Source organism: Staurois parvus, unplaced genomic scaffold (genome assembly GCF_062004578.1).
Source record: "Staurois parvus isolate SC_StPar_1 unplaced genomic scaffold, SC_StPar_1.0 ptg000114l, whole genome shotgun sequence".
NCBI lineage: Eukaryota > Metazoa > Chordata > Amphibia > Anura > Ranidae > Staurois > Staurois parvus.
This window is the reverse complement of record NW_028317910.1, coordinates 6,497-78,585: the sequence shown is the minus strand read 5'-3', so window position 1 is coordinate 78,585 and position 72,089 is coordinate 6,497. Positions and strand designations below refer to the sequence as shown.

At 44.5% G+C, this 72,089-nt stretch overlaps 2 protein-coding genes and 1 long non-coding RNA gene across 3 annotated transcripts; 1 reads left to right on the top strand and 2 right to left on the bottom strand.

Annotated features, from left to right (window-relative positions):
• The first annotated feature begins 25,806 nt into the window (after positions 1 to 25,806).
• Positions 25,807 to 37,848, top strand: BHLHE41 (basic helix-loop-helix family member e41). The gene is made up of 5 exons (XM_089671682.1): positions 25,807 to 26,022; positions 26,101 to 26,164; positions 28,699 to 28,806; positions 29,059 to 29,170; positions 30,084 to 37,848. Exons 1-5 carry the CDS (start codon positions 25,967 to 25,969, stop codon positions 31,004 to 31,006), a joined length of 1,263 nt encoding a protein of 420 aa, XP_089527808.1. The 5' UTR covers positions 25,807 to 25,966; the 3' UTR covers positions 31,007 to 37,848.
• Positions 37,849 to 40,161: 2,313 nt separating this feature from the next.
• LOC149467341 (uncharacterized) lies at positions 40,162 to 42,755 on the bottom strand. The gene is made up of 2 exons (XR_016311940.1): positions 42,519 to 42,755; positions 40,162 to 41,329 (listed from the first exon to the last, which is right to left on the bottom strand). It is a non-coding gene; the product is annotated as an uncharacterized LOC149467341 (long non-coding RNA).
• Positions 42,756 to 57,017: 14,262 nt separating this feature from the next.
• Positions 57,018 to 69,350, bottom strand: RASSF8 (Ras association domain family member 8; the record flags this gene model as incomplete). Its single annotated transcript, XM_089671677.1, has 3 exons — positions 57,018 to 60,960; positions 66,145 to 66,283; positions 68,461 to 69,350. Coding segments are annotated over 3 exons (1,151 nt in total), but the record flags the coding sequence as incomplete, so codon positions are not given.
• Between the last annotated feature and the right edge of the window lie 2,739 nt (positions 69,351 to 72,089).

Here is a 72,089-nt window from a genome sequence, read left to right as displayed (position 1 = left end):
ACCGCACCCTGACCAGCCATTGTTAACAGCATTTGTTCCAGGACGTGCAACAGAGGAATGACGTCGTTCATCCCATAGTCCTGCCGACTCACGAATAGCGTGGCCTCCTCAAAGGGCCTGAGCAAGCGGCAGGTGTCACGCATGAGCTGCCAATGGCTGACATCTAAGTTACACAGGGGAGTACCTTTATCCGCTTGTAACATCAGGAAATCGGTGATGGCCTTTCGCTGTTCGTAAAGGCGGTTAACATATGTAGGGTTGAATTCCACCTTGTTGCAACGTCACAGCATGAGGAGTCGGTACGGGGGCCCATGGCAGATTACGGGCCTGGCAGCAGCAATGGGAGGCCCGTAATCTGCCAGCACCCTATGACAAAATGGAACACACCAGCAGTGTGAGGAGACCTGAAAGTGGCACATGGCAGAGTGTGGCGATAGAGACAGCAGCAATGGGAGGCCGTACAGGGACCCATGAGAGACTCTGGACCTGGCAGCAGCATGAGGAGGCGGTACAGGGGCCCATGGCAGATGACGGGCCTGGCAGCAGCAATGGGAGGCCCGTAATCTGCCAGCACCCTATGACAAAATAGACAGCACCAGCAGTGTGAGGAGACCTGAAAGTGGCACATGGCAGAGTGTGGCGATGGAGACAGCAGCAATGGGAGGCCGTACAGGGACCCATGAGACACTGTGGACCTGGCAGCAGCATGAGGAGGCGGTACAGGGGCCCATGGCAGATTACAGGCCTGGCAGCAGCAATGGGAGGCCCGTAATCTGCCAGCACCCTATGACAAAATGGAACACACCAGCAGTGTGAGGAGACCTGAAAGTGGCACATGGCAGAGTGTGGCGATGGAGACAGAAGCAATGGGAGGCCATACAGGGACCCATGAGAGACTCTGGACCTGGCAGCAGCATGAGGAGGCGGTACGGGGGCCCATGGCAGATTACAGGCCTGGCAGCAGCAATGGGAGGCCCGTAATCTGCCAGCACCCTATGACAAAATGGAACACACCAGCAGTATGAGACCTGAAAGTGGCACATGGCAGAGTGTGGCGATGGAGACAGCAGCAATGGGAGGCCGTACAGGGACCCATGAGACACTGTGGACCTGGCAGCAGCATGAGGAGGTGGTACAGGGGCCCATGGCAGATTACAGGCCTGGCAGCAGCAATGGGAGGCCCGTAATCTGCCAGCACCCTATGACAAAATGGAACACACCAGCAGTGTGAGGAGACCTGAAAGTGGCACATGGCAGAGTGTGGCGATGGAGACAGCAGCAATGGGAGGCCGTACAGGGACCCATGAGAGACTCTGGACCTGGCAGCAGCATGAGGAGGCGGTACAGGGGCCCATGGCAGAATACGGGCCTGGCAGCAGCAATGGGAGGCCCGTAATCTGCCAGCACCCTATGACAAAATGGACAGCACCAGCAGTGTGAGGAGACCTGAAAGTGGCACATGGCAGAGTGTGGCGATGGAGACAGCAGCAATGGGAGGCCGTACAGGGACCCATGAGAGACTCTGGACCTGGCAGCAGCATGAGGAGGCGGTACAGGGGCCCATGGCAGATTACAGGCCTGGCAGCAGCAATGGGAGGCCCGTAATCTGCCAGCACCCTATGACAAAATGGAACACACCAGCAGTGTGAGGAGACCTGAAAGTGGCACATGGCAGAGTGTGGCGATGGAGACAGCAGCAATGGGAGGCCGTACAGGGACCCATGAGACACTGTGGACCTGGCAGCAGCATGAGGAGGCGGTACAGGGGCCCATGGCAGATTACGGGCCTGGCAGCAGCAATGGGAGGCCCGTAATCTGCCAGCACCCTATGACAAAATGGAACACACCAGCAGTGTGAGGAGACCTGAAAGTGGCACATGGGAGAGTGTGGCGATGGAGACAGCAGCAATGGGAGGCCGTATAGGGACCCATGAGAGACTCTGGACCTGGCAGCAGCATGAGGAGGCGGTACAGGGGCCCATGGCAGATTACAGGCCTGGCAGCAGCAATGGGAGGCCCGTAATCTGCCAGCACCCTATGACAAAATGGAACACACCAGCAGTGTGAGGAGACCTGAAAGTGGCACATGGCAGAGTGTGGCGATGGAGACAGCAGCAATGGGAGGCCGTACAGGGACCCATGAGAGACTCTGGACCTGGCAGCAGCAAGAGGAGGCGGTACAGGGGCCCATGGCAGATTACGGGCCTGGCAGCAGCAATGGGAGGCCCGTAATCTGCCAGCACCCTATGACAAAATGGAACACACCAGCAGTGTGAGGAGACCTGAAAGTGGCACATAACAGAGTGTGGCGATGGAGACAGCAGCAATGGGAGGCCGTACAGGGACCCATGAGACACTGTGGACCTGGCAGCAGCATGAGGAGGCGGTACAGGGGCCCATGGCAGATTACAGGCCTGGCAGCAGCAATGGGAGGCCCGTAATCTGCCAGCACCCTATGACAAAATGGAACACACCAGCAGTGTGAGGAGACCTGAAAGTGGCACATGGCAGAGTGTGGCGATGGAGACAGCAGCAATGGGAGGCCGTACAGGGACCCATGAGAGACTCTGGACCTGGCAGCAGCATGAGGAGGCGGTACAGGGGCCCATGGCAGATTACAGGCCTGGCAGCAGCAATGGGAGGCCCGTAATCTGCCAGCACCCTATGACAAAATGGAACACACCAGCAGTGTGAGGAGACCTGAAAGTGGCACATGGCAGAGTGTGGCGATGGAGACAGCAGCAATGGGAGGCCGTACAGGGACCCATGAGAGACTCTGGACCTGGCAGCAGCATGAGGAGGCGGTACAGGGGCCCATGGCAGATTACAGGCCTGGCAGCAGCAATGGGAGGCCCGTAATCTGCCAGCACCCTATGACAAAATGGAACACACCAGCAGTGTGAGGAGACCTGAAAGTGGCACATGGCAGAGTGTGGCGATGGAGACAGCAGCAATGGGAGGCCGTACAGGGACCCATGAGACTCTGGACCTGGCAGCAGCATGAGGAGGCGGTACAGGGGCCCATGGCAGATTACAGGCCTGGCAGCAGCAATGGGAGGCCCGTAATCTGCCAGCACCCTATGACAAAATGGAACACACCAGCAGTGTGAGGAGACCTGAAAGTGGCACATGGCAGAGTGTGGCGATGGAGACAGCAGCAATGGGAGGCCGTACAGGGACCCATGAGAGACTCTGGACCTGGCAGCAGCATGAGGAGGCGGTACGGGGGCCCATGGCAGATTACGGGCCTGGCAGCAGCAATGGGAGGCCCGTAATCTGCCAGCACCCTATGACAAAATGGAACACACCAGCAGTGTGAGGAGACCTGAAAGTTGCACATGGCAGAGTGTGGCGATGGAGACAGCAGCAATGGGAGGCCGTACAGGGACCCATGAGACACTGTGGACCTGGCAGCAGCATGAGGAGGCGGTACAGGGGCCCATGGCAGATTACAGGCCTGGCAGCAGCAATGGGAGGCCCGTAATCTGCCAGCACCCTATGACAAAATGGAACACACCAGCAGTGTGAGGAGACCTGAAAGTGGCACATGGCAGAGTGTGGCGATGGAGACAGCAGCAATGGGAGGCCGTACAGGGACCCATGAGAGACTCTGGACCTGGCAGCAGCATGAGGAGGCGGTACAGGGGCCCATGGCAGATTACAGGCCTGGCAGCAGCAATGGGAGGCCCGTAATCTGCCAGCACCCTATGACAAAATGGAACACACCAGCAGTGTGAGGAGACCTGAAAGTGGCACATGGCAGAGTGTGGCGATGGAGACAGCAGCAATGGGAGGCCGTACAGGGACCCATGAGAGACTCTGGACCTGGCAGCAGCATGAGGAGGCGGTACAGGGGCCCATGGCAGATTACGGGCCTGGCAGCAGCAATGGGAGGCCCGTAATCTGCCAGCACCCTATGACAAAATGGAACACACCAGCAGTGTGAGGAGACCTGAAAGTGGCACATGGCAGAGTGTGGCGATGGAGACAGCAGCAATGGGAGGCCGTACAGGGACCCATGAGAGACTCTGGACCTGGCAGCAGCATGAGAAGGCGGTACAGGGGCCCATGGCAGATTACAGGCCTTGCAGCAGCAATGGGAGGCCCGTAATCTGCCAGCACCCTATGACAAAATGGAACACACCAGCAGTGTGAGGAGACCTGAAAGTGGCACATGGCAGAGTGTGGCGATGGAGACAGCAGCAATGGGAGGCCGTACAGGGACCCATGAGACACTGTGGACCTGGCAGCAGCATGAGGAGGCGGTACAGGGGCCCATGGCAGATTACAGGCCTGGCAGCAGCAATGGAAGGCCCGTAATCTGCCAGCACCCTATGACAAAATGGAACACACCAGCAGTGTGAGGAGACCTGAAAGTGGCACATGGCAGAGTGTGGCGATGGAGACAGCAGCAATGGGAGGCCGTACAGGGACCCATGAGAGACTCTGGACCTGGCAGCAGCATGAGGAGGCGGTACAGGGGCCCATGGCAGATTACGGGCCTGGCAGCAGCAATGGGAGGCCCGTAATCTGCCAGCACCCTATGACAAAATGGACAGCACAAGCAGTGTGAGGAGACCTGAAAGTGGCACATGGCAGAGTGTGGCGATGGAGACAGCAGCAATGGGAGGCCGTACAGGGACCCATGAGACACTGTGGACCTGGCAGCAGCATGAGGAGGCGGTACAGGGGCCCATGGCAGATTACAGGCCTGGCAGCAGCAATGGGAGGCCCGTAATCTGCCAGCACCCTATGACAAAATGGAACACACCAGCAGTGTGAGGAGACCTGAAAGTGGCACATGGCAGAGTGTGGCGATGGAGACAGCAGCAATGGGAGGCCGTACAGGGACCCATGAGACACTGTGGACCTGGCAGCAGCATGAGGAGGCGGTACAGGGGCCCATGGCAGATTACGGGCCTGGCAGCAGCAATGGGAGGCCCGTAATCTGCCAGCACCCTATGACAAAATGGAACACACCAGCAGTGTGAGGAGACCTGAAAGTGGCACATGGTAGAGTGTGGCGATGGAGACAGCAGCAATGGGAGGCCGTACAGGGACCCATGAGAGATTCTGGACCTGGCAGCAGCATGAGGAGGCGGTACAGGGGCCCATGGCAGATTACAGGCCTGGCAGCAGCAATGGGAAGCCCGTAATCTGCCAGCACCCTATGACAAAATGGAACACACCAGCAGTGTGAGGAGACCTGAAAGTGGCACATGGCAGAGTGTGGCGATGGAGACAGCAGCAATGGGAGGCCGTACAGGGACCCATGAGACACTGTGGACCTGGCAGCAGCATGAGGAGGCGGTACAGGGGCCCATGGCAGATTACAGGCCTGGCAGCAGCAATGGGAGGCCCGTAATCTGCCAGCACCCTATGACAAAATGGAACACACCAGCAGTGTGAGGAGACCTGAAAGTGGCACATGGCAGAGTGTGGCGATGGAGACAGCAGCAATGGGAGGCCGTACAGGGACCCATGAGAGACTCTGGACCTGGCAGCAGCATGAGGAGGCGGTACAGGGGCCCATGGCAGATTACAGGCCTGGCAGCAGCAATGGGAGGCCCGTAATCTGCCAGCACCCTATGACAAAATGGAACACACCAGCAGTGTGAGGAGACCTGAAAGTGGCACATGGCAGAGTGTGGCGATGGAGACAGCAGCAATGGGAGGCGGTACAGGGACCCATGAGACACTGTGGACCTGGCAGCAGCATGAGGAGGCGGTACAGGGGCCCATGGCAGATTACGGGCCTGGCAGCAGCAATGGGAGGCCCGTAATCTGCCAGCACCCTATGACAAAATGGAACACACCAGCAGTGTGAGGAGACCTGAAAGTGGCACATGGCAGAGTGTGGCGATGGAGACAGCAGCAATGGGAGGCCGTACAGGGACCCATGAGAGATTCTGGACCTGGCAGCAGCATGAGGAGACGGTACAGGGGCCCATGGCAGATTACAGGCCTGGCAGCAGCAATGGGAAGCCCGTAATCTGCCAGCACCCTATGACAAAATGGAACACACCAGCAGTGTGAGGAGACCTGAAAGTGGCACATGGCAGAGTGTGGCGATGGAGACAGCAGCAATGGGAGGCCGTACAGGGACCCATTAGACACTCTGTACCTGGCAGCAGCATGAGGAGGCGGTACAGGGGCCCATGGCAGATTACAGGCCTGGCAGCAGCAATGGGAGGCCCGTAATCTGCCAGCATCCTATGACAAAATGGAACACACCAGCAGTGTGAGGAGACCTGAAAGTGGCACATGGCAGAGTGTGGCGATGGAGACAGCAGCAATGGGAGGCCGTACAGGGACCCATGAGACACTGTGGACCTGGCAGCAGCATGAGGAGGCGGTACAGGGGCCCATGGCAGATTACAGGCCTGGCAGCAGCAATGGGAGGCCCGTAATCTGCCAGCACCCTATGACAAAATGGAACACACCAGCAGTGTGAGGAGACCTGAAAGTGGCACATGGCAGAGTGTGGCGATGGAGACAGCAGCAATGGGAGGCCGTACAGGGACCCATGACACACTCTGGACCTGGCAGCAGCATGAGGAGGCGGTACAGGGGCCCATGGCAGATTACGGGCCTGGCAGCAGCAATGGGAGGCCCGTAAGCTGCCAGCACCCTATGTCAAAATGGAACCCACCAGCAGTGTGAGGAGACCTGAAAGTGGCACATGTTTGGGGCATGATTCATGGCGGATTTTGTCAGTTGTGTCAGGAACTGGTGGTTTGAAATCCAGACTAATCCACGCCTGATTCATTTTCACAAACGTGAGTCTCTCCACACTTTGGGTGGACAGTCGTGTCCTCCGCGGAGTTACAATACCTCCTGCCGCACTAAACACGCGCTCCGATGCCACGCTACTGGCCGGGCATGACAGCCTTTCAAGGGCAAATTCAGCTAGTTGGGGCCAAAGGTCAAGTTTCGTTGCCCAGTAGTCAAGGGGATTGTCTACCTCGGTTGGCAGGGTGCTGTCCAAGTAGGCCCAAGCCTGTTGTTTGAGGTCCTGCTCCAGGTCCACCTGATGCTGCTGCTGCTGCGGCTGGTTAGTAGTTTCCTCACTGCGCTGGTGAAGAAAGCTATTCATCATCGACTGCAGACTGTGGCAGCCGCTGCTGGTGGAGCTGCCACTGCTCCTACCACCCCACCCCTCCCCTGCTGCCATGGCAGCGGAACGCGAGCGCACAGGGCCCACAGTGTCTGAGGATGGACGTTGGCGCAGAAAGGCAGAGACCAACTGACTACATAGGTGGTTTTTATAGTACGTTATTTTGGCCTCCCTCTCAGCAGGTGTGAAAAAGGCCACCATTTTTGAACGGTAGCGAGGGTCCAACAAGGTGGACAGCCAAAAGTCATCCCTCTGTCTGATGGTTATTATTCGGCTGTCGCTACGCAAGCAACCGAGCATGCTATGGGCCATTTGTGCCAAGGAATGCGAGGGACTCCCTGCCTCCATCTCCACAGCATACTGCCACGGTGCGTCTGGGTCCTCTGTCTCCTCCTCCTCTACCAGATGCTCCTGCTCCTCCACTCCTGTCCGCTGAGTGGAAAAACCACCCATTTCACTCAATAATTCCTGAGCACCAATGTCCTCCTCTACCTCCTCCTCTTCTTCCTGTCCTGCCCCCACAGGGGTCATGTGGCGTTGAGATCTGTGCGCCACGTCTACCGCACCCTGACCAGCCATTGTTAACAGCATTTGTTCCAGGACGTGCAACAGAGGAATGACGTCGTTCATCCCATAGTCCTGCCGACTCACGAATAGCGTGGCCTCCTCAAAGGGCCTGAGCAAGCGGCAGGTGTCACGCATGAGCTGCCAATGGCTGACATCTAAGTTACACAGGGGAGTACCTTTATCCGCTTGTAACATCAGGAAATCGGTGATGGCCTTTCGCTGTTCGTAAAGGCGGTCTAACATGTGTAGGGTTGAATTCCACCTTGTTGCAACGTCGCAGATCAGGCGATGCTGTTGAATTCCGTTCTGCCGCTGCAGCTCAAGGAGGGTGTGCTTTGCGGTGTAGGAATGGCTGAAATGCATGCAAAGTTTACGTGACATTTTAAGGATGTCTTGCAGTGGGATGGTGGATTTTAGGAACCGCTTGAGAACCAGATTGAACACGTGAGCCATGCATGACGCATGGCACAACCTTCCTTGACGCAGAGTAGACACCATGTTCTTTCCGTTGTCGGTCAACATGGTTCCGATTTTCAGTTTGCGCGGAGACAGCCATCTGTCGATTTCTCTGTTCATTACACTCAGAAGTTCCTCCCCTGTGTGACTACGTTCGCCAAGGCATACCAGGTGCAGCACAGCGTGACACCGTTGCGCCCTGCACATGTGATATGCCGGTCGGGTAATGGGACTTGGCACGGGGGTGGTGGCTGAGGACACGGCGGAAGAAGAGGTGGTAGAGGCGGACATCTTTGCCGGACCAAGGACGTGCAAACGTGGAGGCAAAAGCGGCGTGACCTGTCCAAGTTGCTGGTGCGGCTGTGCCGGCACCACGTTCACCCAGTGGGCCGTAAATGACATGTACTGTCCCTGACCGTAGTTACAGCTCCACACGTCGGCGCTGCCGTGCACTTTGGCAGAGACCGACATGCTCAAAGACTGGCCCACCATCTCTTCTACATGTGAATGCAGGGCTGGCACTGCCTTTTTGGCGAAGAAATGACGGCTTGGCACTCTCCACCGCGGCTCGGCACAAGCCATCATTTCTCGGAAAGGTGCTGAGTCCACCCCTTGGAAAGGGAGGGACTGCAGCACCAGCAACTTGGACAGGAGGACGTTCAGCTTCTGCACCGTCGGGTGCGTGCTCGCAAACTGTTGTCTCTTAGAAACGGATTCCAAGAAAGACTGCTGACGGAATCCGTGAAGAGGAGTAGCAGGAGAAGGAGCATCTGAACGAGCGGAAGATGCCAACGAGCGACAACTCCCCTCAGCAGAGGTGTTGGAGCCTTGACTGGCTGATAGAGGGCGATTGACGTCGGGTGACGGAGCAAGTAACGGAGCGGGTGATGGAGCGGGGGCTGGGGCAGGCAGAAATGCCGTATCTTTATCACGGTTTTCCCAGGCCACCAAATGGCGACGCTGCATAAGCTGCCGCAACGCTGTAGTCCCAACATGGGCCCCCTGGCCACGCTTGACTTTCTGGCCACATAGTCGACATATGGCTACGTTTACTTCCTCGGGCGGCTTGACGAAAAATTGCCACACCGCCGAGTAGGAAACTTTGCCCCCGCTACTCCTCACTGGATGACTGCTACTTCCTCCGTGCACACCGGCACCACTACTGGCCGTGGTGGTAGGCTGCAGTGGAGCTGGTGCTCTACTCCGTGGCTGTTTGCCTCCACTGACACTGCTGCGACCCTGCTACCTCCTGGGCAACCCACCGACTGTTTTGCTCGCTGCCAAGCTGGCACCCTCTTCTCCTGATGATGCGGAAGCAATAGCCTGATGACGACGAGGATGCCAAGTGCGATCAGCCACATCATCATCAATTAGGGTCTCCGCCTCACTACTAGCCCCCTCGGCTGCGTGTGGGTCAGGAGACAGACCTGTCTCTAGACCGCCTACCGAGCCACTCTCCTCGCCAGTACTTCTTCGCCTGGCTGCTGAAGAGGCGGATGTCTCCCCCCGTTCCTGACCGCCCTCTGTTAGCTCTTCCTCACTGTACAGTGGGGCTGAGCCCACAGCATGCGATACTTCGCTTGGTGAGGGAACACCAAAGGACAGGGGCAGGTAGAGGACACGTGATTTCAGTGGGCTTGCTCCCGGGCCATGCCAACTAACGGTTGTGTCTGACGTACCCACCGACCGTTGGCTGTAGGTGTCAGAGGTGACCTGGGAAGAGGAAGATGACTGAGCCAACCAATCGATGACGGCAGGGTTGTCGGTGGAGACACGACCGCTGGATGACACCGGGAGCACTGGCCTCTGGCTGTGACTAGTGCTGCCTCGACCCCTTCCTCTGCTGCCACGTCTGCTCGCTCCTAAAACATTGCCTCCTTTGCCACTCCTCTGCATGTTGTCTGACATACTCTTTAATTCAACGATTCTGTGTCCCTGAGTAACAATTCTGTGTCCCTCAGTAACAATTCTGTGTCTGTCCTTGAGTAACAATTCTGTGTCCCTGAGTAACAATTCTGTGTCCCTGAGTAACAATTCTGTGTCCCTCAGTAACAATTCTGTGTCCCTGAGTAACAATTCTGTGTCCCTGAGTAACAATTGTGTGTCCCTCAGTAACAATTCTGTGTCCCTCAGTAACAATTCTGTGTCTGTCCCTGAGTAACAATTCTGTGTCCCTCAGTAACAATTCTGTGTCTGTCCCTGAGTAACAATCCTGTGTCCCTCAGTAACAATTCTGTGTCCCTCAGTAACAATTCTGTGTCCCTCAGTAACAATTCTGTGTCTGTCCCTCAGTAACAATTCTGTGTCCCTGAGTAACAATTCTGTGTCCCTGAGTAACAATTATGTGTCCCTGAGTAACAATTCTGTGTCCCTCAGTAACAATTCTGTGTCCCTCAGTAACAATTCTGTGTCTGTCCCTGAGTAACAATTCTGTGTCCCTCAGTAACAATTCTGTGTCCCTCAATAACAATTCTGTGTCCCTCAGTAACAATTCTGTGTCTGTCCCTGAGTAACAATTCTGTGTCCCTCAGTAACAATTCTGTGTCTGTCCCTGAGTAACAATTCTGTGTCCCTGAGTAACAATTCTGTGTCCCTCAGTAACAATTCTGTGTCCCTCAGTAACAATTCTGTGTCCCTCAGTAACAATTCTGTGTCTGTCCCTGAGTAACAATTCTGTGTCCCTCAGTAACAATTCTGTGTCCCTCAGTAACAATTCTGTGTCCCTCAGTAACAATTCTGTGTCTGTCCCTGAGTAACAATTCTGTGTCCCTCAGTAACAATTCTGTGTCTGTCCCTGAGTAACAATTCTGTGTCCCTGAGTAACAATTCTGTTTCCCTCAGTAACAATTCTGTGTCCCTCAGTAACAATTCTGTGTCCCTCAGTAACAATTCTGTGTCTGTCCCTCAGTAACAATTCTGTGTCCCCGAGTAACAATTCTGTGTCCCTGAGTAACAATTCTGTGTCCCTCAGTAACAATTCTGTGTCCCTCAGTAACAATTCTGTGTCCCTCAATAACAATTCTGTGTCTGTCCCTGAGTAACAATTCTGTGTCCCTCAGTAACAATTCTGTGTCCCTCAGTAACAATTCTGTGTCTGTCCCTGAGTAACAATTCTGTGTCCCTGAGTAACAATTCTGTGTCCCTCAGTAACAATTCTGTGTCCCTCAGTAACAATTCTGTGTCCCTCAGTAACAATTCTGTGTCTGTCCCTGAGTAACAATTCTGTGTCCCTGAGTAACAATTCTGTGTCCCTCAGTAACAATTCTGTGTCCCTCAGTAACAATTCTGTGTCTGTCCCTGAGTAACAATTCTGTGTCCCTCAGTAACAATTCTGTGTCCCTCAGTAACAATTCTGTGTCTGTCCCTGAGTAACAATTCTCTGTCCCTCAGTAACAATTCTCTGTCCCTCAGTAACAATTCTGTGTCCCTCAGTAACAATTCTGTGTCCCTCAGTAACAATTCTGTGTCTGTCCCTGAGTAACAATTCTGTGTCCCTCAGTAACAATTCTGTGTCCCTCAGTAACAATTCTGTGTCTGTCCCTGAGTAACAATTCTGTGTCCCTGAGTAACAATTCTGTGTCCCTCAGTAAAAATTCTGTGTCCCTCAGTAACAATTCTGTGTCTGTCCCTGAGTAACAATTCTGTGTCCCTCAGTAACAATTCTGTGTCCCTCAGTAACAATTCTGTGTCTGTCCCTGAGTAACAATTCTGTGTCCCTGAGTAACAATTCTGTGTCCCTCAATAACAATTCTGTGTCCCTGAGTAACAATTCTGTGTCCCTGAGTAACGATTCTGTGTCCCTCAGTAACAATTCTGTGTCCCTCAGTAACAATTCTGTGTCTGTCCCTGAGTAACAATTCTGTGTCCCTCAGTAACAATTCTGTGTCTGTCCCTGAGTAACAATTCTGTGTCCCTGAGTAACAATTCTGTGTCCCTCATTAACAATTCTGTGTCCCTGAGTAACAATTCTGTGTCCCTGAATAACGATTCTGTGTCCCTCAGTAACAATTCTGTGTCCCTCAGTAACAATTCTGTGTCTGTCCCTGAGTAACAATTCTGTGTCCCTCAGTAACAATTCTGTGTCCCTCAGTAACAATTCTGTGTCTGTCCCTGAGTAACAATTCTGTGTCCCTGAGTAACAATTCTGTGTCCCTCAGTAACAATTCTGTGTCCTTCAGTAACAATTCTGTGTCCCTCAGTAACAATTCTGTGTCTGTCCCTCAGTAACAATTCTGTGTCTGTCCCTGAGTAACAATTCTGTGTCTGTCCCTGAGTAACAATTCTGTGTCTGTCCCTGAGTAACAATTCTGTGTCTTTCCCTGAGTAACAATTCTGTGTCCCTCAGTAACAATTCTGTGTCCCTCAGTAACAATTCTGTGTCTGTCCCTGAGTAACAATTCTGTGTCTGTCCCTGAGTAACAATTCTGTGTCTGTCCCTGAGTAACAATTCTGTGTCTGTCCCTGAGTAACAATTCTGTGTCTGTCCCTGAGTAACAATTCTGTGTCCCTCAGTAACAATTCTGTGTCCCTCAGTAACAATATGTGTCCCTCAGTAACAATTCTGTGTCCCTCAGTAACAATTCTGTGTCTGTCCCTGAGTAACAATTCTGTGTCTGTCCCTGAGTAACAATTCTGTTTCCCTAAGTAACGGTTCTGTGTCCCTAAGTAACGGTTCTGTGTCCCTAAGTAACGATTGTGTGTCCCTAAGTAACGGTTCTGTGTCCCTAAGTAACGGTTCTGTGTCCCTAAGTAACGGTTCTGTGTCCCTAAGTAACGATTCTGTGTCCCTAATACAGAGAGATCTGTCTCTCTTGAATGACCAGAGGCAAATGGAGAATTGTAAGATGGCCGCAATTTATAGCTCCACCATTACACAGTGCTGACTGGCTGGCTGCTGATTGGCTAATGCGATCACATGTCATGAATTAATGCATTATGGGTCAGCGCGCCTTGTCTGCGCGCCTTCCCAGAGATCCCTGCTCCGTCGCCGCACATGTCGCCGCCATTTTTGGAAAAATTTCGATTCGCGCATCCGAAGTCTGCTAATTTCGAAATTTTTCTAATATTCGAAACGAATTCCACTTCGCCAAGTTCGATTCGCTCATCTCTACTCACCACCTCCAGATCTGCCGAACAGAACACTGTCTCGTCACTTCCAGTTGCGTATCTGCGTCACTACCGGTCCGCCGCACGGTCACACCCTGACATGTTTCGTCGTACTTGACTTAATCATAGGCATCTCTACACTGCACTGGGAGTCACAGAGGATTCACATTGTGGAAGATTTTTTTGGACTTTTTTTTAAATTTATTATTAATTACACTAGACTTATATTTTACGGTGTTTTGTGGGCACTATTATATCATATATAATTTGTTTATTTTTCGTCAAATATATTTTTATGTCACATATAATTTATGTCACTTAATATTTGTGTAAATGAGTTTGCACATAGAGACCATCAAAAGGAATTAATGTGATACACATATATAGTGAGGGTTAGTGTTAGGGTTATAGCGAGGGTTAGTGTTGGGGTCCAGGGAGAATAATATAGGGTTACAGGGGGTTAGTGTTGGGCTTATAGTGAGGGTTAGTGTTAGGGTTTTAGTGAGGGTTAGTGTTATAGTGAGGGTTAATGTTAGGGTTATAACGAGGGTTAGTGTTAGGGTTATAGTGGGGGTTAGTGTTAGGGTTGTAGTGAGGGTTAGTGTTAGGGTTATAGTGAGGGTTAGTGTTAGGACTATAGTGAAGCTTAGTGTTAGGGTTGTAGTGAAGGTTAGTGTCAGGGACCATGGAGAATAATATAGGGTTACAGGGGGTTAGTGTTAGGGTTATAGCGAGGGTTAGTGTTATAGTGAGGGTTAGTGTTGGGGTCCAGGGAGAATAATATAGGGTTACAGGGGGGTTAGTGTTGGGGCTATAGTGAGGGCTGGTGTTAGTGTTATAGTGAGAGTTAGCGTTAGGGTTGTAGTGAGGGTTAGTGTTATAGTGAGGGTTAGTGTTGGGGTCCAGGGAGAATAATATAGGGTTACAGGGGGTTAGTGTTAGGGTTATAGTGAGGGCTGGTGTTAGTGTTATAGTGGAAGTTAGCGTTGGGGTTATAGCGAGGGTTAATGTTGGGGTCCAGGGAGAATAATATAGGGTTACAGGGGGTTAGTGTTAGTGTTATAGTGAGGGCTGGTGTTAGTGTTATAGTGAGAGTTAGTGTTAGGACTATAGTGAAGCTTAGTGTTAGGGTTGTAGTGAAGGTTAGTGTCAGGGACCATGGAGAATAATATAGGGTTACAGGGGGTTAGTGTTAGGGTTATAGCGAGGGTTAGTGTTATAGTGAGGGTTAGTGTTGGGGTCCAGGGAGAATAATATAGGGTTACAGGGGGGTTAGTGTTGGGGCTATAGTGAGGGCTGGTGTTAGTGTTATAGTGAGAGTTAGCGTTAGGGTTGTAGTGAGGGTTAGTGTTATAGTGAGGGTTAGTGTTGGGGTCCAGGGAGAATAATATAGGGTTACAGGGGGTTAGTGTTAGGGTTATAGTGAGGGCTGGTGTTAGTGTTATAGTGGAAGTTAGCGTTGGGGTTATAGCGAGGGTTAATGTTGGGGTCCAGGGAGAATAATATAGGGTTACAGGGGGTTAGTGTTAGTGTTATAGTGAGGGCTGGTGTTAGTGTTATAGTGAGAGTTAGTGTTAGGGTTATAGTGAGAGTTAGTGTTAGGGTTATAGTGAGGGTTAGTGTTAGGGTTGTAGTGCGGGTTAGTGTTATAGTGAGGGTTAGTGTTGGGGTCCAGGGAGAATAATATAGGGTTACAGGGGGTTAGTGTTGGGGTTATAGTGACGGTTAGTGTTAGGGTTGTAGTGAGGGTTAGTAATATAGTGAGGGTGAGTGTTGGGGTCCAGGGAGAATAATATAGGGTTACAGGGGGTTAGTGTTAGTGTTATAGTGAGGGTTAGTGTTAGGGTTATAGTGAGGGTTAGTGTTGGGGTCCAGGGAGATAATATAGGGTTGCAGGGGGTTAGTGTTAGTGTTATAGTGAGGGTTAGTGTTAGGGTTATATAGAGGGTTAGTGTGGGGGTCCATGGAGAATAATATAGGGTTACAGGGGGTTAGTGTTGGGGTTATATGGAGGGTTTTAGTTAAAAGAAGTGACATTGTGAGGGTTGGTGTCAGGCTTCGTGTCAAGGGTACAGGAAGGGTTAATGATAGGGTTACATAGAGGGTTAATATGAGGGTGAAGCTGGCCCTACACTGAGTGAAGTGCGGATGGTTCCTAGTGAACTACTCCACCTGACATCCTTTGGCTGAAAATGAAGGAGCCAGGGGCTGTTTATTATGGATGTTTGATGTTATTTGCACAGTTGCAGACTGAACTAGAGAAATCTATGGGTGTATGGCCAACTTTAGTGGTGGGGCTTATGTAGATTTATTTATTTTTTTGTATTTGAAACGTTTTAATCACAAGTCTTTAGATTTCCATTTATTTTATTTGCGTGGTACGGATGATGGTTTCAGAGGCTGGGTTTGACCTGCTTTGTGCGTCTTTGGACACAGCAGGTTCTATCGAGATCTGTTTGCACTGCAGATAAAGCAGGTCATGTACAATCCCTGCGGCATTTTGCGTTGGAATGGCTGCATTAAGTAGCAGTATATTTAAATACAAAATGCAACAAATCTCTTCTACATGAGCCCTTAGGGTTTGGGTTACAGGGAGGGTTAGGGTAAAGAAGGCCTCAGTGCATCCCTTTGTGCATTCGAAGAACTACACCAAAAATGACCCATTCCTGTCTCACCGCACTGCAATCTAATGTACCACACATAGAACATACATACATATACACTGATCAGCCATGACTTGGCCCCCAAACTCTCCAGATCTCAATCCAACAGAGTATCTGTGGGATATGCTGGAAATACAAGTCTGATCCATTGAGGCCCCACCTCGCAACTTACAGGTCTTGAAGCAATATTAAACCCAAAACAGTAATATAGTGCTGCTGACCAATCATTAGATGTGGTGGCTACATTGGTTTTCTTCTTTTCCCCTTTGTTTTCACTTGGTGATCTGGCCAGTAACACACCTCCTGCATTAGAGTGCCCCTACTCTGGATGAAGGAGCACAGGGGCACCTGTGGACACCAACATTGTCAGTCTGAGAGGAGGGGGCTGTTAGATGTACAAGCAGATATACTGCAGATACACTATATAACTGAAACTGATCTCTAGCTCACATTGCAGCAACAGTTTATTTTCTTATGAGATAAAGGTTTTACATAAATAAAAACTGATCATTGTAAGAACCCGTCAGTGCTAAATGCTTTGTCTCAACACTCTAAACTGCTACATTTACAGAAAAGCTTGTTCTTTAAAAAAATAAAAACAGAATTACTGGTCAGATCACCAGATGAAAACAGAGGGGAAAATCCTAAAAATTAAAACTAATGCAGCCATCACATCTAACAATTAATATGCCGCAATATAATACATGTTTTTTTTTTGGGTTTAATACTGATATAAAGGATCTGCTACTGACAGCTTGGTGCCAGACACCACAGGGGACCTTCAGAGGTCTAGTGGTGTCTATGCCATGACAGGTTATGGTGGGTGGTCATAATGTTATGGCTAATCAATGTATAACGTCTGCCTCTCTCAATATACTGTATACAGGGCAGATCTTACACATGATCACAGTATATGCTGTGTATATTATTTGGCTTTGTAAAAGTATTTCACTCAGTTAGTGCTTTACATAATTCAGCCGTGACTCAGATATGACTGCAGCGATTGCAGCAAGATAACATAATGACTTAATGATCCTTCTGCAAATTTCTACAATCTGTTTACTATGACAGTCTCGCTTTCACACCAGATAATCACTGATAATCCTCTCTCCCCGCTCCCAGGAACTGACACCTCCCAGGCAGGGCAAATAAGGGGATCTCAGCAGTGCAAGATGTGGGGGCACACCCAGGGGCAGACTGACAACTCTTGGGGCCCCTGGGCAATAGGGGATCATGGGGCCCCTGTGTCCTTGCCCAAACTCAAAAAAGCTTATGAAAAAGGTACCAGGGGCATCTCATGGGGCCCCCTACTGACCGCGGGCCTTCGGGCAGTGCCTGAGTTTCCAAATGGTCAGTCCGCCCCTGGGCACACCTATCAGGCAAGCATGCCCACTACCAATCGGGGCATCAAAGGTCCATCCACTACTAGTTAAGGATATGCCCTCCATCAGCTAAAGGGCTAAAGCTATGCCAGCTACCAACTTATGCATTAAAAGTATGCCCGCTATCAGTCAAAGCATTAAAGGTGTGCCTGCCATCAGCTAAAGCAGTTAAGATGCACCCACTACCAGTTAAAGCATTAAAGGTACACCCACTACCTGGTAATTTGTTAAAGGTATACCCACTACAAGTTGAAGTGTTAACTGTATGTTTGCTACCAATTAAGCTTTAGAGGTACACCCGCTACCAGTTACGTGTTAGAGGTACACCCGCTACCAGTTTAAGTGTTAGAGGTACACCCGCTACCAGTTTAAGTGTTAGAGGTACACCCGCTACCAGTTAAGTGTTAGAGGTACACCCGCTACCAGTTAAGTGTTAGAGGTACACCCGCTACCAGTTAAGTGTTAGAGGTACACCCGCTACCAGTTAAGTGTTAGAGGTACACCCGCTACCAGTTAAGTGTTAGAGGTACACCCGCTACCAGTTTAAGTCTTAGAGGTACACCCGCTACCAGTTTAAGTGTTAGAGGCACACCCGCTACCAGTTAAGTGTTAAAGGTACACCCGCTACCAGTTAAGTGTTAAAGGTACACCCGCTACCAGTTAAGTGTTAGAGGTACACCCGCTACCAGTTAAGTGTTAGAGGCACACCCGCTACCAGTTAAGTGTTAGAGGTACACCCGCTACCAGTTAAGTGTTAGAGGTACACCCGCTACCAGTTTAAGTGTTAGAGGTACACCCGCTACCAGTTTAAGTGTTACAAGGAATCTGCTGGAGTAGGAACACCATCTACTGAGCCATGGGAATGTTTAGGCAAAATATTTGAAGGGCATTGCAGGCTCCCTGCTGGTTGTCATCTAGATACAGAGTAATAGCATGTCACAGTGTCATGCCATAGAATTGGGACTCTCTGTGTCCATGTGATGTTTTGGAAAGAAACACGAGAGATTACATAAATGCCAGACAAAGGGTTTTTAGACTTTATAGCAATTGCCGTTTTGCTTGAACAGCAAGGCAATTGTCACTTGTTGCTTAAGATGTCTCTTTGACATCACTTAAATTGTGATAAGAGGATGGAGAATGCTGCTACAGAAAATTGTGGTGGTGGTGGTGGGAGATTAAAATGGATCTACCAATAGATGTATTTTTCATGTTAAGTGCATTTATCCTAGCTATTATGGTAATCCTGGTGCTTGTGCAGTTCCTGGTTTTGTTGACAAATGTCTGACATAGATCAGCCCCTGCTGCAGTCTCTCACCTTGTGAAATGTTACAAAGTTACAATGTACAGTCTGATTACTGGGAAGAGAAGACTGAGGAAATTCTTCCTCCTGCCTGCAGCAGAGTGATGCCATTATCATCATCTAGGCGAAGCCACTGAGTAGAGCTTTAGGGAGGCTTTTTAATAATAAAGAAATTAATTGGAATCTGCCAAATTACTGAAATATCTACTTTAAGATGTTCAACCAGCAGATATCACCTCTGCAGTTCCTAACACGCACCTATGACAAATGAGGAGAGTGACCGCATAGGGCTCTGGATGCAGGTAGCATTCAGTACAGTGTTCAGCGCTTACTTTATGCCCCTGGTGACCAACTACTTGCAACCCCCCCCCCCAAGCCAAAAAATAACATTTTTAAAACAGTAGAAAATATTAAATCACCAAAACATGAAACTGCTAAATTTCTTTTAATTTGCAAAAATAGGTGCCATAAGATGCCACCAGCACCAATATTAAAGACACAATCAGTGCCATGGACAAGCTATATCTGAGGCTGGCAGTGGCAGGATGACAGTTGCAGTGAATGGAGGATGATAGATCCACACTCTTGACAGATCCCAGGCTGGAATTCCCCAGGCAATGGGGGGGGGGGATAAAACTCTGTGACAGCTGGCAGCCCAGCTCCCCCCCCCCAAACACACACAGAGAACACCTGAACTGAGCGATCCCACACTGTGACAGATCTGACACAACACACCACCAACACTGACACAGATCAGCAGGCAGTAGAAGAGCAGGCTGTGGGATCGTGATGATGCACGCTGGGTCACACTCACACAACCACGAAATATCAGAGTCAGGCATTGCCTCCCTCTGCAGGTGCAGCTCTGCCTCTGCTGATGAATGGGAAGAGAAGGGCTGGAACTCCACAGTGATCAGTAGCCGCCAGCCAGCTTGCAGTAAGGGACTGAGTCTGAGAGGAACACTGGAATGAGCTGTAGCTCAGCTCTTACACTGGCCCCAGTCACCTGGCATCTTCCTCTGTCCTTTCTTCCTCCCCTCTGCTGCCCCCCCTTAGCTGAATGATCATTCATGATGTGGTGGTGCCCAACACAGAGAGAATGCCAACATATTCTGCGCCCAGGCACCCCTAGGTGTCAGTGTGCCCTAGGTGGCCACCTAGTTTGGCTAGTGGAAGCATCGGCCCTGTGTGCAAGGGGTCTTAAAGTCTCAGAATATTGTGATACCGTTGTGACATGCTAATTCTCTGTCTCTCTGAGCCAGAAAAGATCTCACAGTAAACCGGATTTGGAATTTCTGGCATAAACATTCACATGGTTCAGAAAACAGTCGTCCCACACTACCTGGTCCCGGGCAAACAGAAACAAAGATCTGAGACTCAAGTCATTTGCCAGGTTTGGAAAGTGCGTGGAATGCATTCACCGAGATCTGAAGCGATGACATTAGCGCTGTCACATGGGGACAGGCAGAGTCCTAAGCTCTGATTTCGGGTTCATTCATATGGGCGATGGAGCTGTATGTAAACATCTGCACCCAGATCTGTACCCTATACAAATCCATGGCTGGCACCGCTGCCCTTCGCATGTAGATGTCCATACCTGTGGGTAGGTACTTGTGACTAGAGCCCCTGACTGTCCCTTGAGGCAGACAGTTTAAGCCCAGGGCTGGTGGTCCTAGCTGCATACACACCGGGCACAACTAATCGTACAGCTTATTTGCCGCCAAAGAGTGCTGCTACGTCCACAGTTTAGTCGCTCCCAGGGGCGGACTGATCATTTGGAAACTCGGGCACCGCCTGAGGGCCCGGGGTCAGTAGGGGGCCCCATGAGATGCCCCTGGTACCTTTTTCATAGGCTTTTTTGAGTTTGGGCAAGGACACAGGGGCCCCATGATCCCCTATTGCCCGGGGGCCCCATGAGTTGTCAGTCCGCCCCTGGTCGCATCTGAACGCAGTAGCCCCATCGCCCGTATGAATGAGGCTTTACATAAAGATTCAACTTTTCACTCCTGTGGGCGAGTGAATCGGTGGGGTGTTGAAAGTCAGAGAAAGCTGACTCAAGGCACTTGAAGGAAGCCCCCTGCGTTGTTTATCAGAGCAGGCATGGGAATGGAGGAGCACAGCCCGCACAGGTCAGGTGCTCCGCAGGCTCGTGACTCCAGGCAAAGAGAAGCTTTTAAACATTTTACACCTCCACATGAGGACTCATGATATGCCGAGAGTCACACAACCCACACCACACTTCAATTTTGTTTGTGCAACAATATGAGTGTAACATCCCAGAGGATATTGTGGATACACGGCCTCCCGTTGAGGTCAGATACATTCATAGCTGTCAGGCTTCAGTCATGTGAGGATGTCCGGGCAATGCATGAAATCTGATTCTTGTATAACACAAGCACCCTTATTCAGCAGGATTTTCATAGTGCTTCTGGCAGCCTCTTCTTACATGATTCTCTGTACATCTGCCTTTACAGTGCGCAATGCCTGGAATCAGGGAACACAGCCGCTTGCATTTTAGCAGGATAAAATTCATGGCAAATGGGGATATAACAGCTGGAGGCAGGTGATGATCATCAGACTTGTCCTCCTCCTTCAGAAAATGCTAGCTGCCTGGCTGTCAATGGATGCAGAAAGCAAAGCCAGGAACACACCTAATCTGCGTACTTATGCACAGGATTGGAAAGTAAGACCCAGCATGAAAGCCAGGCAAGTAGCATTTTTAGAAGGAGGTCAGAAAAGTCAGTTTTGTTAGTACTTTGAAGGATACTTTGAAGCAAAACCACATTGAAGTCATAGTTGGTAGACCAGCACCTGGATGAAGGTGGGTGAGACACTTAGATGAGCTTTTAGGTGGCAAACAGCTTAGGGTGGGTCCCTTCACCAGTTCCACAATGTTTACTGGTAGCAGGCAGGAGGCGGAGCAGTGGCACAAAGTCTGCTGAACTGCAAGTTGTGTAAAGTGTTGTCACCCCCTTCTTTTAGATATAGCACAGCGGAGGTTAGGAAGACTCCATGCCTATATACTGTATATATATATATATATATATATATATATATATATATATATATATATATAAATATTACTCTACAAACATTGGGGTATATAAAACAAACCTTATATTTGTGACTCAGTCGTGTCATTTGCTATTTGACCGGAGTTCTCCTTTAACGTACAGTGTCCAGCATCTCCTGATCTCATGTGACATCTGAAGATTGTGAAAAAAACAGAGTCACCTGACAGACCGCTGGTTAGCCAGGGACTCCATCTAGCATGTCATGTACATATTTAACCCTTTGTGACCTACTTAAGAGCCATTGTAAATCTCAAGTCCAGTTTTGCTTTTTGTTTAGATTCCTTTGGATTTCAGAACAAAACGAGAGCGAACAGAAAAAAAAAGTCCCATACATCTCAATATCTAAAAAAAAGCCTACAATTTTCAACAATGCTTCAATATCGAATCATGAAAAAAAAGAACTAGATGAACTGCTGCAGCTCCTTATAAAGCAGCTAGGATCATAAAAGATCCCGCATCACGCACAGGAACTTCAAAAATTCATGCTGCCTGCATTTTCTGCAGGATTATTTTTGCATAGAGTAGGAAAGGCTTAAAAACCTCTGTCGGGTGTATGTTGTTTGAAAAAGTTGAATAATAGTGCTGAAATTCTGAAGTTTTTTTTTGCCTTTATTTTATAATATAGCCGTCATCTAATAGTATGGCAGTAGTGTGGGTATAGAAAGTCTGAGTGTGGAGAATCTGGATACTGGACTGGCAGCTTCTGCTTAACAAAGGATTTCCATGGTCATCTTGGATGGAGACAGGAATTCATTAATTTAGAAATAAAGCAATTACTACAGATTTGGCGCTGGAGGGGTATATATAGAGAGCTAAAAGAAAGTCCAAAATGTCCATTAATAAAGTCCAAGACAGGGAGGGGGGGGAACTATGAGAGTTCACAGTGGCACAATAGCAAAACGGCAGCTTCAGTGGCAGAACCGTCAGAGCAAAGCTGGACTCTGTATGCAAAAGAAAGAAAGGAGAGGGGTGCCAGACTAAGTGCAGCATTAGATGTACAGTTTATTGGCACAGTGACAATTGGCAACTTACAAGAATTAAAAAAGAGATAGGCATGTCACCAAAGATGTGGTCCAAACTCCCGGGAACTGGAGGACAGGAGATGTCCAGGCATCAGGGTTTTGGCTGGAGAGAGGATCCTACAGCAGCCAGCCGCCGCAGGAAACCAGCATGGAACGCAAATGGCGCTGGGGCGGTAGTGACGTCAGCGTTGGAACGTGATGACGTGGACAGGGTGGACTGACCATTTGGGGCATCTCATGGGGTCAGTAGGGGGCCCCATGAGATGCCCCTGGTACCTTTTTCATAGGTTTTTTTGAGTTTGGGCAAGGACACAGGGGCCCCATGATACCCTATTGCCGGGGGCCCCATGAGTTGTCAGTCCGCCCCTGGACATGGATTATTATTATTATACAGTATTTATATAGGGCCAACAGTTTGCTCAGCGCTTTACAATATAACGGGAGACAATACAGCAACAATACAGTTCAATACAAGAGGGATAGGAGGGCCCTGCTCCTTGGAGCTTACAATCTAGGATGGGTGGTAACGCGTTTTGAAGCAGAACTTCTTCCTCAGACCTCTCCAGGATCCTCTCTCCAGCCATAACCCTGATGCCTGGACACCTCCTGTCCTCCTTCAGTTCCCGGGAGTTTGGACCACATCTTTGGTGACATGCCTATCTCTTTTTTAATTCTTGTAAGTTGCCAATTGTCACTGTGCCAATAAACTGTACATCTAATGCTGCACTTAGTCTGGCGCCCCTCTCCTTTCTTTCTTTAGAAATAAAGCAGCATACTGGGATATTTAGGTTCATATATAAGTTATTCGGAAGACAGATTGTTTACAAAGCCAACACATTGCAGGGGATGTAGATACACCCCCTTCACCAAGACTTAAAAACTGAAACAATGTATACAGACTCAGCAGTAAAAAAAAAGTTTGCTGCTTTGCTTCTAGAACCAGCTATATTACAACACTGAAACACAAAACCTCCTTCACATGAGTGTGGGGGTCTAATGCCAATACTTAATGCACATCCCTTTCACAACTGAAGAAAAGAACGCACAACACCTTGCTGCCCTCTCCAGAATGGGGATGTCCCAAACACAAAAGAAGAGAGGGTGCACCAGCCTAGTGCATTGTCTCTAAGCCATGGTTCACACTAAATGCATGTTGTGTTAAGACATCTGATAAACGAATGACACCCCAATGCACCAAGACAAGCCAGCTGGACTGTAGCATGCGTTGCAGTGCATTGCATTAGGAAAAAGTTCATGAGTGTTTTTAGGCACATTAGGGTGTGCTGGCAGCCCATTCATTAATAATCAGCTACCCTAACCTATCATTCAAAATAAATGGAACCACAACGCATGTTACGTCTGTTAATGAACATTGCAACAAGTGTGAATCCAGTCTTAAGCATTAGGGAAATATTAAAAACTGCCATTAGCACATTTTTTGTATGTTTTTATGCTCAATTTAATATGTTGGTTTGCTTTTAGTGGATATTTAAGCTCACACGACCAAATTCAGTCAAACTTTGCTGTTCTTGTAAAAATGTAAAGCGAAAAGGTATATCAGGCAGATTTCTTTCCCACCGAAGAATTGCCAATTGAAGTGCCTGGACATGATAGGAAACTAGCGCTAAACTATTGACAGTCACCAAGCATTCGCAGCCTCTTAAGCTCACTATTCACTCTACGGTTTGTCTGTACAGTTTCTGTACAATCTCCTGTATTGTGGCCACACATGCTTTGATTTTATTATCTGATTCTATCAGAGTGATCAAATCTGCAAAACAATGCACACAGCCATAACTTGATTTCTGATCGATTTAGACTCCATTTAGATCAACCAGAGCAGAAACATTGATCAATTTGCATCGATTGGCAGCATTTATTTCATGGATACAGTCGTATTTTGATCAAAGCAGATCATGAGGTTACATATTTGGAACTGAGATATGATTGATAACTTACGATTGTTTGTTTCTATCGTATCTTAACTATCAATCAAGATCCACTTCCCTCTGTGGGGCATATTGATTGAATGGGTTGTTGACTGTACATTGATTATTCCTATTAGATGAACTTGATCAGAAAAGAAATCGATCATTTATTGCATCTCAACTGTTGATCAAAATCTACTTCCCAGTGTGTGGCATATTGATTGAATGGGTTGTTGACTGTACATTGATTATTCCTATTAGAAGAAATTGCTCAGAAAAGAAATTGATCATTTATCGCATCTCAACTGTTGATCGAAATCCACTTCCCAGTGTGTGGCATATTGATTGAATGGGTTGTTGACTGTACAGTGATTATTCCTATTAGAAGAAATTGATCAGAAAAGAAATCGATCATTTATCGCATCTCAACTGTTGATCGAAATCCACTTCCCAGTGTGTTGCATATCAATCAACTGGGCTGTCGACTATAGATTGATTATTACTATTGGAAGAAATTGATTGGAAAATAAATCAATAATTTATCAACACATGTATGGCCACCATTAGGTTTATAATACAAGGAGCTAGTTAACTTATCAATTAGCACCCTTGTGCTGCATGAATGCTGGTAGATCTAAAGGAGTTTGTACGGCAAGATTGTAACATGTGGCAGGGTGCTAAAATCCTGGAAAATCATTGATTCTTCACATTTTTTTAATATGTGAATATAGTTTCTGTGATGTAAAAAATCACTCAATTTAAGTGTCCGCGCCTTGAATGTCTGTTTTTCTGCTGATTTTACCATCCATGCAGGATATTTGGGAGAATCTGAAAAAAACTCTAAATTTGCCACGTTTCAATCCAATTTGCTGTGGGTATTTATAAACTGATATTAAATTGCCAATTTTAATAAAAATAGCATTTAGCTGCTAGTAATGGCAATATTCCCAGTAATGGAGTATACGTTATGTGTCATACATGAACAGCATCAGCAGGGTTATTTGCAAAAAAAAAAAAAAATTCTCCACTCCCAAGCAGCATGTGAGGGTTATTACAAGCCGGCGTGACGTGTACAAGCCACAGACAGATAAAGATGACTTGTATTCCCCCAGGAAAATACACCTGTGCTTCCAGTTGCATCCAGTAGGGGGCCCCACCGAGTCACTCCTATGACTTTTTTTGCAGCCATCTTCTGTCTGCAAAGCAGAAGCAGCAGTGTCAGAGAAAGAGCGAGGGAGCAGGGGAGAGGGAGCTCCGCTGTCTCTCACAACTGCACAAGTCTGAATGTACCCCTGCTTTAAAGAGAACCCCCCTATAAGACTGGCAGCCTGAGGACTGGAGATCTTCAGCCATGGAGGAAGGCATCCACAGCCTGCAGGAAAGGCAGTTGTCCAGGGAATTCTTAGGGTAAGGCTCTAGGACTTGCAGCTCTGCTGAGAAGTGACTTGCAGACGCTCAGCCTAATAACCTGTCACTTCATTGCAGAATGGATTACCCTCCCCTGTACCTGTGCAAGCCCAAAAGAGGGATCAAGCGAGACGACACCAAGGTAAGACCCCTTTTTTCTGAGAAAGGTGGGGGCGAATTTTTACGAGCCAGACGGGGACTCGACTAAACTTGTTAGGAATTTTAACGACTCCGATGTTAAATAGTTGCTAACATGTTAGAATAAACTTAACACTGACACCCCTATGTAGTTGGCAGTCTTTGTAAACCATTTCCAGGGACACCTTTTGCTGCTCAAGATTTTTTTTTAGGGCTGAGGGTCTCATCTGTCACCCCAGACAGGATCTCTAAATTAAACTTGCTGGGAATGTTAATAGCACCTAGGACAAATAACACAGTTGTCAATATTTTGACAGTCATTTCCAGGGGCACTTTTTTTTTTTTGATGGTTCGGTAAGCTTGCTATTTCGAGAGGCTGAGGGTCTCGTCTGTCACCCCAGGCTGGAACTCTGGAATAAACTTGCTGGGAATCTTAATGGCACCAAGGTAAAAGAACATAACTGTCAATATTTTCGCAGTCACTTCCAAGGACATTGGCCAGACTGGATAAGCCTGTTGGGCATGATACTCTGTGGGGGGATCACAAATCGCTATATACCCCACATTGATTGAAATTGGCTATAGATGCTTTTAGATTTGCCACCTAAAAATATTATCACAAAAAAAAGCACAGAATTAATCACTAGTGTAGGAAAGATTTTCCTGGCCAGATTAGACTGAGCAGCACTTCCAGGGACTGAAATTTTCCAGGGACAATCTTGGAAGCTGTAACTGAAAATTAAGGGTTGTTGGCAAATAGCAACATTTTGAGATGGTTCAAAATCTGAATCTAATGCTTGGGAAAGGTGGAGTTTTCTTGGTCGGATTTTAAACCAGAAACATTTACAGGGACAATTTTGGAAGCTGTCACTGGAAATTAAGTACTGTTATCTACGGGGGAAGGGGGGGGGGGGATAGGGGATTACTTATCTTGGGTTTAAGGGTCTCTCATTTGAGTTCATGAATTTATTCCAGAGAAAGTTTTCCAGCTCGCCCCTGTGCATTGTGCCAGTATTGCAGCTCGCCCCTGTGCATTGTGCCAGTATTGCAGCTCGCCCCTGTGCATTGTGCCAGTATTGCAAGTCGCCCCTGTGCATTGTGCCATTATTGCAGCTCGCCCCTCTGCATTGTGCCAGTTTTGCGGCTCGCGCCTCTGCATTGTGCCAGTTTTGTGGCTCGTCCCTGTTCATTGTGCCAGTTTTGTGGCTCGCCCCTCTGCATTGTGCCAGTAATGCAGCTCACCACTGTGCATTGTGCCAGTTTTGTAGCTCGCCCCTGTGCATTGTGCCAGCTTTGTAGCTCGCCCCTGTGCATTGTGCCAGTTTTGTAGCTCGCCCCTGTGCATTGTGCCAGTTTTGTAGCTCGCCCCTCTGCATTGTGCCAGTTTTGTAGCTCGCCCCTGTGCATTGTGCCAATTTTGTAGCTCGCCCCTGTGCATTGTGCCAGTTTTGTAGCTCGCCCCTGTGCATTGTGCCAGTTTTGTAGCTTGCCCCTGTGCATTGTGCCAGTTTTGTAGCTCGCCCCTGTGCATTGTGCCAGTATTGCAGCTCGCCCCTGTGCATTGTGCCAGTATTGCAGCTCGCCCCTGTGCATTGTGGCAGTTTTGTAGCTCGCAACTGTACATTGTGGCAGTTTTGCAGCTCGCCCCTGTGCATTGTGCAAGTTTTGCAGCTCGCTCCTGTGCATTGTGCAAGTTTTGCAGCTCGCTCCTGTGCATTGTGCAAGTTTTGCAGCTCGCTCCTGTGCATTGTGCAAGTTTTGCAGCTCGCCCCTGTGCATTGTGGCAGTTTTGCAGCTCGCCCCTGTGCATTGTGGCAGTTTTGCAGCTCGCTCCTGTGCATTGTGGCAGTTTTGCAGCTCGCTCCTGTGCATTGTGCAAGTTTTGCAGCTCGCTCCTGTGCATTGTGCAAGTTTTGCAGCTCGCTCCTGTGCATTGTGCAAGTTTTGCAGCTCGCTCCTGTGCATTGTGCAAGTTTTGCAGCTCGCCCCTGTGCATTGTGGCAGTTTTGCAGCTCGCCCCTGTGCATTGTGCAAGTTTTGCAGCTCGCCCCTGTGCATTGTGGCAGTTGCAGCTCGCCCCTGTGCATTGTGGCAGTTTTGCAACTCTCCCCTGTGCATTGTGGCAGTTTTGCAGCTCGCCCCTGTGCATTGTGGCAGTTTTGCAGCTCGCCCCTGTGCATTGTGGCAGTTTTGCAGTTCGCCCCTGTAAATTGTGGCAGTTTTGCAACTTGCCCCATGCACTGTGCAAGTTTTGCAGCTCGCCCCTGTGCATTGTGCCAGTTTTGCAGCTCGCCCCTGTGCATTGTGCCAGTTTTGCAGCTCGCCCCTGTGCATTGTGCCAGTTTTGCAGCTCATCCAGGTGCATTAGAGAATAAAAAAAGACTTTAGGATAACTTTGTCATCAATCTTAAATGCTTTTGTTATTACATGTGTGCAATGTGTAAGACGGAAAGTCTGGGATAACCTTCCTGTGAATATGTTCATTAAAATAACTCCCCTGCCCCCCCCCCCTTTTTTCTTCTACTCGTTCTCTTTCAGGAGACGTACAAGCTTCCTCACCGTCTCATAGAGAAAAAACGAAGAGACAGGATAAATGAATGTATAGCCCAGCTGAAAGATTTGCTGCCAGAACATCTCAAGCTCACAGTAAGAGCTCTCCTTTTCATTTATAATTAATAGGCCCTAATATTTGACTACCATCCATTGATCTTTTTTTGGCGTGTCACTTAAGGATAAGAAACGATCGCTACTGCTTTTTTTTTTTTTGTGCCATGTTGGGTAAAGTGGAAGGTTGCTGGCTGCCCCAGATGAATGCATTAAAAAAATATAAAGTATGTTCCTCCTTTAGTCGTGTAATTGCTAATATCACGTCGATTTTTCTCCCCTCTCTGCTCACAGACGTTGGGGCACTTGGAAAAAGCGGTTGTGCTGGAGTTAACTTTGAAACACTTGAAGGGTTTGACATCCCTGACGGAGCAGCAGCACCAGAAAATTATCTCCTTACAGAACGGTGAGTGACCACATGATTATTGTTCTTCTCCTTATTGATTTGACCACAGCCAACTTCACCTAAAGTTTGTAGATTTTTTTTTATGGCTTTCTAAAATCTTCTGGTAACTTTTTTTTGTTTGGCAAATCCTGCTTGTGTTTCATATCTGTATTTTGCATTCTGTAATGGGATACTGTCACGCCAGCTAACACGTGAAAGGACAGTAACGCCGCCTACCTGATTAATATGGTAATGTGAGGAAGGATGGTGAGATAATCGACTTTGTAAATAGTGTCCAGTAGCTGTTTTCTGTTGTGCCGGTATAGGATTCTGAAGTACCCAAACGTTCATATGTTGCCGGTCATCAAGGGGAGGGGAGGCAGTTATCCACTAAATGGGATCAGGAACAATAGGCAGAATTTAAACATCTCAAAGTGGGCTAGGTGGATACTTTGGGTTCCTATGTAAAGGAGCATGGTTATTCATTATTAGTTACAGTATGGATTGTTTTTTTTTGCCCTGCCTCTGAGATTGACATTTGCCAGAAATGTTCTATAAGCCTTGCTTAAGTTTTTCATTCTCTAGTCATTATAATATTTACAGCTTCCCCTTTTAAGGCAAATAATTTATGCCTGAAAAAGCTTCAAGGTTGGCAACAAACCACAGAAAGTTAATGTGAGTCATTGAATGTGTTTTGTTTTGGAGAAATGGAATCAATTTGACTGGTCATTGGTTGCCTGTGCCTTGTTTGTTTACTAAAGTGTTCTGTTCTCGAGATGTTCATAGAAAAAAAAAAATAGGTAGAGGGAAAGATGGGAGTTGGTTTTAATTGGATCTTGAAGAAATTCTGGTGCCGAGATTTAATACTGTATGAGCAGGTGACAGGAAGATGGCTTGTGTTGACTGTTCTCCTTCTCTGTTTACTGTGAAACAGGTGAGCGTTCCATGAAATCTCCCCTCCAATCAGATCTGGATGCCTTTCATTCCGGTTTTCAGACGTGTGCCAAAGAAGTCCTGCAGTACCTGTCACGCTTTGAAAGCTGGACTACCCGGGATCAGAGGTGTACCCAGCTTCTCAACCACCTTCACACCGTGTCCAGCCAAATTCTACCCAGCTCCCAGCTCCTCTTACAACAGGTGCCCACCGGCAAGGCTTCTTCTCAGTCCCCCAGCCGAGGGCTGCCTAAGGTGGAGAACCAAACAAACTGTGTGCCTGTTATCCAGAGGACGCATAACTTGGAGCTTAGTGAAAATGACACAGACACTGACAGCGGTTATGGAGGTGAAGGGGAAAAGTTGGAGTCAAAATCTGAGGGACAGAACAATGTAGGAGCCAAGGGCCAAGGGGCCAATGGTGTGACCGTGAAACAGGAGCCACTGGATGAGCCTGCACCCAAAAGGTTTAAGCCAGACTGCTCTGGACCCGGCAGCACAGCTGTTGAGACTGAACCAGCTGTGCGACCCGACGCCAACCTGCTTAACTCTCTCATGGGATTTGGAAGTAGCCCTTTCAGTCAGCAGGCCCCTTTCTGTTTGCCATTTTACTTCATCTCACCCTCGGCAGCTGCTGCCGCGGCAGCCTACATGCCTTTCTTAGACAAGGGCAACTTGGAGAAGTACCTCTATCCAGCAGCCGCTGCTGCTGCAGCCCCTATCCCTTTCATCTACCCGGGTTTACCTGCCCAGGCGGCTGGTACTTTCCCATGTCTGTCCTCCGTGTTGTCCCCTGAAAAGTTAGCAAGCTGCTCCACTGCCCTACTCCCTGACCTCCCCTCATCGCCCTTCCAGGCTGGTCCTGTCATGACCGACCTACAAGACCCTTTACAAGATCTCCGGCCGCCCCCCAAGGACAACTAAAACAATGATGCAAAAAAAAAAAAAAGAAAAAAAAAAGACCTATATCTATATATTAAGAGCCTCTCATTTTGTAGCAAGTCTCGTTTTTAACCGGATCAACATTAGCCTCGTACATTGATGGGATATGGACACATTTATTTAGCTTACAAAAGTTGCTGAGTATGAAAAACAGGAAAAATGGACCTCCACGATGAATGGCTAAGCTACCCGACAGCACAAAATTAACTGTTATTGATAGTGCCATCTTTTGGAAAACACCAGGGTGCATTTTTGAAAATCGGAGCCAAAATCGAGCTGTTACCCACAGCAACTGGGTCCAGGGTCTCCTGAGAAAGATAAAACCCAAATGCTTGCTATGGACAACAGCTCAACTTTTTCTGAATCTGAATTCTGAATCTGAATTGTTAGGAATGCGCCCAATGCAACAAAAACAGGGATGATTTTGTGCTACTAAGCACTTTAAAATCTCATGTGTAACTGAGCTCTAATGTGTAAAAAGGTGCATATAATTTACTTTATATTTTTATATGAAAATATTTTTAGAGATTTGCCCCTGCCAAGCGACAGCTATAAAAAGTTTAGCCTAACACTATCCCCTTTGAAAGTTTAACCAACAAATTGGGCTTTGGGAAGTGCACATCCGTTTGCGACACAATATTCTCTAAGCAGAGCAAATCATAGACATAGGCTGCCTACAACTGACCCCATTATGGTGTACTAAAGGTTGTATTTTTATGTTGCCTGTGTGTTATTGCACATACGACAATAAGTGCGGCAAAACTTTAACTATTTAAAACTGTAACAGACTGAGCTATAAAATTGGGCAAAGAACAAAGTCCATTTACCAATAGCAACCCTGCAGACCACAATATGCCAGTTTTGACTGGTTGCATTGGGTACACGTTGTGCTTTTCCTTGTTAATTAAATCTGGAACAAATCAAATTTTTTTTACTGTAAAAATCTAGGAGGGAAATGAGTCCCTGGTGGATAGGAAAAAACATCTTTACAACACTCTAAAGATCCTCATTCATATTTCAGTCTGATCGGTTGATAGATTGTTTTGATATCCCAGTCAAACCTATAAAAAAATGTCTGGCCCTTTTTTTTCGGTCAATTTTTAAGTGTTACCAAATGCAATTGCCCTAAACTTTTTGATGCAGTGTGGTTTTAGCATTTGAGATACAAGCAAACAAAACCCAACAGAAAAGCAAATATTCAGTAAAATACAAAATTACTAATAAATAAATATATATATATATATATATATATATATATATATATATATATATGTGTGTGTGTGTGTGGTCAGCATTGATGTTAAAAGAAATATATTTGGTCGAACTGATCAGCAAAGTGCTTAAAGGGGAACTCTGTTTTAAGATGTATTGACATCCCCAGCACAAACACTAATGATTGTTATTCTTTAATGAAGCATTGGGTTAAATATTAACTTCACTGCTTATCATTTGCCATATCTAAGCCTTAGGAAATAATCTAAAGTAGATTAGTTGGAGTCACCCTTTAAACTAATTAAACACTGCCCTGTTGAATTCTTTAGAGTAGAATTTAACAAAGCAGTATTTGTATCTAAAATTGCAGCATCTCCTAAAACCATAAATAAAATCCAGACAATCCTTTTTATAGCAGTGAACCTTTTTAGCAGTTTTCTGTTGCTGTGTATTGGTACCTTGTCCCCTTAGGGAGGGACCTTAGGTTTTCAAAGTTTGCATCTTAAGGTAATCAATTCAAAGGATCACTTAGCCCCGATTTACATCAAAGTGGCGACTGTGACAACTGAGGATTCTGGGCAACATTATTGTGGATGTCATACCAAGCCACTTTGAAGTCACACAAAGATAGTGCAGGGACCTTATTGAAAGTCGCTGCAACTTGATTTGCACAGATTAGAATGGGGCTATTGCTGGTAATGGGATGCGACTTGTCATGCAACTTCGATTCTGTAAGCCGCATGACAAGTTGCACTGATGTGAACCAGGGCTTAAACCTCAAAGTGTATGTATTTCATACATTGCAACTGATACAAGCTAATTTCAGGTAATACTAAAGATATGACATCCAGAGTACCCCTTCAGATTTGAATGGAGCTCATAAGAGTTGCAGATCTTGCAGATGATGTATAATTTTCAGTGATTGGCTATCTATTTTACAGATCTGGTAGCTCAGACTGTATCAGATGTGCTGTGTATAACAGCGATGCTGGGAATGCCAAATTTCACAAAAGGCAACTGGGCTTCTCTGCTGTCTGTTGGGCTTCACTGAGCTGCTGTCAGTCATCCTGACGTGTACAGACCCGGAAATTGTCAGGGCGTCATATATTCACTATTATCTGGAGCCAGCCAAGCAAAAGGAATGCATTACATAACTAAATTTAGAGATTTTAACAGTCCTTTTGTTGCAGTCCATATGCAATTACTGAATGCAGAGCCTGTTAAAGTGGCATGCCAGCTTCGTGTCATTAAGCAGGATTTTCCTTCACCGTTTACAATAGGCCATCCAAGCCGAATGCTCCTAATAGCTAATTATTTCAGGTGCTGTTGCCATAAGCGGTTATATAACCAAGTTATAATTATGCCTTGTTTGGCCGAGAGAATATTGTGTTCCAAGCCTTGCATTCACCCGAAATTAGTTCAGCTGACAGTATTATATAACACTCCTCTTACGTAGGTGTTTAATTGGGCTAAACAAACCTCGCCTCATGACCAAATCAAGATAGTTTGCACACTGTCTGCACAGTCTCGGTTGCACATCCACAGTCAATATTATTCTACAATCCCAATGTGTCCATCTCTACGCAGTTTTAATGTTGGTCCTATGTTTATGGCTATTTAAAAAAACTTTTTTTTTTTGCTGTATAAAAAGCCTAAATTGTGTTATAAAAACGTTTAAAAAATAGTCTCCTTGCTATGTCGGAGCTGTCAAAATGTTTTTTCAGCAGGGGACAAAAAAACTTTTAAAAAAAACTTTTCAGTATTTTTTTTTAATATTTTGGGCTTCAGAGCAATTTTAAAAAAGCAAGGAAAAAGACGTAGACTCCAAAACTTTAGTTCTTAGCACTTTAATTTTACCAGTTTCTGTTGAAATTTTATGTTCCACTTTGTAGAATTGCACTCGGACCTGAGGTTCTTTATCTTTCTCTACTCGAAATACTTGAAAGCAAAACTGAGTTTGATAATATCGGTGTATTTGTGGACGCAATGGTAGCACTTTAAGGCTTGACTGGTGGCGAGTGAAGTGTTTTTTTTTTTTAAGTGTCTCTTTATCGCAACTTTAAAGTGCACCTGTCAAGAATGCAGTTGTTTTATGGGCATGGGCAGTATTTAGAAGGATGCAGCCTATCTGATCATTAGGAACCAATGCCATGAAGGCATCTCCTCATGCTTTTATCCCACCCATAGATCCTAGAGAGCAGATAGACTTGCCTGTTGATTGCTTAAACAACTCCTCCCACACAACAGGCTCCTCTGACAGGTACATTTAAGTAACTGGTAGTAAAAGTGCATTTTATTCCAATAATAATTTTACTGTTTTATATTTGCTCAAAAACAGTTTGTGCACTGAAGAAAATTAATTTATTTGTATTTTGTGTAGTTATTAGTAGTTATTAGTAAGTCAATAAACTGGAAAATGGCTGTTGGTCGATCTTAGACAAGTTTTGGCTCTGTAGCTGCAGTGGAAATACAAATCTCAGCATGTCAAAGGGGTCATTTTGGGACTTGTAGTTCCTTGGCAAAGCTTGTAGGGCTGTAAACCTCTTTGGCTCTGGGTGTTATAACGGGACCCTTTTGGCAAGGAGCTTGAGCACAGATTTATAAAAGTCAAGGGTGGAAAAAAGTTTGCCAAACTCTTTGAAAAGGGCTTTCTTTCTTTATACCCCTTGGCTTCTTTCATTAGATCCCTCCTCCTTTTCTTTGTCCTAATTTTTAAAGTATATGCCAAATACCAGGATAGTGCAGGGCATTGGCCCAATTATATATTTCCCTTTAAATTAAGTTTTGGGTGTGCACCGAACTATTTCTGAGTAAGGTGCCAACTCTCCTCCCATAGTATGACACCAGTCCAGCCCCATGGCCCAGATAATCACATGGTGTCATGTGGTTGTTCTGTTCATTAACCCCTGCCTACATGTAATAATTGCCACTACTGAACCAAAGAATAGTTGGATTGCTTTGAAGAGAATTATGAAGTTTTTTTTGTTTGGTATATGATATAGCACTTTGCTGTCCTAATCTACTTTTGGGAAGCTTTATCAGTTGACTAATCAGAATTATACAGGAGAGCTCTACCTGCTCTTAGACATTGAGACCAAATATACAGTACCTTAAATTATTGTTTGAGTATCTCAACTTTTTTGATCCCTTTTTGCCCATCTGTATTAATCTGATGGAAAATGATGGCGTTGGCTACAAACGAGAATCAATAAGTAATCAATAAATATGATCCCCATAAAATGTTTTTAAAGTTGCTGCTCAGACAGAGTAGCCTGGTCATCTGCCTATCTGCCTTTTCCTTATGGTATATGTCACCTAGAGGTCTTTAAAATTCTTACTATGAATTCTTTCTGAAGACAATCGCAGCTGACAAGAATACGCACAATTTTTTTTGCCATAATGGGAAACTTTAATATTACCTGGGCAAGTTTAAAGGCGGATGGATAAGATGGTACACATGCAGGGGATTCATTTTCAGTTGGCCACTGGGGCTCTATTTGTAGTGTTCTCTGGCCTTCATTTACTTATCAGCGCTTGTGCTTACCCCAAGCCACAATTTTCTTTTTCTTTTTTCTTCTTTAATGTTTGTTTTGACAGAATATTGGGATGCTTACCAGATGGACTCTTACTGCATACTAAATGCCCACTAACCACTTATCCAGAAACAGGAAGATACTATATAGTATATGGTAAATGGTTGAATGAACAGTCAGCAATGGTCTAGCCTTACGCAATCTTTTTAACTTTGTTTGCTCATGAAAGCCAATGAGAAAAAAAGGAAACTCCCATACTGCCTAATTAGATGTTTGAACAGAACCCCAGTTAGAGAAAAAATTGCCCCTTTAGTAAATCATTCCCTAAGGCTGCCCACAGATCCTCAGAGGAGGTCAAACGTCCGTGCCAACCATGCAAAAGCCCCAGGAGGGGATAGCTGTCTATGAGAAGATCAACTTCCCTGTACATGGGAGTGGTGTAGGACGGGGGAAGGACAGAATGAGCAAAAATTAAGTACCGTCAAACGTTTTTTTTCAGCTTGGTAGATTGCCTGTTACTCAAGACGTCAAACACCCAGGATTAGGGGCCTCCTATGGATGTGAGATGCTAATGAACTCTGACTCTCATCATATCTGGCAAAAGCCTAGTATAGTCAACAGCTATTCACTAGCTCTGCTCCATCTGTTAAGAAACTATTTGATTTTACACCCCAGTAGCTTGCTGGGCCTTGTAGTTCATGATCAGCTGGAATGTTGCAAATTTGCCGTCGCTAAAACCTAGACAATCTATCTAGAGCATGCTTAGAATTATGGTTCCACAGTGGCAGCAGACACGTGTATGTGTTTTTACCCTAAAGTAGATCTAAACCCAGTCACTAAGATCTCATATAAACTTTTAATATGCTAAAGTAATTTTAAAAGTAGTTTTCATTCTTTTAAACACTGCCTTTTAATAATAATTAGCGATACTTCCATAAATGTCCTTTGTTCAGGCACTTATCACAGGTTATCGGTGACAACCAAGGGCACATGCACCCCTGGTAGAGACTGTAAATGGCCATGCTAGCTCACAGACATGGCCCACTGTGGTCACTATCAAGTAGCTGCTCCAATGATGTGTAGCCAGCACTGGAGCAAGTTCATGTAGACAGGCTAAAAGAAATGGGAAGAAGAATAAAATAAGTGAAAGCAGAAAGAAAAAGAAAGAAAAAAAAACATGGCCATTGATACACATTGAAAATGAAGGGTTAAGATCTACTTTAACGAGTTGTTAACACTTCGCAAATACTAATAACATAGCGTAAGACATGGCTTCCCATTGTGATTAGCACCCGAAATTCAGTATATTTATCCTTTAGGCCGACACAGGTCCTTACCAAATTGTGATTTTCTTTCTCAAACCAGTGATTATTTTTCAGTGTATTTGGGGTAAAGATCCCTTTTGGATGTGTGCGCACTCTGTGCGAATGCTAAATATATTTTTTTTTTGGGGGGGGGGCAGGGAGGGGGAGGGTGCAGGTAAAGGATGATAAGCTGCAATTTGCCTTTCCCCACAATTTTCTGGGTTTAACGTCACGCCTTTCTGTCCCGCAAGCGACCAAACAGCGGCTAATGATGGGGGGGGGGGGGGGAAGCTTTTTTTAATCAGACTTCAGAAGATCTCCTCTAGATATTCTTAGTTTGTTTCCAAGGTAGCACTGTGAGTTATCACACTTCAACGTTATATAAGAGGTGAGATACGACAAAGTGATTAAAGGGTAAAGAAATAATCGAGTGTTTCTCTCTTCTTTTTTTCTTTTGCTGCTGTTTGCCTCAAACGCTGTGTTTAAACAACGTTCTAAAAACCTTTAAAAGCCCACGCCGGGGCTTCTGTGTACATAGTTGTTAAATACATCCAAACGTTTGATGTCGGACAAGCTATTTTTGTAATGGGAGGGGTGGGGTGGGGAGGGGGGGTTAAAAATTTGTGTCAAATGTTTCTTTTTTTTGCATTGAGATATGTCATATGGAGAGAGTCTCTGTGACAGCGGTTGCACTTTTGTTGAAATGCTTTGCTTGGTAGGAAATGTTTGCTGTCTTAAATTATTAAAATATAAATAAAATGCCTTCTCAGAGAAACTGTGTGCATGAAGTGTTTTACTCCTTGTGTACAAAGTTCCTTTGCCTTTGCCTTTCCCTTTCCCTTCCTTTTCTTCCTTCCCTCCTTCTTTATTCTTTCCATCTGACTTCTCTTCCGATCCTTCATCTGTCTCTCCCTACCTTCTTCCTTTACTTTCATTTTTCCTTTCTTTTCTCTCCACTTCATCCCTTTCCTTTAAATCCTTTACTTCCTTTTTCCCTGCTTTCTTCCTTTTCTTTTATTCTTTCTTCTACCTTTCTCTTGTTTTTCCTTCCCTGCTTCCCCCTCTCTTCCTTCCTTCTTCCCTTCTTCCTCCTGTCGTTTCCTTTTTTTCCCTTCCTTCCTTCCTTACTTTCTTTCTGCCTCCTTCCAATCTTTCTTCTTTCCTTTCATCCTCTTAAACCTTTATTCTTCCTTCTGTTCTCTTTTTTCTCACTTCTTCCACACTTCTACTTTTCTTTCTATCTTACCTTCCCACTTCCCTCCATTTCAGTCTTCCATTCTTCATTACATCCCTTCCTTTCTTCTAGGCTTTCTTCCTTCTATGCATCTTTTCTTATACATTCCCATTTCTTTTTCCTTTCCTCTTTCCTTTTTCTCCTTTTCTTTCCTTTCCTTTTCCTCTTTTCTTTTATTTCCTTTCCTTTTCCCCCTTCTTTTTCTTTCCTTTCCCTCTTTTCTTTCATTTTCCTCTTTTTTTCCTTTCTTTTCCTTTTCCTCTTTCTATCCTTTCTTTTTCCTCTTTCTTTTCCTTTCATTTCCCCTTTCCTTTCATTTCCTTTCCTCTTTTCTTTCTTTTCTTTTCCTTTCCTTTCTTTTCCTTTCCTTTCTTTTCCTTTCCTTTCCTTTTCCTCTCCTTTCCTTTCCTCTTTTCTTTCCTTTCATTTTGCTCTTATAATTTTCCTTCCCTATGTTCCTATTTTTCCCCCTCCTTCCTTACCTTTCTTCCTTCTTTCCTGAACCCCTCTATCCTTTCCTCTCCCTCTTTATTCTTTCTTTTCTTCCTTCTTTCCATTTTTCTTTAAAGGGCTACCCAAGAAAATTTTTTAAACTTATGTGAACACACACATAACAAATACGTATCCACCTCTATCCCCATGTCCCCCCCACACAAAAAAAGAAAAGTGCCCATGTTTCTCTAGTGAGAGAAGTACAAGGGCCACTTCCCACCATCACTTCTGAGGATGCTACTTACCTGGAGGTTGGTTATACTTATCCAGTTTCTGAGTCACTGAGCCAGAAAAAGAATTCCGTTCAGGATTCCTGATTTCACTTGTTGCATGCTTGGTGTTAGCCATGTAATTACAACAGCCAGACAGCTGACATTTTCAGGAGGAGGCCTGTAGTGAAAGCTTCCATGATAGGTTTCCTTTACCAACATTAAAGCTCATATTTCCCCAGAGTCTGGTGTGGATGAGCCCTGACAGAAGCAGACGGTGGTACTGAGATGTGGGGGGGGGGGGGGAATCTGTCAGTATGCTTGGTATATAGCGGGGAGGAAAGATACAGACAGCTCGCCTACACAACACAGTGTGATTCTCATACAGCGGCCAGATGACTGACAGCCGAGGTCACCGAACAGGACAAGATGTGACACATTGGCAGTTACAGCCAACGTTTAGGTGGACATGAACATACGACTAGACAAGACCGGCGGAATGGAAAGTACATTGTGAAAATCACTTTACAGATTGACCTGACCAGATAGACTTCATCATATTGTGTGTTGCTATCTTAGAGGACACAAGAAGAGAAAGCACAAAGTTCGAAATAAATACACAAACTTAAAAAAAACAGATTCTAGTTTATGATTTGGAAGACTTCATTTAAAAACCAGCAAGGCCTACTGTTTCATGTTTTGGACACCAACTAGCCTTTGCACATTATGTAGTTTACTCCAACAGTACCACCCCCCACCTTCCCCAGCCACATACAGAGCCACAACAGCAAACTGCACACCTGCTGGGAAGGTACTTGTTCAGCTCACCTAATAAATTGATTTAAATTATATCCAATCAGATGTTTGCATTGCACAGTTGATGGTAACTTTTGTGTTACAGTTTAAAACCTGAAAGTGTGGCCAGATTTACTCTTTGTACATAAAAACTGGTTTATGTTATGTAGACTGAAATCACAATTCTCTTTGTTGGCTCACAATAGCCAATCCGATTGCAGTCTTTATAAGAGAATAAAAACTGGAGAAAGTACACTTGAACTTGATTGGCTGCTGAGTCATTCAATGATTAAAACAACTTTTAATTAAAAAAAATTTCACTTTAAAAGTCCAGTTGCAGACAAATAAAAACACCCAGTTAAACCCAATTGTTTATTCATGGAAGTACAGTATATCTAAACGAAAGCTTTCTGTTTGTTTTGGACAGAGCTAGAAAATGTTAAAACTTCTACAAATTTTTTTATTTTTTCAAGATAAAAAAGGGTGAATAATCTCACAATTCCTATGCTTTAAAGTGGTTGTAAACTGCTAAAATTAAAAATGAACAAAGCATATCCTTCTGTAGTGTGTACTAGCCTCAGTCCAAAGCACCTAATGTAATATTTGGCTGCTCTGTCATTCCTGTGTTATATGCTTGTGTTACTTCTCTCTGTCAATGCCAACAGCAAGCAATCCCAGGAGAAGGCTGTATATATATTTATATCTGAGTGTTACATTGTTTTGGTTTATTATTTTTTAAAAGAAGAGAGCTTTGAAAAGTTCAGAAACAGTTTAATATTTGTGAGGGTTTTTTTTTAGGAAAATCCAACGCATTTCAGGGGGTACAGCAGGGCCCCTGCTGAACCAGCAATTGGAGGAACCTGCTGATGCTCTTGTTACTGTTTTTTCTCAAGGATCTCTTCGTATGTCTGGATTCTCTCCAAGTAAAACTATCAAACCCTGCTGAAGGGGCGCCCTTCTGTATCTTCGAAACGCGTTGGATTTCCTAAGAACCTTGCAATATAATAAACTGTTTCTGTACTTGTGGAAGTTTTTGGCATGCTCATATCTTTTACATGAAGCTTCTGCTCCAAGGAGCACTCCAGGCTCATTCTGTACTGTAGACAAAAATGTTAACTCTCCAGCGCCTCAAGGGAGCCAATGCCAGGGGGAGGCCAGGGGATCAGGTTTGTGAATGACCTATGGATAAAGTTCCGGAGATGCAGCCTTCCTCAGATAGGGAAATCAATGAACTGGAAGGAAGCATACAGGTGGCCCAAACTCCTAGGGCATTATCCAAGGTATATTAAAAAGTGTAAAAAGACATACTCAAAAACATAGCACATATATAAAGCCTATAAGGTGACAGAGATGGCCGCAAGGATGGCGGAGTGTCCGACTGGTGGTGCGATCGGCCTGCCGACGCGTTTCGAATCCCTTTCCTCAGAGCTATCATTCTTTACTGTAGTAAGGGTCTGGTGCCCCACCTTCTTATTTGTCCACCAGGATTATATTGCTGACTGGGTCCCTGCCATATCTTCTGGTACCTGAGGAAAGAGATAGATGATACTGGATGCCCTCCAGCTAAGAAATGAGGTCAGCTCTTTCTGACTTCTTGCTTCTTCTAATGCATTTTATTAGAATCTCACAGTGAGCAGTGAAATCTTGCCCTGAAAAGTCAGTGCAGGAGAGGACAACTATGCAAGACTGAAGGAAAGGCTGGAGTTCAACTTTTATTTATGTAGAACTACACCCTTAAGGGTTGCTTAATAATTTTTGGGTTCCCTGTCGATCTGGACCTCTTGTTGAAAGTCCCACACCACTGTACGCTTGTGATCAAAATAAATCACAACTGTAAAATGGACTCACACACACGTTAATATAAATCAATATGAAGTTTATATTGGGATTAAAGGTAACTTGGCCAAAAAGAACAAAATATCACTGATATATGCAGCAAATATAATCACTGTTGGCAATTGTGAGCAAAAGTAACGACATTCACAGTAAAGCAACAATAATTGTTAGCAGGCCTGCTTTCAGAAATAATCCTCTGCCTCCAATCTGAGGGGACTGCTGAATCCCCAGTGAGTAGAAACAACTACCAAGAAATAGATAAGCTTACTGTGGGTCCTCAGAACTAGATGACAAGGATTAGATGTGAAGTAAAGAAAATTCTCGTGAAATTGAGTACTGTCCCTTTTAAAGCACTACAGTGTCTTCTGCGCGCTTGTTGGGGCCCAGTTGGTATGAAGCTGAGTTGAGGTGTGGTTTATAGTTCCCCAGGATGGTAACACAAAGATAGTGAGGGAACAGGGGGAGATTTAACACTTTTCCTCTTGGTGGTAGCGAATTAGTGCAGGTTCCCCTTTAAAGCACTACACATTGGTCAGGCTTGAAGTAATGAATAGCAGCAATTGGCATAAGTGTCTATGGACAAGGATCACTCCCACTGAATATCAAAGGCAAATTGAACAGTAGTAGGAATCCTGCTTTGTTGAAAAAAGGAAACTTCTTGTTTCAGTTGGCACTGCTGTATCCTGGCCTGCAATTGTATGTCCCACAGTCAGCTTGTATAATAAACTGTAATGCAGATGTATCCCAACAATGGCGGCTGCGAGAACTAGGCCACAAACTGGGACAACTATTTGTAATGTTCAAAACTATGTGCAAGTAGATAGCTGAGGTGGCACTGTCAGTATTCACTTGGTTAGTGGGTGCATTGGTCTCTCTCACCTGATCAGTGGTCCTGTAGATTGTAGCGGTCCATCTTTACCTGCAGATGGGGTCAGTCCAAGGACTCTCTGTTTCAGACTCAGCGTCCCGTCTGGTCTCCTGCCATCAGACTGGCCTGCTGGGCAGTGTGGCAGACTGGGTGGTCAGTAGGCTCTTTCCGCTCTTCCTCTCTCTCCAACCCTGGCTCCGTGGCCTAGTTCAGCACTTCAGCCATCAACACACCTCCTTCTCCTTCAGTCTCTCACTGCACTCTCTTGGCCAATCTCCCAGGCTTTTATATTTATATGCCCCCGCCCACACGCTGCCTTTCTTGGGAAATGTAGTCCCTGACTGCCCTGCTCACCAGCTGAGTCTTGCTCTTCAGCATACAAGTTCCAGAGGGCTGTTCTGTCCATGTGAATGACCCTGAATGGCAGACCCCGCCATCTAAAATCCATCTTAATGTATTGCAAGTAATAACATTTCTATGAGTTACATTTTAAAAAAACTGCTAGTATAACTACCTGTGATGTACCTTCATATTATTTTTCTATGCAGTTCTGCACAGAGGTCACTAGACGTCTGATTGGCATTTGCTCAGCGCTGTCAACTAAACATGCTTTCAGGCACTGGGGGAGAAAGGGAAGGGCCGAAAGGCAGTATACAGGAGGAAAGAGCAACCTTAGCAGTTTGATGGGCTCATTCATAGTCCAATGTGGTGGTGAGCAACAAAGGAAACTGCGACAGTGAATAGAGGATCATATGACGGGAGGGACTGCAGACAGTACATATCCAAGAAGTGCAGTTAACAGTTGACTGGGGTTGTGCTGTGCTACATTGTTTCCACCTGATATTGACAGATCTCCATTCTTCTGTGACAAGCTGGCTGAAACCATTATTCCTGGTCCCAGTTTGTTCACCGGGCCTGAAATGGTTAATCCGCCCAGAGCTGGCGAGCTTTCCGCTGAGCCCTCTATTTTGGGCGAGGGTGAAATCAGGTTGCACACACCAGAGACGTGACCTGGGCTGCTTTTACATGTCTCCTAAATGTCACCTCACGCGCTGGAAACACTACGCCGACATCAATCAAACATACCTTTCATTGCACCTAAACATAGAGACGGACGGGGCCCAACACCCTCGCTCTGGGGGAGCCACCACCTTGTTATAGGATGTTTGTTCCTGAGCTGTCCGCAGGCGGTGAGCCCAGGGCCTCGGTGCTGTATAATAGCCAGTTCTACATTTTATTTTTTCCATCTGTGTAGTGAAGGCCTTTAGTATCTGACACCTTCAAACATTTTGTGTCTGTGCCCCTTCCCTCTTGCTCATGCAGGACACCACAGACAAGACATTGAAAACGTCCACTGCATTGTCCTGTTTTCCTGGTTCAGACATCTTCAGCTCTGCCCAGCTGAGGAGGAATAGTGACCATGCAGGAGACAAAATACAATTTTTTTCCATTTCCAAAATGCCAAGCCACACACCGTGCACGCTTCCCACACCGCACACTGCCTTTGCAATCTTCTATGGGTGCCAATACATTGTTAACAGTACCCCAAAGGCAGATCACAAATACAGTGTTTTGGGAGCCAGATAGCATGGTACTGCAGTACCATCTGATTTGGTGCAGAATGTTTTTCAAAAGTAGTGCATGCACTACTTTTTGTGCATTCCAGTTCAATTTGCAGTCCATTCAAATTAATAGTTTGCAAAATAAAACTGCAGGGGAACGCACAGGAATCAGTCTGCGTTCCTGTGCGATTCTGGTGTGAACCGGCCCTAAGAGGTGTAAACCTTGACCTTGTAACAACCCACACAGTTTAAAATTGAAATGAAAAGCAAAATGTTTGTATAAATATAACAAACAGTATAAACACCCCCTTTTTTTTTTAATAAGTGATCACATACCCTCTGTTCTCAGCAGCATAGAGAGCTGGGGGAGAAGAAACAGCAGCATATTGGTCTTCCTAGTAGATCAAAAATTAAAAAAATTGGTGCTGGAGAGAAAAGGAAGAACTAAAAGTCCAAAATTGTAAGGGAGTAGTCCATATAATGCAGTTTTTCAATTAGGAGTATAGTGTAATCAGCAACATCAGGAGGCAGCACCCTTAGAGTAAAGCTGAACTCTGTGCATGGAGACGGAAAGGTCTTCCCAGTGGATGGCTGTGGGGGATGTCAGGACAAGTCTGACCATTGGAGGAGAGCAGGCCGAGTCCCCAACACAGCTAGAGAACTGACCACGCTTTGCTCTCATACCTAGTTTTTAATAGGAAAGCAGAGGGACTGGCATGAACACCAGGGATTTCACACGAAGGAAGCAATACAAAGAGAACAGGATACTTTTTCCTACAAGTGCATGGGACAGAAGGCATATATTAGGAAATGTCGGGTTTACTTATTTTTTAAAGTATAGCTTATCTCTGACAGGAAGAAAGGTTTTCACACAGGCATCACAAATAATCACCATCATTTGTCTAATATGATTATCTCTTATGATTGTCAGCTCCATCTATTGGCCATAATGTGCATTTTCCAGAAATACCCCAATCAGGAAAATATTTAATTATGGCCAATAGATGAAGCTTACGATGATAGGAAATAAACTTTCTGGATAGTAATTATTTGTGATGGCTGTCTGGATGTTTTTAAGACATTTATACAGGGAATTTTCTATAACTAGAACTCTTAGTTTGCTAAAGCAATGTGCATCAATTGCAATTGCTATCGCCCCCCAACCTGCCCTCCCCCCCAAAATACCGTTTTTGCTAGCATCCTTGTTTGCATTCAGTGCTCCTGATTTCCTTCAGCCTCTATTTACATGCACTCCTAGCACTGTCAGCTGACATGTACAGTTGTGTTCAAAATAATAGCAGTCAGACATCACTAACCGGATCAATCACTGTTTTTGGTAGAAATGATATTTCTACATGGCAAATAATTTACTAGCAGGTGTAGTAGAGTAATAGAAATCCAACAGACCCAACAGTCATGACATGCATGCTGCTGATTCTGTGTAATTGAATCACTAATTGACAGGGGCATGTTCAAAATAATAGCAGTGTGGAGTTCTATTAGTGAGGTCATTCATTCTTTGAAAAACAGGTGACAATTATTGCCCTTATTTAAGGAAGGAAGGCAGCAAATGTTGTACATGCTGGTTACAGTGTATTTCTCTCTGAAATTCTGAGGAAAATGGGTCGTTCCAGACATTGTTCAGAAGAACAGCGTACCTTGATTAAGAAGTTGATTGGAGAGGGGAAAACATATAAAGAAGTGCAGAAAATGATAGGCTGCTCAACTAAAATGATCACAAATGCTTTAAAATGGCAACCAAAACCTGAAAGACGTGGAAGAAAGCAAAAAACTACCATTCGAATGGATAGAAGAATAGCCAAAATGGCAAGGACTCAGCCAACAATCAGCTCCAGGAAGATCAAAGAAGGTCTAAAGTTACCTGTGAGTACTGTTACAATTAGAAGACGCCTATGTGAAGCCAAGCTATCTGCAAGAAGCCCCCGCAAAGTCCCACTGTTGAAAAAAAGACGTGCTGAAGAGGTTACAATTTGCCAAAGAGCACATTGACTGGTCTAAAGAGAAATGGCGCAACATTTTGTGGACTGATGAAAGTAAGATTGTTCTTTTTGGGTCTAGTGGCCGGAGACAGTTTGTCAGACGACCCCCAAACACTGAATTCAAGCCACAGTACACTGTGAAGACAGTGAAGCATGGTTGCGCAAGCATCTTGATATGGGGATGTTTCTCATACTACGGTGTTGGGCCTATTTATCTCATACCAGGGATCATGGATCAGTTTGAATACATCAGAATACTTGAAGAGGTCATGCTGCCTTATGCTGAAGAGGAAATGCCCTTGAAATGGGTGTTCCAACAAGACAACGACCCCAAACACACCAGTAAACGTGCAACATCTTGGTTCCAGACCAACAAGATTGGCGTTATGGAGTGGCCAGCCCAATCCTCGGATCTTATTCCAATAGAAAACTTGTGGGGTGACATCAAAAATGCAGTTTCTGAGACAAAACCAAGAAATAGAGAAGAACTGTGGAATGTAGTCCAATCATCCTGGGATGGAATACCTGATCACAGGTGCCAGAAGTTGGTTGACTCCATGCAACACAGATGTACAGCAGTTCTCAGAAACAGTGCTTATACAGCTAAATATTCATTAAGTGATTCAAAGGAAAGCAAAATCTTCAAACATTTTTCAGTTTATATGGTGAATGTTTGAGTTTGTAAAGAAGAATACAAACACTGCTATTTTTTGAACAGTCTAATATTCACTTTTCTTCAATTTTTTTAGAGGAACAACACAAATTTGATATATGTTTCTTCATGTTTTGATTTGGAATAGAATGTGTAGTGTTCCCAATGCATTTGTGTGCATGGAAATAAAAGCTATTAGAAGGATTTTGAGCTTTATTCACTTTTTTCAACACACTGCTATTATTTTGAACACAACTGTATATGATGGACCTCAATAGTCCGCAGTGGGAGCAATGATAGCTTCATGTAACACGTTCCCAGATTCTTGTCTTCTGCAGCATATCATCCCCAACCAAAATGTAGCAAGTCCACACTCTGCCCATCATTTCCTCTATTACTCCTGGTTCATATATCCGCGTTCCTGCGGTCCGTGTTTTGCACAGGCACGAGAGCCCATTCATTTGAATAGACTCCCGTGCCCCGGAACACGCAGGGAAGGAGTCCCTGCACTTCTTCTGAAAATGCAGCCCACACGTGAACCTCGGTTCCCAGTACGGTTGCAATTTCCAGTGTGGGCGGCGTGCCATTAGAACTAATGGCACCCACCAGCGGATCCGCATTCCTCTGTGTGGGTGGTGCGGCTGCACACATTTTTCTGCGGATCCACAGCGGCACCACCCGCACAGATGTTAACCTAATCCTAGGTCTGTAGTTTCTGACAGTCCTCTCAAGCATTACATATATTGAAAATTACGAGTGGCCCTTTGGTGATGTTGGGGGCTTGAATGTGAGGCCCCTTTAGCTCATAAGTTGTCAATTACTGACATAGGGGCTTGTATTAAAAAAAACCCCATGCACACACCTAGGATGTTCATATTTGTACAGTGATCAGGTAACACATTGGGTATCACTGCATGTCACAATGAGAGGAATAGTAGTGGTGCCAATATTTAAGATTGATGCTAAATTGATGAGCTATAAAGGTTTTAAATGCATTTCCAATAGGCAATTTCAAGTATTGTCCTTTTTACTTTTGTTTTTTTTTAAACTGGCACACACAGGTTAAAGCCTTTACATATCTATGGCATATAGAGTATTTCCTCAACAAAATCTTACCTTTAAAAAAAAAAATGCAAATATCCTCTATCCTTTGTTTTGTTTTGTTTTTTTTGGGAGGGGGGACGTAACGCCAAGGGAGTTATTAGCCAACACCCATCCACTGGTACAGAGGCCTCTTACACTTAGGTGTACCTTAAAGGATGTTCCTTCTCGGTCCACAGGGTATGACAACGATGGTCCTGGTGCCTAGGGTGGTCAGTATATTTTGTCTGATACTCTAGAGAAGAAAATACATGGAATAGCTTCCCATGGCATCATGTATGAGTCATTTTTATTCCTGGTTCAGACCTGTTCAGCTAAAGCACTGCAACTACCCTAAGAAACAAACTGTCCCGTGGCCTGCACTGACAATTTTCACTACATACCTCTGCCTGAAAAATCTTTGGTTCTTGTGGCTCACTATGCTGGCTCCTATGATGTTACTGTGTTCTGTGTTGGAAGGAACCATAGCACCTGAAGGGAACATAGGACACTCCCGGAAGTGCTGGATGCAAAGCATTCTTCAGGCATCCGTAACTCTAAAGGAGTGGAATTGCCAGCCTTCCAATGAAATTTGGCAACCTGTGCAGTTGTATTGTATGTTATGGGGAATCCATTGGGGTGACACCACCAATTGGCTTTGTAATAGCCCATGTAACCGGTAGTGGTGACCAGGGGCGGACTGACCATTTGGAAACTCGGGCAATGTCCGAGGGCCCGGGGTCCCCATGAGATGCCCCTGGTACCTTTTTCATAGGCTTTTTTGAGTTTGGGCAAGGACACAGGGGCCCCATGATCCCCAATTGCCCGGGGGCCCCATGAGTTGTCAGTCCGCCCCTGGTGGTGACGTGCCGTCACTGGATTTCTAGAGAGATAGAATAGGTACCAGCTGTCTGGTGACATGAAATATAACTTATGATTGTGAGAGTTTCAATGAAAACATCAGTCTGGTATCAGAGCTCAGTGTGTATTGGGCCATATGTTGGAGACTTTCCCATAGTCCTGCTGTCAGTGTTCATAAGTCAGCAATTACCAACACAGCCAAGTGCAATGGGACATCGTGCAATCTTTGCAATGTGGTGTGCGGTTATGTGCGTCATGAACAACACCACATACGAAATCACACATTCTAAATGTAGATCTGGCATCACATATAGAATAAGCACTTGGCCTTGGCCACACTGGTGAAATAATACCATCACAGGGACACAGATTATAACATTAGCTGCTCAGTCAGGCATTGGTGAAACATGAGCTTGAATTGTTCCTGGGCATAGAGCTATGCCAAGATCCAGGAGATTGGAAGAAGAAAAAAAAGATCAGTGCAGGGCTTTCCTAGGATTGAAAATCCAATTTGTGGTCATTTAGTGCCCTCTAACGAATTATTTGTGTAATACAGGCAGAAAAATGCATACTGAGGGTGGCATCTAGTGGTACAAAAGTATATTACAGAAATTGAAACATCAGATATCTGTATTTTATTTAGTAATGGTTTCAATCAAATTAAAATTCTAAGAAAATTTAATTAGGTAGTTAATGTTTTGGTTTTGCTTATTTTACCTTTTTTTGGTTTTACAATTAGGATCATAACACTAGTGGTAAGTATTGCCACCTCTGGGTAGGGACCAAAAACAATGCAGCCGATCTTGTCAAATCTAAAGCCATATACCTCCTAGATTGTAAGCTCTAATGATCAGGGCCCTCTGTTTCCTCTTGTACCAAATTGTATTGTAACTGTAATGTCTACCTTCATTTTGTAAAGCGCTGTGCAAACTGTTGGCGCTATATAAATCCTGTATAATAATAATAATATTATAAGCCCTGTCATATCTTTCTTGATGCCTGTGTCCTGGCTGGTGAGATTTACCTTTACTTCCTGTCTCTGAAACACAACTGGTAAAGTGAGGGATATCTCTTCAATGTGAGAAACCCTTTCTGTCACAAAACATGTGTCCCCATTGGAATATTTCCCCTTACCTTCTATTTTGGTGACCGCTGTAAAATGTTTGATTTCCCATCAGTTTCTTTTATGGTGTCAATGGTTCAGTTGAAAGTGGAACTATCATTGGATTTATTGTTTTATTCTAAGGGCATGCATGCTAGGTAATGTGTCAGTATAAGACTTCCAGGTATTTATTACTTCTCTCAAGATCACAGTAGGGACAATGTCTCCATCTGATTTTCTCTCCAGAAGGACTTCACCATCTATGTTCAGGTATCATCCATGGTCACCATCTATTTCCTGGACTGAGATGAAGGCTCAGAGATGATACAGTCAAGTAAATCTTGGAGCTTCTGCAGTTCTTGCCTGTGTTCACAAATGTCTGAGACAGCCGCTACTGTACCCCCTCACATTGTGTCTTGCTGCAAAGTTACACACTGAACATTCAGGGAACAGGAGACTGAGGAAATGCTTCATTTTGTCTGCAATATATACAGCAGCTTAGCCTTGGCAGAGTCACTGACTAGAGCTCAAATGTGACAAAGTAGCATTAAAATGTAATATATTGCAGCTTACCAATCATTAGATGTGGTGGCTGTATTAGTTTTGTTTTTTAAGACATTTTCCCTCTGTTTTCACCTGGTGATCCAACTAGTAGCACACCTTCTGTATTAGAGTGTCCCCACTCTGGCTGAAGAAGCACTGGGGCAGATTTGGACAGATGCATTGTCAGGCTGGGAGGAGGGGATTGTTAGATGCACTAGCAGATTTAAATACACTAACAAAACTGCAGCTCACACGTTCTAATCAGCTACTGCAAACAGGTTTTTTTTCCTCTTGGGATAAAGGTTTAGCATAAATAAATAAAACTGATCATTGTAAGCACCCATGTTAGTGGTAAGTGGTTTTTCTGATCTCTGTAACTGATCAATTTTGAAAGAGAGCTTGTTCTTTTGAAAAACAAAAAACATACTGGCCAGATCTAAGAATTGATAAGCTGCAGTATAATAAATGTTTGCTTCTGGTTTTAACACTGCTTTAAAGATCAAATGTAAAGCTTGACTTAAAAATTAAAATGTATCTGTATATTGCAGCATATCAGAAATGTATTCATGCAGACTAGAAGAGATACAGAAGGATCCACTTTAATCCCCTCACTCCACCTCCCCACAGCCCTTTAAATTGGATTTAATGTCAGGGAATGGTGTGGCTTCTCTATCATGTAACCACTGTGATTGGCTCTTCCAGTGATCACATGATTGGGAACCCATCCTGCTGGCTTTTGATCAGAGGCCACGAACAAGAGCTCTCAGAGACAGCTTGGTCAGTGTGCTGGGAGAACGCAGTGAACCCGCTCTCAGCACAGAACTTCAGGCCGCCTTGCACACGTGTTGTAGCTGGGTATTAAAGCCCACTTTGTCCGCTGCCACATACACTATATTGCCAAAAGTATTGGGCCAGCCCTGCAAATCATTGGATTCAGGTGTTCCAATCACCTCCATGGCCGCAGGTGTATAAAATCAAGCACCTAGGCATGCAGACTGCTTCTACCAAGTGCAATGCAAACCGTCGGATACAGTGGTGTAAAGCATGCTGCCACTGGACTCTGGAGCAGTGGCGATGTGTTCTCTGGAATGACGAATCATGCTTTTCTGTCTGGCAATCCGATGGACATGTCTGGGTTTGGTGGTTGCCATGAGAACGGTACTTGCCTGACTGCCTTGTACCCAGTGTAAAGTTTGGTGGAGGGGGGACTATGGTGTGGGGTTGTTTTTCAGGGGTTGGGCTTGGCCCCTTAGTTCCAGTGAAGGGAACGCTTAAGGCGTCAGCATACCAAGACATTTTGGACAATTTCATGCCCCCAACTTTGTGGGAACAGTTTGGAGATGGCCCCTTCCTGTTCCAACATGACTGCGCACCAGTGCACAAAGCAAGGTCTATAAAGAGTCTTGACCTCAACCCGATAGAACACCTTTGGGATGAATTAGAGCGGAGACTGTGAGCCAGGCCTTCTCATCTGACATCAGTGCCTGACCTCACAAAGGTGCTTCTGGAAGAATGGTCAAACATTCCCATAGACACACTCCTAAACCTTGTGGTCAGCCTTCCCAGAAGAGTTGAAGCTGTTATAGCTGCAAAGGGTGGGCCAAATCTAAATTGAACGCTACGGACGAAGACTGGGATGCCATTAAAGTTCATGTACAGTACATGTAAAGGCAGACATCCCAATACCTTTGGCAATATAGTGTATATGTGTTATGCAGTCGGTAAGAGGCTGACAAAGTCTTAAATCTGGTGGAATCCCTTATCATCTACAGAAGGTGTCTGAGGAAGAACCTTGTTTAACTGATTCCCAACCGCCCTATAGCAGATATACTGCTACTGGGCAGCACGGGTGCGTAAAATCACGTATATATAAGTGATTTCGCATTTCTGGGTAGGGGATGCACTACCCACGCCGCCATTCGTGGCCGCAGCGGTCAATCACCAGGTTCCAGCTGGCGATTACTCACTGGCACCCGGTGATTGCCGAGCATCTCTGACGGGGAGGAGAACTGTATGTAAACAATACAGTTCTCCTCCCTGTCAGCTCGTGCACACTGCTTTGGATGGCTGTGCACAACACAGCCATCCAAAGCAGTGTGATTACAGTGAACCATACACACAGAGCTTACAGTGAAACAGCACACAGTTAGCCCTTTGATCGCCCCTCATGTTAACCCCATCCTGCCCAGTGCCCTGAGTACAGTGTCAGTGCTTTTTTTTAATCACTGCCTTGGTGTCACTGGGGATGTCAGTGACACAAAGTCAGTTCCCCCCAGTGTCAGAATGCCCGCCGCAGTCCCACTATAAATCACTGATCGTCGCCATTACTAGTGAAAAAAAAAATTCCAGTGTCTATACCGCCATTTGTAAACGCTATAACTTTTATGTAAAGCAATTAATTTCCATGTATTGGGATTTTTTTTTTTTTTTTAGCAAAGACATGGAGCAGAATACATTTTGGCCTACATAATGAGGAAATTTGATTTAAAAATGTTTTTTACTGGACATGTTTAATAGCAAAAAGTTAAAAATATTGTTGATTTTCTCAAAATTGTTGGTTTATTTTTTTTTATGTAGCGCAAAAAATAAAAACCACACAGGTGATCCAATACCAGCAAAAGAAAGCTCAATTCGTGGGAAAAATAAAGGACGTAAATTTAATTTGGGTGCAGCGTTGCATATTCAAGCAATTGTCAGTTAAAGTAACGCAGCGTTATAAAACACAAAAAATGGCCTGGTCAGGAAGGGGGGTAAATCCTCAGGAGGGCAAGTGGTTAAAGATAACTCAGTCTGTTGTATGTGCAATGTTTAAAGTGAAAGGAAATAGAGCGTACAGGCTCTGGTGCAATACCCTTTAATAAGTAGATAAAAAGCTCATATTAAATGCACTCACATATCATCTTCATATCATCTTCAAAAGTACAGCACACGCCTGGGTGCTGTACACTAAAGTCTTCTCACCGCCTCCCAGATGGAACTCTGACCGACAATGTAGGTAGTACAGTTCAAAATAATAGCAGTCCAACATCATTAACCTGATCAATCACTGTTTTTGGTATAAATTATATTTCTACATGGCAAATAATTTACTAGTAGGTGTAGTAGAGTAATAGAAATCCAACAGTCATGACATGCACGTTGCTAATTCTGTGTAATTGAAGAACCCTATGTTAGTTAACGTTGTCTCTTCTTGCCTGGCATGCTATTGCTTGTTTTAGCTCAGGGTTCAATAACCAGCATAGGCTGGAGAAGGTTAGACGTCCGACAGCCAATTGGTAATTAGTGGTCTGGCTGCATGACAGATAAGAAGCTAGTAGGGACTAAGCCGCAGAGTAGAAAGGCAGACTCTGCATTTCAGTGCCACACCATGGTTTCTGCTGGTCAGAAGCTGCATTCCAGTCTGGTTGGACATCAGTTGGAGGATCTCCCCCTCAGCACTGATCCTGTCTTCAGGTCTCTGACACCATGAGGGATGCAACATCATGATTATCTTTAGGGGCCCCTGCAACTGAACTTTGCTTCAACGTTCATCTGGAAGTATCCTTATTAAAAACGATATATACCCAGGTATACAGTGGGGATCGAAAGTTTGGGCACCCCAGCTAAAAATTTGTATTAATGTGCATAAAGAAGCCAAGGAAAGATGGAAAAATCTCCAAAAGGCATCCAATTACAGATTAGACATTCTTATAATATGTCAACAAAAGTTAGATTTTATTTCCATCATTTACACTTTCAAAATAACAGAAAACAAAAAAATGGCGTCTGCAAAAGTTTGGGCACCCTGCAGAATTTATAGCATGCACTGCCCCTTTGCAAAGCTGAGACCTGCCAGTGTCATGGATTGTTCTCAATCATCGTCTGGGAAGATCAGGTGATGTCAATCTCAAAGGTTTTAAATGCCCAGACTCATCTGACCTTGCCCCAACAATCAGCACCATGGGTTCTTCTAAGCAGTTGTCTAGAAAACTGAAACTGAAAATAGTTGACACTCACAAAGCTGGAGAACGCTATAAGAAGATAGCAAAGCATTTCAGATGTCAATATCCTCTGTTCGGAATGTAATTAAGAAATGGCAGTCATCAGGAACAGTGGAAGTTAAAGCAAGATCTGGAAGAGCAAGAAAAATATCAGACAGAACAGCTCGCAGGATTGTGAGAAATACAATTCAAAACCCACGTTTGACTGCACGATCCCTCCAGAAAGATCTGGCAGACACTGGAGTTGTGGTACACTATTCCACTATAAAGAGATACTTGTACAAATATGGTCTTCATGGAAGAGTCATCAGAAGAAAACCTCTTCTACGTCCTCACCACAAAAATCATCGTTTGAACTTTGCAATTGAACATATAGACAAGCCTGATGCATTTTGGAAACAAGTTCTGTGGACCGATGAGGTTACAATTGAACTTTTTGGCCGGAATAAGCAAAGGTACATTTGGAGAAGAAGGGGCACAGAATTTAATGAAAAGAACCTCTGTCAAACTGTTAAGCATGGGGTTGGCTCAATCATGCTTTGGGGTTGTGTTGCAGCCAGTGGCACAGGGAACATCTCACGAGTAGAAGGAAAAATGGATTCAATAAAATTTCAGCAAATTTTGGATGGTAACTTGATGCCATCTGTGAAAAAGCTGAAGTTAAAGAGAGGATGGCTTCTACAAATGGATAATGATCCTAAACACATCAAGAGGCGTAAACTGAAGGTTTTGCCATGGCCTTCACAATCTCTTGACCTCAACATAATTGAAAATCTATGGATAGACCTTAAAAGAGCAGTTCGTGACAGACAGCCCAGAAATCTCAAAGAACTGGAAGACTTTTGTAAGGAAGAATGGGCAAAGATACCTCAAACAAGAATTGAAAGACTCTCGGGTGGCTACAAAAAGCGTTTACAAGCTGTGATACTTGCCAAAGGGGGCAGTACAAGATATTAACTCTGCAGGGTGCCCAAACTTTTGCAGACGCCATTTTTTTGTTTTCTGTTATTTTGAAAGTGTAAATGATGGAAATAAAATCTAACTTTTGTTGACATATTATAAGAATGTCTAATCTGTAATTTGATGCCTTTTGGAGATTTTTCCATCTTTCCTTGGCTTCTTTATACACATTAATACACATTTTTAGCTGGGGTGCCCAAACTTTCGATCCCCACTGTATGTGCACAATTCCACCAGGACTCTTTTTTTGGGCCCTTTACTGATAAAACATGTTTGTACATTAGCTTAATGTGTCATTAAGCTTTTCTTATAGAACACCTATATTATTTCTATGCTGGTGTGAATCTATATACTTGTGGTTTATGTTATATGCTGGTTGCAGTAGGTGCTCTTCTCCCAGTTTCTTTGATAATATTAAGGATTACAGGTTTAGTGCACTCTCTTGTTTGGGGAGGGTTGTTTGTCAACCTCCAACACCCCACACCGCAAGAACTCCCAGGAGGAGTGTTCAGAATGATGACATGTAAGGAGCATTCTTCGCCATGACTATCACACTAATGTACCATGAGCTGTAGACATATGAATTATTAGCCCCTGAGACCTGTATTTCAAGAGTTCCCCCGTGTTAAAAAGACAGAGAAAGGCTAGCTTAAAGACTTCGAAAGTGGCAGAGGCTGCAAAAGAGAACGCCCACACGTTGTCATGGGTGGGGGATCTGTTCGCAGGGTGGGTGGGTTGCTTAGCAACATGTTGCAAAAGGTGGAGTAAGCCTTTAACCCCCCCCATTCATCTTTTTAATGTTTTTATTTGCATTTCACTTTCACAATACAAATTTTGCATACATGCCTAGCAAGGGATACAAAAAAATTCATTAAAATAGAAAAGAAATGACAGGTCTCCTTTACATACCTACATGTCCAGCAAAATACAGTCAGCTTACCTTGGCAAAAAGAATCAGTGTCTGAAGTAACAAGCACAGCATAGTGCCACTGACTTAAAGCGGTTGGGTGCATCCTTGTTAAAGGATAGGTTCAGCTTTAGCATCATGTTATACCCATATTTACCATATAACATTTTGCAAAGTTTTGGTCACTCTCACCCCCTCCATCACACTTTTTCCAGGACATCCCAAAAATGCTTGATTGGACTGAGCTCTGGATAATTTGGAGTCAACATCTCAAGCTCGTGGGGTTCCAGCCCACGTACAACAATGAGTCTTGCCTGTCCATGACCTTGTTGAAGATTTGCTGGTTTTGCTTCTTTGGATTACTTTTGGTAGGTCTTGACCACTACATATCCCACAAGAGCTGCAGTTTTGAAGTTGCTCTGACCCAGTCAAAGAACCATCACAATTTGGCCCTTGCCAAAGTTGCTTACATCCTTATGCTTGCCCATTTTTTCTACTGTCATCACATTAACGTCGGGGACAGGGGCGGACTGACAACTCATGGGGCCCCCGGGCAATAGGGGATCATGGGGCCCCTGTGTCCAAACTCAAAAAAGCCTATGAAAAAGGTACCAGGGGCATCTCATGGGGCCCCCTACTGACCCCGGCCCTCGGGCAGTGCCCGAGTTTCCAAATGGTCAGTCCGCCCCTGGTCAGGGACAATATGTGTACTTGCTACCTAATATATCTCACCCACTTTTCAGGTGCCATTGTAATGAGATAATCAATGTTATTCACTTTACCTGTCAGTGGCCATAATGAAAAGGCTGATCAGTGTATATTGTTGCAAAGAGATCAAATTCAAGAAAGTAAAAACAAAAATGCACGTTTTTCCCCCCCCCAACTAGTGGGGTAATATATTGTATGCAACAAATCAATTAAATTTCTGCATTTCATAGCAATAAGTAACAATGTATGGATAAGATCAGAAAATAGATAATTACATATAATACAGAGGTTTTTTTTCTTTTAACTTGCATTGAAGCAAAAGCTGTGCTAGAGCTTGTATCATTCACAGTTTCCGAGCGTATCCAAAGTACACAGTATATACAGCAAGTTGCTTCATCCAATCAGAAAGCAGAAAAGTCCATTCATCGCTCATTTTTTATATATAAAAACACACACATACCTATATTTATACAGCTCCTTCAGTTAGTGTGCTTGTGATAAAAATCAGGTCATATTCAATAAAGCAGCGCAAAGAGCAATGACAATGTTAAAAACTGCAATGGCTCATACTTGCTAATCTAGAGAACCTGCTCCATGTCAAAGTGTGGGAAGTTTTGGGTGGAAGCCGCCAATCTTTGGCTCCCAGTGTTCACTGCTAGCGCTAGATCCAAGGTAAGATCTTTTTAGTCTACAGGCACCCTACTCTCACATCTTATTCAAGTGGCTATGATAGTGGTGCATTGAAAGATCTGTCTATGGAGGTGGTGATGGGAGAGCTGCAGGTTGTGTATTGTCATTTGGCAAAGCTCCCTACTCTAAAAGAGGGAGGACAGATGATAAAACCAGATTGTAGGTTCCAGCAATGTGAAGCTGAGTTGGCATTTAAATGGGGCACCAAACCATAGCAACGTGAATGACTGATGTGCAAAAATAAAATAGGGCCACCGACATGGTGGCTTCACAGGGGTTTATTTACTAAGGCAGTGTGTGAGAGCAAATTGGGAGCACAAAATATCTGAACCAATTCCAGCCAATCAGATTCTAGCTTACTGGATCCTGATCAGTTACAGTGCTCTGGGGTACTGCACTTTGCACAGCATTTTTTTTATTCTTAGTGACCATAGGAAAGAATCCTAATTAGAAAAATATATATTATATATTGCACAGCAATGCAATTTTACAGATGTTTAAATGTATAAAGTAAAATGTCCTGTGTGTACTCATGTGCAAAAAAAAAAAACCCTTTCCTTTGGATTCATTAGGGATTTTAGGATGGTGAGGCTCCAGACCTGCATGTTGACCCATTCCATACATTTCACAGATGACTTCCTTAATTACAATGGCCTCCTGACAGTTTTTTTACATCTCTTGGGAACTTTATTGGAACTCTATTGAGTGAGATAACTGCAAGTTCCCAGGTCTGCACACCTGCTGTGTCCATTACGAGAGACTTCCATCATCTCTGTGCCTGCACACCTGCTGTGTTAATTATGAGGGTTCCCACCATCCCTGCTCTGAGGTTCCGGGCCTGTACACTGGCTGTGCCCTTTATGCAGGGCTCCTACCATTTCTACTCTGAGCTTCTGGGTCTGTACATCTGCTGTGCCCATTATAAGGGATTCTCGACACCCTTGCTCTGAGGTTCTGGGTCTGCACGTCTGCTGTGCTCATTATGAGGAGCTACCACTACCCCTGCTCTGAGGATCTGGGTCTGCTGTGCTCATTATGAGAGGTTCCCACCATCCCTGCTCTGAGGCTCTGCATATCTGCTGTGCCCATTATGAGGGGTTCCTACCATTCCTGCTCTGAGGTTCTGGGTCTGTACACCAGCTTTGCCCATTATGAGGGGCTTCCACCATCCCTGCTCTGAGTTTCTGTGTTAGCACACCTGCTGTGGCCATAATGAGGGGTTCCCACCAACCCTCCTAGATTTTTTACTTATTTTATATTATGGAAAATGTAACAGGAGGAGCTGGGACACAATGTGGGCAAGGGACACCCAAAACTCCCAGGTGGACAGAATGAGAGTCAGGAAATATGGCATGGAGATTTTACTGTTTGACATTGACATGGAAGCCAGGGCTGACCCAGCCCACCAGACTCCACCTATACAGTAGCTAAAAAAAAAAATCACTTCGGGCTAAACTGACCCTTTAACTGTATGTAGCTGGATGATAGCCGTAGGCAATTAGACTAGGATGGCCCAGTTAACAGCACTGCCGAAACAGAGGATTATGGTAAAGTACGACGAGGCTCAGCATTTCGTTTTTTCTAAAGCCAAGGCAGCAAACATAATGCATCACTTAAGCTGGTGTCAAACATCTAATCACCAAAGTTGTCATTAACAAGTATATGCTTCAAACAGTTGGTGAATCTTTCTAAAAAAAAATTGCCTGATGTGGATTATTGCTTGGCAAACATTCATAAGGTTCTTAAAGGTATTGTCCATTTTAGATGAAAAAAGTGGATCTTTCTTGTGTGGCAATCCAGACAGGCCACACCTTTCCATTAACGAACAACTCCTTGGTAGACTGTCTATTCATCAAGAACACCACTAATAATGCTGCTTTTAGGTAAAATAGGCAAGCTATGGTGCCGTCTTTCACCCACAGCACCTGAGATTGCAGCTCCCTACCTGGAAGGAGGAGTCTATGGATCTCAGGAGTGGAACACACCTTTAAGTCTATATTATAAGGCTAATGGGAATGACATTAGCTTCATTATCTTATTACCTCTCCTGTATCAGTGGTTTACTTATTCATTTGCTAAGAGACAGGATACAATGAATATAGGTATACAGGTAATGAAAATAACAGAGAAATGCATTGATTTATCAACAAAGAAAAGTGACTAAATATAGCATAACAGGTCCTCTTGGAATGAAGAAGATATTGGAATGCCCTAGTGTGTTGTCCTCGAGGAAATTTCCAATCACTTCCTGTCCCACAGATGCAAGAGGAAAGGGGAGTTCCCCTCTAAGACGCTTGTTCCAGGAACAGGGGATCCCACTGGAAGATTTCTCCATGCCTCTTGTTCTGGTGACAATAGTAAAAGGATTTTCCATAAAGTTCACCAAGTCACCGAGAAAAATAAAGAGGCTGAATCTCCCTAAAGAGGATCAGTCATTTTGCTCTTAACTAATTATGATCAAGTGTTTCATCCCTGTAGCTATATACTGTACACTGGATATTGTCTTTTTAGAGTACAAATTTGATTTTATCCCTAAATAAAAAAAAAAAGGCTAAATTTATATATTTGCTGAACGTCCAGTGTATCTCCCCCTTCCAATTTCCTTTCCTAACTGTCCTTTTAGCTTAGTTACTTTCAATCGTCTTTGGCTTGGTTATCAAAGACAGTAGGTGGGATGAAGGAACATTAGAATAATTGCTCACATATGACATCATTCATTTTTCCTTAGGAGCTCACTATCCTATGGATTTAAACAACAATTAACACGATTTCAGTTTTTGCTCCTCAATGACCTCCATGAATAATAAGACCCGCTGGAGCCTTGTAGTAACACTGCTGTGGCTGAATATCGAAGACAAAAATGAAAATGAAATACAGGACATGAAATATATAACAAATACATTATCTTTTCATCCATGTATGAGATACAAAATTGCTAAGTGGAAAAATAGATAAGTATATATATAATACCACTTTCAATATTCGTGTGCGCCAGCTTATACAATGTTCCACGCTGATTTGTAAGAAATAATACTTAGAAAAAAAGTATTTTTGTAGTAGGTTAGGCTATAAAAGTGTTGCTGATGATAGCAAAGTCCGATTGGCTCGTACTTGCTGACTTATCCTCTGTCAAGCTTTCCTGGAAAGTCTCTGGGCTGTTTGGACAGAGGCAGTGGAACGTGAAGAGTACGACTGAGAGCAAGAGTGGAGCCATATTGTTCAGCGGAGTGGCTGAAGTATGAACGGTCCTCTGGCTGTGCCAAGTCGAGCTGAAGGTGCTGTGAAGTTATACGTAGATACCCTCTGGGTTGAATCCCGATGACAAGGCATTTTGGAGAATACGCAGGTTACTTGGAAGTTGTCGGGAAAAGCCTGGCCTTTTTAGGGATCCAGACTGGAAGGTTGGCTCTGAACAAGGGGAAAAAAAAAAAAAAGACATGGGAATAAATAATAAATAAAGGTAAACAAAAAAAGCAAACATTATAAAAAGGGGTGCAGTGGCAGATAAAGTCATCTAGGATTCCGAAACACAAACCATTATAGGGCCCCCCACTGAACTACTGCCCATATACAAACACTTATTCACTGCATACCGGAAGATATATTCATAGCTAGAGATCGAGGAGGACAGATGGATTGGATAGATCAATAGTCTCCAAACTGCAGCCTTAGGGCCAGATGTAGCCCTTTGTTTGACTTTACCCAGCCCTTGAGGCATTATGCCTGCCACTGACACCAACAATGGGGCACTATTCCTTCCACTGATACCAAAGATGGGACATCATTTCTTCCACTGATACCAACAATGGGGCACTATTCCTTCCACTGATACCAACGATGGGGCATAATTCCTTTTACCGATACCAACGATGGGGCATAATTCCTTCCACTGGCACCAACAATGGGGCACTATTCCTTCCACTGATACCAACGATGGGGCATGATTCCTTCCACTTGCACCTACTGGTGCCAACTATATCTCCCCCCCAGTTTCAAAGATCGGGCTAATTCCTTCCACTGGCACCAACAATGGGGCACTATTCCTTCCACTGATACCAACGATGGGGCATAATTCCTTCCACTTGCACCTACTGGTGCCAACTATATCTCCCCCCCAGTTTCAAAGATCGGGCATAGTTTACTCCCACTGGGCACCCCTAAAGTCTGAAGGACAGTAAACTGGCCCTTTCTTTGGAAAGTTTGGAGACCCCAAGGATAGATTAATAATTACAGATAGAATAATAGACAGATAGATCAATAATTAGATTGCTAGGCCACAAATGGCTTGAAAATACAAAATGTCCATAGCCTAAAGCCCAACTTTGATCAAAACATTTTTTTTCTTTTTAGGTATTTGATACAGTAAGTAAAAATCAGAAATTGTCAAGTTCTTCTTTGGTAAGATTTCCCTTCATATCTTGTCCCAGTGACACCAGGAGGGAGAGAGAGAGAGAGAGAGAGAGAGAGAGAGAGAGAGAGAGAGAGAGAGAGAGAGAGAGAGAGAGAGAGAGAGAGAGAGAGAGAAAGTGTGGCTGTAACAGGGATAAGACGACACCGCACAATTAAAACCTGACCCTTCCCCATGCTGCTAAATAAATGTGTTTGTTGCTTTTTGTCTCCATCAGAAAGGCATCTCACCACTTTCTGTCCTTATAACACCCTGACACTGGAACAATAAGGGACTACAAATATTTGAGAATGTGTTTAAAAATTCTTGTGTAAAGAATCTTTGATGAGAAGTTTAGAAGCTGCTTTGCTTTTGAAAATGGTGCTCCCCTGGCTTCAGTCATTGGCCTTGAAAAAGTGTAAGATACAGGTCTGATTTCTCTGGATGAATAATTCAAAGCTGAATTTTAATCTGCTTATGGAAAGATGGGCCGACCATTCGGATCCACGGCCCCAAGAAATCCTGAAGAATACAAAAACTTGGTTTGCCTAACCACACATGCGCAGTCTGCTCTCTTGCTTATCAGCCAAGCTCACCACTACACAAGTAAGACAGAGTGCAGTGCACATGCGTGGTTAGGCAAGCTGTGTTCTCATAGCTGAGTGCTCATTCCTGAGGTGTTAGTGCTGCACATCAGGACACAGCACACAGTAGAAGCTGAGTCCAGAGTAAAACAGCCCATAGATTACTCAATTTTCTTTCCTTCCATCACGGACTGAAGAAGAGAAAATAGCTTGATTCCCCCATCAACACCCACAGTGCTAATGTGCTTTGCTAGTGAGAGGGGCTCAGAGCACCTTCCCAGCAGGAAAAACACAATGGTTACTGTTAGCAGCTGTGGCTGTTGGCAGTAATTGAATGTAAAAAAAAATCTGACAGGCTGGTTGTAACCAAGTCAATCAATGGATTGACTTGGTTACAATCAGCCTGCCCATACATATATTTTGGTCCATTTTTGGCTGGCTTTATGGTAATTTCTAAAAACTGGAACAGCATTTTAACCGCTTCCGCGCCACCCCATAGCAGAAATACTGCTACAGGGCGGCAAAATCACATCATACACACACACACTTTTGCAGTTTCAGGTAGGGGGCGTGCGTGTGCTGCACGCTCCCTACCATTTCCGCCATTTGCGGCCTCGGCTGTCAATCACAGGGTGCCAGCTGGTGATTCCACGCCAGCACCCAGCAATCTCCAAGTATTTCTGACGGGGGAGAGAACTGTATGTAAACAATACAGATCTCTCCCCGGTCAGCTCCAGCACACTGCTTTGTATGGCTCTGCATAGCAGAGCCATACAAAGCAGTGTGCTTACAGTGAAACACACAGCCCATATAGTAAAACAGCACACAGTTAACCCTTTGATTGCCCCACCATAACCCCTTCCTGCCCAGTGCCATTAGTGCAGTGTCAGTGCTTTTTATTAGCACTGATCACTGTTTTGTTGTCACTGGGAATGTCAGTGACACCAAGTCAGTTCCCCCCAGTATCAGAATGCCCGCCGCAGTCCCGCTATAAGTCACTGATTGCTGCTATTACTAGGTGAAGAAAAAAAAAAGAAAAAGAATTCCAGTATATATACCGCCATTTGTAAACGCTATAACTTTCACGTAAACCAATTCATTTACATGTATTGGGATTTTGTTTTTAGCAAAGACATGTCGCAGAATACATTTTAGCCTAAATTTATGATGAAATTTGATTTTTTTAATTTTTTTCACTGGACATGTTTAATAGCAAAAAGTCAAAAACATAGTTTTTTTTTTCCAAAATGATTGGTCTTTTTTTGTTTATAGCGCAAAAAAAACACAAATGCGATCAAATATCACAGAAAGAAAGCTCCATTTGTTGGGAAAAAAGGACATACATTTAAATTGGGTGCAGCATTGCATGACCGCGCAATTGTCAGTTAAAATAACGCAGCCTGTTCAGGAAGGGGGGTAAATCCTCTGCAGGGCAAGTGGTTAATGTACAGACAGAGCTATAACGTTTATGGGTTTTTTTTTTATATCATTGAATGGTAAACTAATCCTTTAGATACTTTTCCTTTTTATTACAACTTTTCCATTTTATTACATACTTTTAGACTACATGATGTCATCACTTAGTCTCTGTGCTTCTCTATGCAATGCAAGCAGATTATAGCCAGTGGGAGGGACCAGCAGGGCGGTGTCTATAGCTTCTCAAAAAACATCACAGCATCCTGCTCCAGTACTCCTTAGACCTGATGCAAGCAGTGGACTGACTCTTGGGAGGAGTTATGCAAATGTCTTGATGGGAGGACCTTTGCTTGGAAGAGTAAATGTGTTCTTAAGTAGAATGTATTTGCATTCAGACCACCCTAGGTAACGCCCCAAACATAATGTTCCATGACTGAAGTCCAATGAATGAAAGGGACTGCACAGAAGCATTGTGAGAAGCTCACAGTGTGCAGTGAAATCAGAGGCAGTAATATCAGTACAGGAGAAGGGCCTGTAAAACTGTGCAAGAATTTGGAAGTAAATTCTTCCAATGGGGACACCTGCTTTAGTGACAGCTGTCAGAAAAGAGATTTATTCTCACTTTGGAGAGATTTCTTCCTCTTGCTGTGACTGGGAGAGGAAATGAGGGGAAATTTTACCAATAGCACACAGCCAGAAAAAAAAACAAACAAACTAGGGATCTAATCAAAGAGATATACAGGAGCTGCAAGCTTTGAACAAAAACACCACTGGTTCCCTCGAACTTCTTTCTATTTAAAATGCAGCGAATACTTTACCATGCTATTCTTTGCCTCAAGACAACATCCAATATACAAGCCGAGTAACTGACACTCCACCTTGTGCCTGCTCCCATCCCCTTTAATATGATGAGTGCAACTATTTTTTTCTTCCTTGCTTTGCACTTGGCCACCAATGGAATAGCAGATTGCTGCTCTTTACCACTGCAATGCAAGTACTTCCACTGCAAGCCAAGTTTTAGCTTTCAGCAGGTATGTGGGAGAATTTAAGGTAATTAAACTAGCTGAATTGTAAAACCATTGAACTGTTTACACAAGTGAACTAGACAGTGTTTTTATGGCATGGATATGCCCTTTAAGAAGTTTTTGCCTAGTCCAATCCTAGTCCATTTTGAAAGGCAATGTGTGCCTCTCTGACTCTGGTTCTGCCACCTAAGGGCCTACCCATGGTTTCCTCCCAAATTGGACCATGCTTCTCTTGCTGAACAGGAGATGGAGGGTTGGGCTTAGCTGTAAATGTAGGAGAATTCAAGGCAATTAACCACTTGTCTACCGAGCACTTATACCCCCTTTCTGCCCAGGCCAATTTCAGCTTTCAGCGCTGTCGCATTTTGAATGACAATCGCGCGGTCATGCAACACTGTACCCATATGAAATTTTTAGCATTTTTTTCCACACAAATAGAGCTTTCTTTTGGTGGTATTTAATCGCTGCTGGGCGTTTTATTTTTTGCGCTACAAACAAAAAAGAACAAAAATTAAGGGGAAAAAAAGTTTTTCTTTGTTTCTATTGTAAAATTTTGCAAACAGCTAATTTTTCTCCTTCACTGATGTGCGTTGATGAGGCTACACTGATAGGTGGCACGGATAGGTACAGGTGGGCGGCACTGATGGGCACAGGTGGCCGGCACTGAACATCAGGGCACTGATCAGTGCCCTGATGATCAGTGCCGATCACTTCTCTGACAATTGCCGGTTATCGGCAGTACTTTCCTTGCACTGTGACAGCATGAGGAAAGTGCAGCCGATAACCGGCAACTGTATTTGCCTGGTGATCTGCTGTGTCATTGGAAGGCCGCTGTGATTGGCCGTTTACCGTATCACGTGATCAGCTGTGTCTGTAGAAAAAAGCGATCACAGGCGGCACTGGGGGCGCGCAGGCGGCGTGTTCTAGAATGATGTCCATGGATGTCCTCCCAGAACTAGACAACTGCGCTGTAGCCGTCTTTCAGCTATAGTGCGGTAGGGAAGAAGTTAAACCCTTAGCAGGAAAGAGTCTAAATGAGACAGCTGCACCGATGTAGATTGCCTGGCTCCTAGATGCGATTTTTACTAAAAATGTAAAATGGCTGGCAGGTTTCTTTAAATAAACCTACTGAGGTTGGTTTCCTGAACATCTTTGAAGCATAACAACATTAGGTATGTACCTTTTTCTGGCTGGGGGAATTCAGTCTCGCTGGGCTCTGCTGGAAGCACGGTGACCTTAGTGCCAGTTTGCTGGATGAACTGCTGAAGATTGACCTGGCGAAGTTCTTTGGTCAGCTGTTCCAATTCCTGCTCGCGTTCCTGAAAAGGAGAAGACAAAGTATGTAATGATCGTAAAACAATCCTGCATCTACCAAGAGTCTGTACTAAAGCTACTCAAGCAACACAGTGAGTTCCTATTTCAATACTTTTTGTCAATTAAAAGAGAAGCTTGGGGGGGCCCCCTCCCCCAAATTTTACTTACCTAGGTGGATGCAGCATCAGTCCAATTGCTGCATCTGTCCCCCACTGACTTTAAGTGTGAGAACTCAGTGATCACATGACCACTGATCGCTGAGTTCTCACAGCCGCTCTGAGCAGAGAGCGGTGATTGTTATTTACTGCCCCCCGTGCTCTGAACCCCCCTGCGCTCACTTCTCCTTTAAGCTTTGACCAAAAACAAAAACTTGAAGCTGACTGATTTTTATACAGAGCTGCACCAGATTTTGTATGCTCCAGGTTTAGTAAATCACCCCATGGTGTCAAAGATCCATAACTGGGCTATGTAGAAAATTCAGACTATGATGACTGCCACAACTGGAGCTTCAAAACAAGCCCACATGTATGTATGATTAATGACTGCCTAGGGACCAATGGTGATCCTACTTTTTTGGGTAACAGTCCTGTAGCTCCTCTAGAGCAAAACAACACTTTTTTGGATTTTGTTTGGTTTCGGCTACTAAATGTCTGAAGGACTGTAAGGTGTCCAAGCTTGCTGCAAAGGAAAGACCAGCATCATAGGTTGCCTTAAAGCTAATCTTTGACTGAGACCTTCATCACTAACAAGACTGATGGGTGGCAGAGTTTTTGAACAACCATTAAAAGAAAGTTTTTGGCACGTGCCATTTCTTTATCGAAACGACACTTTATGCATTCATGTTCCCTGTTTATGAACATCATAGTTGCAGAATGTACTCATTCTGGGACTTTTACATCTAAACCCTAAATGGGTGACAGTTCTTTTGAAAAAGCAAACAATTACCATGGCTTGTTTTTTTATAAAATATGGTGTTCACCTATTTTTGTCAAACCTCCAAAGAGCAAGAGAACATTGATTACAAAACTAGTAGAAAAGGAAAAATGCCTTTGTTGGCCATAGTAAGAGTAGAGGAAAAGCACAACTAGATGACATTTAGTTTGCTGAAGCACTATGTATCAAACAATTGATAGCATTTCATGAAATTCTGTTTTCATAATGTGTTTATCCCTGCTTGCATTATCAGTTCTATGTTCTCCTCCAGCCTTTTTTAGCCAATTCCTGTCTACATGCACTCTCCCAACATTTGCAGCCCATCATTGCTCTGGACCAGCATCCTAATAGCGACAATGGTAAACCATGCCTTCACAATGGGTGTTGGCATGGACATCTGCAGGCTCATGTGACAGATGACCATGGAGGAACATGACTGGGAGACAATTGTCACCCCATAACAAGGACCTTCAAGGCAAAGACCTTTAATCACCATGTATTCTTTTGAGGAAAGCTACAAATTTAATAAGATTAAAACCAACTTTTGAAATGTCATTACTTTTACAGTTCATGAGAGATTTTAGTAATTTGGTTCAGATCTACATAAAAAATGGAGGTCTTCAAGCTGTACAAGCTTGCTGTTAAGGAAAACTGTCTGACATCATGGGCCGCCTTGAAGCTAAACTTTGAACATGATATTGCTTTGAACAGCAGGTGAATAAAATTTTTGACAAATGTTCCTACATGACTTGCTAAACTAGACGACCTGCTGCTTATTCATTTCTCATGTTGCCTTCAAAGTCTTGAGAAAAAACACTGTTTATTTAACTGTCTACTGCTTGACTTAGGAAGCATAAGCCTAAAACCTACAAAAGCATAACTAATCCATTGCTTTCAGCCCTGGTATTAGGATTTTTACCCCTTGACCTCAGTGACTAGGAGTCGTAGAAAATATCTATGAAATGGATTTTCATGGTGCCCAGACCGAACACAAACCCGTTAAATGGTACAAGTTTATTGTAAAAAAAGTAGAACATAAAAAATACATTTTATTCTTTTTTGTTATACTTTTTTGCAATAAACTTGTACCTTTCACCTGATTTGTGTTATGTCTGGGCAGCATGAAAAACCATTTCATAGATATTTACTACTAGTGTAATTCCAGATGTAGGTGCCCCATACTAGCCCACACAACTCAACCTCTTGGATTCTGTTCTTGACCCCAGTGAAATAAGTTTTCTTGACTCACCAAGAGACGCTTCGCTGCCTGTCCCAGTGACCTCTCCACTGCCTTGCCGCCGTTTTCCAGTCGTTGGCTTTCTTGACTTTGGATTTCGAGCTCTCCTTTGATTTTCTCAATTTTCCCCCTGACAATTTCTTCATTGATTTGGGACTCTTGCACCTCCCTCTGTAGTTTCTCTGCCTCAATGCCACTTTCAATTGTGTGGATTTTGTTTTGGTAGTCCTTTTTTTGGTTCTCACACTGGAGCATCCTTTGGGTCATCTCCTGCAACTGCTCCTTCAGCTGCTTTTCATTTTCCACTTCAATCTGAAGCTCATTCTCCCAGAATTCCTCTTCTTCAATCTCAACTTCGTTACGTTTGACTTTTTGCTCTAGTTTTCCGATTTCCTCCTCCAAACTCGACTTGTACTTCTGCTCCCAGTATCGGATCTCAGCCTCACTGGAGTCCAGCTGCTTCTCAAGAGACTGAAGTTTCTCTGTTTGTAGGTGTATCAGCTTTTTCAGTTCCTCCGCTGTGGTTTTACAGCTATTAAGCAACTTTTGCTTAAATTCTGATTCTTTGCCTTTGCCAAAAATGTCCATGAGTCCTTTGGCCCCACCGCTAAAGGTCAACGATTTCCTCTTTGGCTCTCTCCTTTTTATGGAGCGGTCATTTTGCGGCCGTAGCTTGGCAAGAGGGGGCAGGCTTTGCCTGTACAAAGTCCGTTCAGGTACATGAGCTATACTGTCTGATGTGGGTCTTTCGCTGAGCGATGGTCCCGTACGTCGCAGAATTAGCTGCACATCACTGGCGTACTGACCCCACTTGTTTATTGAAATCACTGGATTTTCATGGGGAGCCAAGTGTCTCTCTGTGTCTCTCCATTTCTCTATAAGAGTGTATCTACCCGTGCGACCTTGAAGAGAAAAAAGACAAAAGTGTTACAACCATCTGGAAAAGCAAAGTAACATTACTTTGTATCAAAAAACAAAACTTTGTTGTTTAGGAAAGGTTAAAACCCATTAGGTTTTTATTGGATGTCCGTGTCCCTGCTGCGGAGATTCACAGTCACCATGTGTCCTGCCTACCATTATCCACTGAAAGTGGTGCAAATCTAAACTTTATCGTTCACGGTAAATCTTCCAATGTCGACACTGGTTTTGCTGACAACTGTCTATATGTGGATTACCACTCACTGCCATGGGGTCTACAAAACACAGACAGCAATTACAGTTGACTGTTGAATGCGATGCAGACAGCAGTTAAAACCCAAAAGGGGTATTAAACATTCCCTACCTATCCAATACTTACATTTTTTTATTTTTTTTTTATACATTGTAACCATATATTTTTTGATGGGCACACTTACATAATAAAGGCAGCAGTGGGAGCCATTAGCTCCTGCTGCTGTCAATCAAATCCTGTGAGAAGGGAGCAGGGGTGGGGCCGAGCTGCTGTATGTGTCTATGGAGTGCTCCATAGCATACAGCTTGCTCATATATAAACATATAACTAATATTTTACTGGCTTATTCCGTAGAATTATAGAATACAAAAAGGGCATCGTCTTGGCTTAGCAAAGCCCAGACAGGCACAAGTCTCCTCATGGATGGGCAATCTGTAGTGTCAGTGTTGGAACTTACTAAAGCAGCTGACAAAATACATCAGCACTCATGCTACAATTTTCAATGAAAAGTGGGTGGGATCAATCGTGTCCCACAATGATTCTGCATCAAGGTGTACAATTCTCAGTGATAAAATAGAATACCAGAAAAAAACTAAAATGACATATATAATACAGTCTGTCACTAGTATTAACAAGTCGTCCTTGTTTTTCTGCGTCTCCCCTATACCATAATTATATTACCTGTTGATCCTGCCAGAGGCTGAGCTGTACAACAGAGGGGCAGAGGCAAACTATAAAGCACTGACATGGATACTTACAGCTGTCAGCTTCAAAGTGTTACTAAACCAACAACAGTAAAATCAGTCTGTATATGCAGTAAAGCATGCTTGTTATACTCACTGTGGAACCTAAGGGGTTAATCCTCTGCATTGTGTAAAAAGGCTGTCTGATCCTGTCTTCTCTGATTCTCCCCTTCTTCTACCCCCCAATCCATCTGCTAATAGTACAAAGCTCTAGGAGTCACTCTGCACATGCTCAGTTTAGTGTATATTGCTCAAGAGGTTTCGTTTTTTTTTCATTCTTTGGGCGGGTCTATGTGAACGGGGCAATGAGAACTGTCCAGACAGAGGATCAGGAGCCATGCAGCTTCACAGGACAGTCAGAGGAGAATGAAAACTCCTCCTACAAGCTTTAATCAGTGCTCAGCTGCACACTGATAGAAGTCACAAGACAGCTATATACTGCTAATGAGCAAAAGGCGTTTAGCAGTTTATATTTACTAAATTAATTGCATTTACATGTTCTGTGTACTGTAGGAGACCAGATATAGTGAATCCTGGGTTTAGTAACACTTTAATCTACATGATTTAAACCATTCTTCAAAAAAGTGAAAAGAAAACTATTACTGTAACCGCTACAGAAGTGTTAGAGCTTTAATTTGCTTATCTCTTACTTAAAATCTATTTAAAAGTACTGTACATGTCCATCTATGCCTCTGTCTACATGAATATTACAGCGCTGGTATTCCCACCATGAAATTACCAACATGGCTCTCCTTGTGTTTGTGTGGGTTTCTTACAAGAGTTCCAGTTTCTCACACTAACACGGAGCCATTTAATATTACGATAATTATTATTATACAGGATTTATATTGTGCCAACAGTTTGCACAGCGCTTTACAAAATGAAGGTAAACATTACAGTTACAATACAATTTGGTACAAGAGAAAACAGAGGACCCTGCTCATTAGAGCTTACAATCTAGGAGATATCCTAACCCAACATTACACCAGATACTTAGTAGACGAGCCGAGTTCACATTATAGGCTCCTGAGCATGTCCTGCTGGTACTTCTAATAACAGAAGGAAATCACAGGTTATATCCAGACAGTCGGTGACTACTCAGGAAACCATAATAATCTGTATGTATTCATTGTAAAAACTGCCTCAGCCGCCACAACTAAAAACATATGGGTACCTAAAACAGCCTCAGGGTGTGTGTGTCTATACGAGGGTTGTGGAGACACTGGAGTGTAAGCTCCTTCGGGGGCAGATGCCTATCCAAGGAGACCCACACAAAACAAAACATGTAAACTCCACAAAGACAGAACCCTGGGGGAATGGAACGCAGGACCTGTACAATAATGGCATGTCAGGCTATGGTTAGAAGAAGAAATCCAATAACTTTAGAGTATTAAACCTCAAAACCAAAAAGTTAATATATTGCAGCTTACCAATCATTCGATGTAGTGGCTGCATTTTCTTTAAGGCTTTTTTCTTTTCTGTTTTCACCTGCTAATCTGGCCAGTAACACACTTTCTATATTAGAGTGGATGAAGGAGCACAGGGAGCACTTTTGGACTGTAGCACTGTCAGTCTGGGGGGAGGGGAGTGTTAGATGTACTAGCAGATTTAAACACACTAACAAACTAAAACCAAACTCCTGCTGACACTTTATAAACAGTTACAGCAAACTATAAGGGTGCTAAATAAATACATAAAACTGATCATGTAAGCACTCCTGCCAGTGT

What these genes read in the sequence shown, in the direction of transcription:
- BHLHE41 (XM_089671682.1), top strand. Translation starts at nt 25,967, where the DNA reads ATGGAGGAAGGCATCCACAGCCTGCAGGAAAGGCAGTTGTCCAGGGAA. An exon ending in TTGTCCAGGGAATTCTTAGG is followed by an intron (nt 26,023 to 26,100) that starts GTAAGGCTCTAG and finishes ACTTCATTGCAG; the next exon opens with AATGGATTACCCTCCCCTGT. An exon ending in TCAAGCGAGACGACACCAAG is followed by an intron (nt 26,165 to 28,698) that starts GTAAGACCCCTT and finishes GTTCTCTTTCAG; the next exon opens with GAGACGTACAAGCTTCCTCA.